The sequence below is a fragment of the Schistocerca gregaria genome, unplaced genomic scaffold (genome assembly GCF_023897955.1).
Source record: "Schistocerca gregaria isolate iqSchGreg1 unplaced genomic scaffold, iqSchGreg1.2 ptg000240l, whole genome shotgun sequence".
Taxonomy (NCBI): Eukaryota; Metazoa; Arthropoda; class Insecta; order Orthoptera; family Acrididae; genus Schistocerca; species Schistocerca gregaria.
The window spans coordinates 4,513,316-4,585,404 of NW_026061752.1; the positions used below are offsets into that span (position 1 = coordinate 4,513,316).

At 46.1% G+C, this 72,089-nt stretch overlaps 2 non-coding genes across 2 annotated transcripts; both read left to right on the forward strand.

Annotated features, from left to right (window-relative positions):
- The first annotated feature begins 28,167 nt into the window (after positions 1 to 28,167).
- Trnai-aau (transfer RNA isoleucine (anticodon AAU)) lies at positions 28,168 to 28,239 on the forward strand. The gene has a single exon. It is a non-coding gene; the product is annotated as a tRNA-Ile (tRNA).
- Positions 28,240 to 31,199: 2,960 nt separating this feature from the next.
- Positions 31,200 to 31,271, forward strand: Trnai-aau (transfer RNA isoleucine (anticodon AAU)). Its single transcript has one exon. It is a non-coding gene; the product is annotated as a tRNA-Ile (tRNA).
- Positions 31,272 to 72,089: the final 40,818 nt, after the last annotated feature.

Here is a 72,089-nt window from a genome sequence, read left to right on the forward strand (position 1 = left end):
CTTGGAGATGCTCTTGAGCTTGAAACACACACAACAAGACCGGTGTTAACTAGCGAAATGGTCGGCAGAGTGCCGACCCAGCGAGTTTTGACTATCACTTGCACATCTAAAACAACGTCGGAAAGTAACTCGTTCGGCTTTTGAGTCACATAAAGTATGTGCGTTAATTTTGACGCCACTAGCTCTGCATGTTGTCATGCAATTTCTTTACCTCTCAGAAATGATTATGACATAAAAGTGAAGTACGTGACGAGTGTGACGTTAGGAAAACATTAGGCATCATGGAGAGATTCTGTATGGGACCACCCAACCCAAACGAGTACTGTGTGACGTGCTACCCGGAAGTTATTCTCCTAGGTAGCCGGCTAGCTCAGTCGGTAGAGCGTCAGACTTTTAATCCCAGGGTCGTGGGTTCGAGCCAGACGCTGGGCGGAACGGAATTTTGTTCCGCTGCAAGTGTAAATTACCGTTCTTCTGATTAACGAGATTTAATGGAAATAGCAACTTAAAACTTTGCCTACGTCTCTGTCAGTCGCAAGGAAGCTGTATTTGAAGGTGAAGGTGATTTTGTAGACATGTGTGAAAGACATGTTCTGAAATGCAAGTGTTGTTGTTTGGAGAGCACATCGGTTACGTGTCAGATGTGTAGTCAAGCAGTAATTTGTCGCCATAGCTGCAAATATTAGCCGGTAATATGAAGTGTTGTCAGCTATAGTCTGATGATGTAGACGACCGTAAGGACGAAGTACCCAAGAGTACCGCTAGGCCGCGCCTCTTTAGCTCAGTGGTGGAGCACTGGTCCAATAAACCAGGGGTCGTAAGTTCCATCCTCACAGGAGAAAGATGAATTTTGGAAATCAGTTGCGCGTCGTGGCCGTATAGCAAACAGTACCTGTGATGACGAACAATTAGCGACAGGCGTTTTTTTAAGAATCACTCTCAGATGCGATTAAGGCGAATGGCGCAGATAAAGCATTTGCCAAAGCGGTACAGCATAAGGTGGGACGAGGCAGTCTGAATTACATTTTATAGATGTATTTCTCACATATCTCAGAGCCTTTCGCGATATTCGTCGTCGTCGTCGTCGTCGTCGTCGTCGTCGTCGCCGCCGCCGCCGCTTCTGCAGAAGTAGCAAATGGCAATCGTAGCAAATGCGGCGAGGGACGCCCTGCCTTCGATTCCGAATGCACAAAGGGTGTGGTCTTGTTTCACAGTCTATATTTGGTCGGTCTCGTCAGAGGTTGAATGTAACGAATGGGTGGGAAAGAGCAAGGGGCAGCGGCTGTGTAGAACGAAAACACAAATCCTCAGGGGTGTGAGCGTTTCGAGATGAGTCGTATACATGTAAATGTTGGTCGTCAGTGACCGTGTGGCCTAATGGATAAGGCGTCGGACTTCGGATCTGAAGATTACAGGTTCGAATGCTGTCACGCTTGTGTTTTTCCAGTTCTGAAAAAGAAACATAACGTTTTAATGTAGCAATTGAGCAGTACGAAACCGTCTGAATGTTGCTGTTGACCATTTTTTGCTTGGAGATGCTCTTGAGCTTGAAACACACACAACAAGACCGGTGTTAACTAGCGAAATGGTCGGCAGAGTGCCGACACAGCGAGTTTTGACTATCACTTGCACATCTAAAACAACGTCGGAAAGTAACTCGTTCGGCTTTTGAGTCACATAAAGTATGTGCGTTAATTTTGACGCCACTAGCTCTGCATGTTGTCATGCAATTTCTTTACCTCTCAGAAATGATTATGACATAAAAGTGAAGTACGTGACGAGTGTGACGTTAGGAGAACATTAGGCATCATGGAGAGATTCTGTATGGGACCACCCAACCCAAACGAGTACTGTGTGACGTGCTACCCGGCAGGTATTCACCGAGGTAGCCGGCTAGCTCAGTCGGTAGAGCGTCAGACTCTTAATCCCAGGGTCGTGGGTTCGAGCCAGACGCTGGGCGGAACGGAATTTTGTTCCGCTGCAAGTGTAAATTACCGTTTTTCTGATTAACGAGATTTAATGGAAATAGCAACTTAAAACTTTGCCTACGTCTCTGTCAGTCGCAAGGAAGCTGTATTTGAAGGTGAAGGTGATTTTGTAGACATGTGTGAAAGACATGTTCTGAAATGCAAGTGTTGTTGTTTGGAGAGCACATCGGTTACGTGTCAGATGTGTAGTCAAGCAGTAATTTGTCGCCATAGCTGCAAATATTAGCCGGTAATATGAAGTGTTGTCAGCTAAAGTCTGATGATGCAGACGACCGTAAGGACGAAGTACCCAAGAGTACCGCTAGGCCGCGCCTCTTTAGCTCAGTGGTAGAGCACTGGTCTAATAAACCAGCGGTCGTAAGTTCCATCCTCACAGGAGAAAGATGAATTTTGGAAATCAGTTGCGCGTCGTGGCCGTATAGCAAACAGTACCTGTGATGACGAACAATTAGCGACAGGCGTTTTTTTAAGAATCACTCTCATATGCGATTAAGGCGAACGGCGCTGATAAAGCATTTGCCAAAGCGGTACAGCATAAGGTGGGACGAGGCAGTCTGAATTACATTTTATAGATGTATTTCTCACATATCTCAGAGCCTTTCGCGATATTCGTCGTCGTCGTCGTCGTCGTCGTCGTCGCCGCCGCCGCCGCTTCTGCAGAAGTAGCAAATGGCAATCGTAGCAAATGCGGCGAGGGACGCCCTGCCTTCGATTCCGAATGCACAAAGGGTGTGGTCTTGTTTCACAGTCTATATTTGGTCGGTCTCGTCAGAGGTTGAATGTAACGAATGGGTGGGAAAGAGCAAGGGGCAGCGGCTGTGTAGAACGAAAACACAAATCCTCAGGGGTGTGAGCGTTTCGAGATGAGTCGTATACATGTAAATGTTGGTCGTCAGTGACCGTGTGGCCTAATGGATAAGGCGTCGGACTTCGGATCTGAAGATTACAGGTTCGAATGCTGTCACGCTTGTGTTTTTCCAGTTCTGAAAAAGAAACATAACGTTTTAATGTAGCAATTGAGCAGTACGAAACCGTCTGAATGTTGCTGTTGACCATTTTTTGCTTGGAGATGCTCTTGAGCTTGAAACACACACAACAAGACCGGTGTTAACTAGCGAAATGGTCGGCAGAGTGCCGACACAGCGAGTTTTGACTATCACTTGCACATCTAAAACAACGTCGGAAAGTAACTCGTTCGGCTTTTGAGTCACATAAAGTACGTGCGTTAATTTTGACGCCACTAGCTCTGCATGTTGTCATGCAATTTCTTTACCTCTCAGAAATGATTATGACATAAAAGTGAAGTACGTGACGAGTGTGACGTTAGGAGAACATTAGGCATCATGGAGAGATTCTGTATGGGACCACCCAACCCAAACGAGTACTGTGTGACGTGCTACCCGGCAGGTATTCATCGAGGTAGCCGGCTAGCTCAGTCGGTAGAGCGTCAGACTCTTAATCCCAGGGTTGTGGGTTCGAGCCAGACGCTGGGCGGAACGGAATTTTGTTCCGCTGCAAGTGTAAATTACCGTTTTTCTGATTAACGAGATTTAATGGAAATAGCAACTTAAAACTTTGCCTACGTCTCTGTCAGTCGCAAGGAAGCTGTATTTGAAGGTGAAGGTGATTTTGTAGACATGTGTGAAAGACATGTTCTGAAATGCAAGTGTTGTTGTTTGGAGAGCACATCGGTTACGTGTCAGATGTGTAGTCAAGCAGTAATTTGTCGCCATAGCTGCAAATATTAGCCGGTAATATGAAGTGTTGTCAGCTATAGTCTGATGATGTAGACGACCGTAAGGACGAAGTACCCAAGAGTACCGCTAGGCCGCGCCTCTTTAGCTCAGTGGTAGAGCACTGGTCTAATAAACCAGGGGTCGTAAGTTCCATCCTCACAGGAGAAAGATGAATTTTGGAAATCAGTTGCGCGTCGTGGCCGTATAGCAAACAGTACCTGTGATGACGAACAATTAGCGACAGGCGTTTTTTTAAGAATCACTCTCAGATGCGATTAAGGCGAATGGCGCAGATAAAGCATTTGCCAAAGCGGTACAGCATAAGGTGGGACGAGGCAGTCTGAATTACATTTTATAGATGTATTTCTCACATATCTCAGAGCCTTTCGCGATATTCGTCATCGTCGTCGTCGTCGTCGCCGCCGCCGCCGCTTCTGCAGAAGTAGCAAATGGCAATCGTAGCAAATGCGGCGAGGGACGCCCTGCCTTCGATTCCGAATGCACAAAGGGTGTGGTCTTGTTTCACAGTCTATATTTGGTCGGTCTCGTCAGAGGTTGAATGTAACGAATGGGTGGGAAAGAGCAAGGGGCAGCGGCTGTGTAGAACGAAAACACAAATCCTCAGGGGTGTGAGCGTTTCGAGATGAGTCGTATACATGTAAATGTTGGTCGTCAGTGACCGTGTGGCCTAATGGATAAGGCGTCGGACTTCGGATCTGAAGATTACAGGTTCGAATGCTGTCACGCTTGTGTTTTTCCAGTTCTGAAAAAGAAACATAACGTTTTAATGTAGCAATTGAGCAGTACGAAACCGTCTGAATGTTGCTGTTGACCATTTTTTGCTTGGAGATGCTCTTGAGCTTGAAACACACACAACAAGACCGGTGTTAACTAGCGAAATGGTCGGCAGAGTGCCGACACAGCGAGTTTTGACTATCACTTGCACATCTAAAACAACGTCGGAAAGTAACTCGTTCGGCTTTTGAGTCACATAAAGTATGTGCGTTAATTTTGACGCCACTAGCTCTGCATGTTGTCATGCAATTTCTTTACCTCTCAGAAATGATTATGACATAAAAGTGAAGTACGTGACGAGTGTGACGTTAGGAGAACATTAGGCATCATGGAGAGATTCTGTATGGGACCACCCAACCCAAACGAGTACTGTGTGACGTGCTACCCGGCAGGTATTCACCGAGGTAGCCGGCTAGCTCAGTCGGTAGAGCGTCAGACTCTTAATCCCAGGGTCGTGGGTTCGAGCCAGACGCTGGGCGGAACGGAATTTTGTTCCGCTGCAAGTGTAAATTACCGTTTTTCTGATTAACGAGATTTAATGGAAATAGCAACTTTAAACTTTGCCTACGTCTCTGTCAGTCGCAAGGAAGCTGTATTTGAAGGTGAAGGTGATTTTGTAGACATGTGTGAAAGACATGTTCTGAAATGCAAGTGTTGTTGTTTGGAGAGCACATCGGTTACGTGTCAGATGTGTAGTCAAGCAGTAATTTGTCGCCATAGCTGCAAATATTAGCCGGTAATATGAAGTGTTGTCAGCTAAAGTCTGATGATGCAGACGACCGTAAGGACGAAGTACCCAAGAGTACCGCTAGGCCGCGCGTCTTTAGCTCAGTGGTAGAGCACTGGTCTAATAAACCAGCGGTCGTAAGTTCCATCCTCACAGGAGAAAGATGAATTTTGGAAATCAGTTGCGCGTCGTGGCCGTATAGCAAACAGTACCTGTGATGACGAACAATTAGCGACAGGCGTTTTTTTAAGAATCACTCTCATATGCGATTAAGGCGAATGGCGCAGATAAAGCATTTGCCAATGCGGTACAGCATAAGGTGGGACGAGGCAGTCTGAATTACATTTTATAGATGTATTTCTCACATATCTCAGAGCCTCTCGCGATATTCGTCGTCGTCGTCGTCGTCGCCGCCGCCGCCGCCGCTTCTGCAGAAGTAGCAAATGGCAATCGTAGCAAATGCGGCGAGGGACGCCCTGCCTTCGATTCCGAATGCACAAAGTGTGTGGTCTTGTTTCACAGTCTATATTTGGTCGGTCTCGTCAGAGGTTGAATGTAACGAATGGGTGGGAAAGAGCAAGGGGCAGCGGCTGTGTAGAACGAAAACACAAATCCTCAGGGGTGTGAGCGTTTCGAGATGAGTCGTATACATGTAAATGTTGGTCGTCAGTGACCGTGTGGCCTAATGGATAAGGCGTCGGACTTCGGATCTGAAGATTACAGGTTCGAATGCTGTCACGCTTGTGTTTTTCCAGTTCTGAAAAAGAAACATAACGTTTTAATGTAGCAATTGAGCAGTACGAAACCGTCTGAATGTTGCTGTTGACCATTTTTTGCTTGGAGATGCTCTTGAGCTTGAAACACACACAACAAGACCGGTGTTAACTAGCGAAATGGTCGGCACAGTGCCGACACAGCGAGTTTTGACTATCACTTGCACATCTAAAACAACGTCGGAAAGTAACTCGTTCGGCTTTTGAGTCACACAAAGTATGTGCGTTAATTTTGACGCCACTAGCTCTGCATGTTGTCATGCAATTTCTTTACCTCTCAGAAATGATTATGACATAAAAGTGAAGTACGTGACGAGTGTGACGTTAGGAGAACATTAGGCATCATGGAGAGATTCTGTATGGGACCACCCAACCCAAACGAGTACTGTGTGACGTGCTACCCGGCAGGTATTCACCGAGGTAGCCGGCTAGCTCAGTCGGTAGAGCGTCAGACTCTTAATCCCAGGGTCGTGGGTTCGAGCCAGACGCTGGGCGGAACGGAATTTTGTTCCGCTGCAAGTGTAAATTACCGTTTTTCTGATTAACGAGATTTAATGGAAATAGCAACTTAAAACTTTGCCTACGTCTCTGTCAGTCGCAAGGAAGCTGTATTTGAAGGTGAAGGTGATTTTGTAGACATGTGTGAAAGACATGTTCTGAAATGCAAGTGTTGTTGTTTGGAGAGCACATCGGTTACGTGTCAGATGTGTAGTCAAGCAGTAATTTGTCGCCATAGCTGCAAATATTAGCCGGTAATATGAAGTGTTGTCAGCTAAAGTCTGATGATGCAGACGACCGTAAGGACGAAGTACCCAAGAGTACCGCTAGGCCGCGCCTCTTTAGCTCAGTGGTAGAGCACTGGTCTAATAAACCAGGGGTCGTAAGTTCCATCCTCACAGGAGAAAGATGAATTTTGGAAATCAGTTGCGCGTCGTGGCCGTATAGCAAACAGTACCTGTGATGACGAACAATTAGCGACAGGCGTTTTTTTAAGAATCACTCTCAGATGCGATTAAGGTGAATGGCGCAGAAAAAGCATTTGCCAAAGCGGTACAGCATAAGGTGGGACGAGGCAGTCTGAATTACATTTTATAGATGTATTTCTCACATATCTCAGAGCCTCTCGCGATATTCGTCGTCGTCGTCGTCGTCGCCGCCGCCGCCGCTTCTGCAGAAGTAGCAAATGGCAATCGTAGCAAATGCGGCGAGGGACGCCCTGCCTTCGATTCCGAATGCACAATGTGTGTGGTCTTGTTTCACAGTCTATATTTGGTCGGTCTCGTCAGAGGTTGAATGTAACGAATGGGTGGGAAAGAGCAAGGGGCAGCGGCTGTGTAGAACGAAAACACAAATCCTCAGGGGTGTGAGCGTTTCGAGATGAGTCGTATACATGTAAATGTTGGTCGTCAGTGACCGTGTGCCCTAATGGATGAGGCGTCGGACTTCGGATCTGAAGATTACAGGTTCGAATGCTGTCACGCTTGTGTTTTTCCAGTTCTGAAAAAGAAACATAACGTTTTAATGTAGCAATTGAGCAGTACGAAACCGTCTGAATGTTGCTGTTGACCATTTTTTGCTTGGAGATGCTCTTGAGCTTGAAACACACACAACAAGACCGGTGTTAACTAGCGAAATGGTCGGCAGAGTGCCGACACAGCGAGTTTTGACTATCACTTGCACATCTAAAACAACGTCGGAAAGTAACTCGTTCGGCTTTTGAGTCACATAAAGTATGTGCGTTAATTTTGACGCCACTAGCTCTGCATGATGTCATGCAATTTCTTTACCTCTCAGAAATGATTATGACATAAAAGTGAAGTACGTGACGAGTGTGACGTTAGGAGAACATTAGGCATCATGGAGAGATTCTGTATGGGACCACCCAACCCAAACGAGTACTGTGTGACGTGCTACCCGGCAGGTATTCACCGAGGTAGCCGGCTAGCTCAGTCGGTAGAGCGTCAGACTCTTAATCCCAGGGTTGTGGGTTCGAGCCAGACGCTGGGCGGAACGGAATTTTGTTCCGCTGCAAGTGTAAATTACCGTTTTTCTGATTAACGAGATTTAATGGAAATAGCAACTTAAAACTTTGCCTACGTCTCTGTCAGTCGCAAGGAAGCTGTATTTGAAGGTGAAGGTGATTTTGTAGACATGTGTGAAAGACATGTTCTGAAATGCAAGTGTTGTTGTTTGGAGAGCACATCGGTTACGTGTCAGATGTGTAGTCAAGCAGTAATTTGTCGCCATAGCTGCAAATATTAGCCGGTAATATGAAGTGTTGTCAGCTAAAGTCTGATGATGCAGACGACCGTAAGGACGAAGTACCCAAGAGTACCGCTAGGCCGCGCCTCTTTAGCTCAGTGGTAGAGCACTGGTCTAATCAACCAGGGGTCGTAAGTTCCATCCTCACAGGAGAAAGATGAATTTTGGAAATCAGTTGCGCGTCGTGGCCGTATGGCAAACAGTACCTGTGATGACGAACAATTAGCAACAGGCGTTTTTTTAAGAATCACTCTCAGATGCGATTAAGGCGAATGGCGCAGAAAAAGCATTTGCCAAAGCGGTACAGCATAAGGTGGGACGAGGCAGTCTGAATTACATTTTATAGATGTATTTCTCACATATCTCAGAGCCTCTCGCGATATTCGTCGTCGTCGTCGTCGTCGCCGCCGCCGCCGCTTCTGCAGAAGTAGCAAATGGCAATCGTAGCAAATGCGGCGAGGGACGCCCTGCCTTCGATTCCGAATGCACAAAGTGTGTGGTCTTGTTTCACAGTCTATCTTTGGTCGGTCTCGTCAGAGGTTGAATGTAACGAATGGGTGGGAAAGAGCAAGGGGCAGCGGCTGTGTAGAACGAAAACACAAATCCTCAGGGGTGTGAGCGTTTCGAGATGAGTCGTATACATGTAAATGTTGGTCGTCAGTGACCGTGTGCCCTAATGGATGAGGCGTCGGACTTCGGATCTGAAGATTACAGGTTCGAATGCTGTCACGCTTGTGTTTTTCCAGTTCTGAAAAAGAAACATAACGTTTTAATGTAGCAATTGAGCAGTACGAAACCGTCTGAATGTTGCTGTTGACCATTTTTTGCTTGGAGATGCTCTTGAGCTTGAAACACACACAACAAGACCGGTGTTAACTAGCGAAATGGTCGGCAGAGTGCCGACACAGCGAGTTTTGACTATCACTTGCACATCTAAAACAACGTCGGAAAGTAACTCGTTCGGCTTTTGAGTCACATAAAGTATGTGCGTTAATTTTGACGCCACTAGCTCTGCATGTTGTCATGCAATTTCTTTACCTCTCAGAAATGATTATGACATAAAAGTGAAGTACGTGACGAGTGTGACGTTACGAGAACATTAGGCATCATGGAGAGATTCTGTATGGGACCACCCAACCCAAACGAGTACTGTGTGACGTGCTACCCGGCAGGTATTCACCGAGGAAGCCGGCTAGCTCAGTCGGTAGAGCGTCAGACTCTTAATCCCAGGGTCGTGGGTTCGAGCCAGACGCTGGGCGGAACGGAATTTTGTTCCGCTGCAAGTGTAAATTACCGTTTTTCTGATTAACGAGATTTAATGGAAATAGCAACTTAAAACTTTGCCTACGTCTCTGTCAGTCGCAAGGAAGCTGTATTTGAAGGTGAAGGTGATTTTGTAGACATGTGTGAAAGACATGTTCTGAAATGCAAGTGTTGTTGTTTGGAGAGCACATCGGTTACGTGTCAGATGTGTAGTCAAGCAGTAATTTGTCGCCATAGCTGCAAATATTAGCCGGTAATATGAAGTGTTGTCAGCTAAAGTCTGATGATGCAGACGACCGTAAGGACGAAGTACCCAAGAGTACCGCTAGGCCGCGCCTCTTTAGCTCAGTGGTAGAGCACTGGTCTAATAAACCAGGGGTCGTAAGTTCCATCCTCACAGGAGAAAGATGAATTTTGGAAATCAGTTGCGCGTCGTGGCCGTATAGCAAACAGTACCTGTGATGACGAACAATTAGCGACAGGCGTTTTTTTAAGAATCACTCTCAGATGCGATTAAGGTGAATGGCGCAGAAAAAGCATTTGCCAAAGCGGTACAGCATAAGGTGGGACGAGGCAGTCTGAATTACATTTTATAGATGTATTTCTCACATATCTCAGAGCCTCTCGCGATATTCGTCGTCGTCGTCGTCGTCGCCGCCGCCGCCGCTTCTGCAGAAGTAGCAAATGGCAATCGTAGCAAATGCGGCGAGGGACGCCCTGCCTTCGATTCCGAATGCACAAAGTGTGTGGTCTTGTTTCACAGTTTATATTTGGTCGGTCTCGTCAGAGGTTGAATGTAACGAATGGGTGGGAAAGAGCAAGGGGCAGCGGCTGTGTAGAACGAAAACACAAATCCTCAGGGGTGTGAGCGTTTCGAGATGAGTCGTATACATGTAAATGTTGGTCGTCAGTGACCGTGTGCCCTAATGGATGAGGCGTCGGACTTCGGATCTGAAGATTACAGGTTCGAATGCTGTCACGCTTGTGTTTTTCCAGTTCTGAAAAAGAAACATAACGTTTTAATGTAGCAATTGAGCAGTACGAAACCGTCTGAATGTTGCTGTTGACCATTTTTTGCTTGGAGATGCTCTTGAGCTTGAAACACACACAACAAGACCGGTGTTAACTAGCGAAATGGTCGGCAGAGTGCCGACACAGCGAGTTTTGACTATCACTTGCACATCTAAAACAACGTCGGAAAGTAACTCGTTCGGCTTTTGAGTCACATAAAGTATGTGCGTTAATTTTGACGCCACTAGCTCTGCATGTTGTCATGCAATTTCTTTACCTCTCAGAAATGATTATGACATAAAAGTGAAGTACGTGACGAGTGTGACGTTAGGAGAACATTAGGCATCATGGAGAGATTCTGTATGGGACCACCCAACCCAAACGAGTACTGTGTGACGTGCTACCCGGCAGGTATTCACCGAGGTAGCCGGCTAGCTCAGTCGGTAGAGCGTCAGACTCTTAATCCCAGGGTCGTGGGTTCGAGCCAGACGCTGGGCGGAACGGAATTTTGTTCCGCTGCAAGTGTAAATTACCGTTTTTCTGATTAACGAGATTTAATGGAAATAGCAACTTTAAACTTTGCCTACGTCTCTGTCAGTCGCAAGGAAGCTGTATTTGAAGGTGAAGGTGATTTTGTAGACATGTGTGAAAGACATGTTCTGAAATGCAAGTGTTGTTGTTTGGAGAGCACATCGGTTACGTGTCAGATGTGTAGTCAAGCAGTAATTTGTCGCCATAGCTGCAAATATTAGCCGGTAATATGAAGTGTTGTCAGCTAAAGTCTGATGATGCAGACGACCGTAAGGACGAAGTACCCAAGAGTACCGCTAGGCCGCGCCTCTTTAGCTCAGTGGTAGAGCACTGGTCTAATAAACCAGGGGTCGTAAGTTCCATCCTCACAGGAGAAAGATGAATTTTGGAAATCAGTTGCGCGTCGTGGCCGTATGGCAAACAGTACCTGTGATGACGAACAATTAGCGACAGGCGTTTTTTTAAGAATCACTCTCAGATGCGATTAAGGCGAATGGCGCAGATAAAGCATTTGCCAAAGCGGTACAGCATAAGGTGGGACGAGGCAGTCTGAATTACATTTTATAGATGTATTTCTCACATATCTCAGAGCCTCTCGCGATATTCGTCGTCGTCGTCGTCGTCGTCGTCGTCGCCGCCGCCGCCGCTTCTGCAGAAGTAGCAAATGGCAATCGTAGCAAATGCGGCGAGGGACGCCCTGCCTTCGATTCCGAATGCACAAAGTGTGTGGTCTTGTTTCACAGTCTATCTTTGGTCGGTCTCGTCAGAGGTTGAATGTAACGAATGGGTGGGAAAGAGCAAGGGGCAGCGGCTGTGTAGAACGAAAACACAAATCCTCAGGGGTGTGAGCGTTTCGAGATGAGTCGTATACATGTAAATGTTGGTCGTCAGTGACCGTGTGCCCTAATGGATGAGGCGTCGGACTTCGGATCTGAAGATTACAGGTTCGAATGCTGTCACGCTTGTGTTTTTCCAGTTCTGAAAAAGAAACATAACGTTTTAATGTAGCAATTGAGCAGTACGAAACCGTCTGAATGTTGCTGTTGACCATTTTTTGCTTGGAGATGCTCTTGAGCTTGAAACACACACAACAAGACCGGTGTTAACTAGCGAAATGGTCGGCAGAGTGCCGACACAGCGAGTTTTGACTATCACTTGCACATCTAAAACAACGTCGGAAAGTAACTCGTTCGGCTTTTGAGTCACATAAAGTATGTGCGTTAATTTTGACGCCACTAGCTCTGCATGTTGTCATGCAATTTCTTTACCTCTCAGAAATGATTATGACATAAAAGTGAAGTACGTGACGAGTGTGACGTTAGGAGAACATTAGGCATCATGGAGAGATTCTGTATGGGACCACCCAACCCAAACGAGTACTGTGTGACGTGCTACCCGGCAGGTATTCACCGAGGTAGCCGGCTAGCTCAGTCGGTAGAGCGTCAGACTCTTAATCCCAGGGTCGTGGGTTCGAGCCAGACGCTGGGCGGAACGGAATTTTGTTCCGCTGCAAGTGTAAATTACCGTTTTTCTGATTAACGAGATTTAATGGAAATAGCAACTTAAAACTTTGCCTACGTCTCTGTCAGTCGCAAGGAAGCTGTATTTGAAGGTGAAGGTTATTTTGTAGACATGTGTGAAAGACATGTTCTGAAATGCAAGTGTTGTTGTTTGGAGAGCACATCGGTTACGTGTCAGATGTGTAGTCAAGCAGTAATTTGTCGCCATAGCTGCAAATGCTAGCCGGTAATATGAAGTGTTGTCAGCTAAAGTCTGATGATGCAGACGACCGTAAGGACGAAGTACCCAAGAGTACCGCTAGGCCGCGCCTCTTTAGCTCAGTGGTAGAGCACTGGTCTAATAAACCAGGGGTCGTAAGTTCCATCCTCACAGGAGAAAGATGAATTTTGGAAATCAGTTGCGCGTCGTGGCCGTATGGCAAACAGTACCTGTGATGACGAACAATTAGCGACAGGCGTTTTTTTAAGAATCACTCTCAGATGCGATTAAGGCGAATGGCGCAGAAAAAGCATTTGCCAAAGCGGTACAGCATAAGGTGGGACGAGGCAGTCTGAATTACATTTTATAGATGTATTTCTCACATATCTCAGAGCCTCTCGCGATATTCGTCGTCGTCGTCGTCGTCGTCGTCGTCGCCGCCGCCGCCGCTTCTGCAGAAGTAGCAAATGGCAATCGTAGCAAATGCGGCGAGGGACGCCCTGCCTTCGATTCCGAATGCACAAAGTGTGTGGTCTTGTTTCACAGTCTATCTTTGGTCGGTCTCGTCAGAGGTTGAATGTAACGAATGGGTGGGAAAGAGCAAGGGGCAGCGGCTGTGTAGAACGAAAACACAAATCCTCAGGGGTGTGAGCGTTTCGAGATGAGTCGTATACATGTAAATGTTGGTCGTCAGTGACCGTGTGCCCTAATGGATGAGGCGTCGGACTTCGGATCTGAAGATTACAGGTTCGAATGCTGTCACGCTTGTGTTTTTCCAGTTCTGAAAAAGAAACATAACGTTTTAATGTAGCAATTGAGCAGTACGAAACCGTCTGAATGTTGCTGTTGACCATTTTTTGCTTGGAGATGCTCTTGAGCTTGAAACACACACAACAAGACCGGTGTTAACTAGCGAAATGGTCGGCAGAGTGCCGACACAGCGAGTTTTGACTATCACTTGCACATCTAAAACAACGTCGGAAAGTAACTCGTTCGGCTTTTGAGTCACATAAAGTATGTGCGTTAATTTTGACGCCACTAGCTCTGCATGTTGTCATGCAATTTCTTTACCTCTCAGAAATGATTATGACATAAAAGTGAAGTACGTGACGAGTGTGACGTTAGGAAAACATTAGGCATCATGGAGAGATTCTGTATGGGACCACCCAACCCAAACGAGTACTGTGTGACGTGCTACCCGGCAGGTATTCACCGAGGTAGCCGGCTAGCTCAGTCGGTAGAGCGTCAGACTCTTAATCCCAGGGTCGTGGGTTCGAGCCAGACGCTGGGCGGAACGGAATTTTGTTCCGCTGCAAGTGTAAATTACCGTTTTTCTGATTAACGAGGTTTAATGGAAATAGCAACTTAAAACTTTGCCTACGTCTCTGTCAGGCGCAAGGAAGCTGTATTTGAAGGTGAAGGTGATTTTGTAGACATGTGTGAAAGACATGTTCTGAAATGCAAGTGTTGTTGTTTGGAGAGCACATCGGTTACGTGTCAGATGTGTAGTCAAGCAGTAATTTGTCGCCATAGCTGCAAATATTAGCCGGTAATATGAAGTGTTGTCAGCTAAAGTCTGATGATGCAGACGACCGTAAGGACGAAGTACCCAAGAGTACCGCTAGGCCGCGCCTCTTTAGCTCAGTGGTAGAGCACTGGTCTAATAAACCAGGGGTCGTAAGTTCCATCCTCACAGGAGAAAGATGAATTTTGGAAATCAGTTGCGCGTCGTGGCCGTATGGCAAACAGTACCTGTGATGACGAACAATTAGCGACAGGCGTTTTTTTAAGAATCACTCTCAGATGCGATTAAGGCGAATGGCGCAGAAAAAGCATTTGCCAAAGCGGTACAGCATAAGGTGGGACGAGGCAGTCTGAATTACATTTTATAGATGTATTTCTCACATATCTCAGAGCCTCTCGCGATATTCGTCGTCGTCGTCGTCGTCGTCGTCGTCGTCGTCGCCGCCGCCGCCGCTTCTGCAGAAGTAGCAAATGGCAATCGTAGCAAATGCGGCGAGGGACGCCCTGCCTTCGATTCCGAATGCACAAAGTGTGTGGTCTTGTTTCACAGTCTATCTTTGGTCGGTCTCGTCAGAGGTTGAATGTAACGAATGGGTGGGAAAGAGCAAGGGGCAGCGGCTGTGTAGAACGAAAACACAAATCCTCAGGGGTGTGAGCGTTTCGAGATGAGTCGTATACATGTAAATGTTGGTCGTCAGTGACCGTGTGGCCTAATGGATAAGGCGTCGGACTTCGGATCTGAAGATTACAGGTTCGAATCCTGTCACGCTTGTGTTTTTCCAGTTCTGAAAAAGAAACATAACGTTTTAATGTAGCAATTGAGCAGTACGAAACCGTCTGAATGTTGCTGTTGACCATTTTTTGCTTGGAGATGCTCTTGAGCTTGAAACACACACAACAAGACCGGTGTTAACTAGCGAAATGGTCGGCAGAGTGCCGACACAGCGAGTTTTGACTATCACTTGCACATCTAAAACAACGTCGGAAAGTAACTCGTTCGGCTTTTGAGTCACATAAAGTATGTGCGTTAATTTTGACGCCACTAGCTCTGCATGTTGTCATGCAATTTCTTTACCTCTCAGAAATGATTATGACATAAAAGTGAAGTACGTGACGAGTGTGAAGTTAGGAAAACATTAGGCATCATGGAGAGATTCTGTATGGGACCACCCAACCCAAACGAGTACTGTGTGACGTGCTACCCGGCAGGTATTCACCGAGGTAGCCGGCTAGCTCAGTCGGTAGAGCGTCAGACTCTTAATCCCAGGGTCGTGGGTTCGAGCCAGACGCTTGGCGGAACGGAATTTTGTTCCGCTGCAAGTGTAAATTACCGTTTTTCTGATTAACGAGATTTAATGGAAATAGCAACTTAAAACTTTGCCTACGTCTCTGTCAGTCGCAAGGAAGCTGTATTTGAAGGTGAAGGTGATTTTGTAGACATGTGTGAAAGACATGTTCTGAAATGCAAGTGTTGTTGTTTGGAGAGCACATCGGTTACGTGTCAGATGTGTAGTCAAGCAGTAATTTGTCGCCATAGCTGCAAATATTAGCCGGTAATATGAAGTGTTGTCAGCTAAAGTCTGATGATGCAGACGACCGTAAGGACGAAGTACCCAAGAGTACCGCTGGGCCGCGCCTCTTTAGCTCAGTGGTAGAGCACTGGTCTAATAAACCAGGGGTCGTAAGTTCCATCCTCACAGGAGAAAGACGAATTTTGGAAATCAGTTGCGCGTCGTGGCCGTATGGCAAACAGTACCTGTGATGACGAACAATTAGCGACAGGCGTTTTTTTAAGAATCACTCTCAGATGCGATTAAGGCGAATGGCGCAGAAAAAGCATTTGCCAAAGCGGTACAGCATAAGGTGGGACGAGGCAGTCTGAATTACATTTTATAGATGTATTTCTCACATATCTCAGAGCCTCTCGCGATATTCGTCGTCGTCGTCGTCGTCGTCGTCGTCGCCGCCGCTTCTGCAGAAGTAGCAAATGGCAATCGTAGCAAATGCGGCGAGGGACGCCCTGCCTTCGATTCCGAATGCACAAAGTGTGTGGTCTTGTTTCACAGTCAATCTTTGGTCGGTCTCGTCAGAGGTTGAATGTAACGAATGGGTGGGAAAGAGCAAGGGGCAGCGGCTGTGTAGAACGAAAACACAAATCCTCAGGGGTGTGAGCGTTTCGAGATGAGTCGTATACATGTAAATGTTGGTCGTCAGTGACCGTGTGGCCTAATGGATAAGGCGTCGGACTTCGGATCTGAAGATTACAGGTTCCAATGCTGTCGCGCTTGTGTTTTTCCAGTTCTGAAAAAGAAACATAACGTTTTAATGTAGCAATTGAGCAGTACGAAACCGTCTGAATGTTGCTGTTGACCATTTTTTGCTTGGAGATGCTCTTGAGCTTGAAACACACACAACAAGACCGGTGTTAACTAGCGAAATGGTCGGCAGAGTGCCGACACAGCGAGTTTTGACTATCACTTGCACATCTAAAACAACGTCGGAAAGTAACTCGTTCGGCTTTTGAGTCACATAAAGTATGTGCGTTAATTTTGACGCCACTAGCTCTGCATGTTGTCATGCAATTTCTTTACCTCTCAGAAATGATTATGACATAAAAGTGAAGTACGTGACGAGTGTGACGTTAGGAAAACATTAGGCATCATGGAGAGATTCTGTATGGGACCACCCAACCCAAACGAGTATTGTGTGACGTGCTACCCGGCAGGTATTCACCGAGGTAGCCGGCTAGCTCAGTCGGTAGAGCGTCAGACTCTTAATCCCAGGGTCGTGGGTTCGAGTCGGACGCTGGGCGGAACGGAATTTTGTTCCGCTGCAAGTGTAAATTACCGTTTTTCTGATTAACGAGATTTAATGGAAATAGCAACTTTAAACTTTGCCTACGTCTCTGTCAGTCGCAAGGAAGCTGTATTTGAAGGTGAAGGTGATTTTGTAGACATGTGTGAAAGACATGTTCTGAAATGCAAGTGTTGTTGTTTGGAGAGCACATCGGTTACGTGTCAGATGTGTAGTCAAGCAGTAATTTGTCGCCATAGCTGCAAATATTAGCTGGTAATATGAAGTGTTGTCAGCTGAAGTCGGATGATGCAGACGACCGTAAGGACGAAGTACCCAAGAGTACCGCTAGGCCGCGCATCTTTAGCTCAGTGGTAGAGCACTGGTCTAATAAACCAGGGGTCGTAAGTTCCATCCTCACAGGAGAAAGATGAATTTTGGAAATCAGTTGCGCGTCGTGGCCGTATAGCAAACAGTACCTGTGATGACGAACAATTAGCGAGAGGCGTTTTTTTAAGAATCACTCTCAGATGCGATTAAGGCGAATGGCGCAGATAAAGCATTTGCCAAAGAGGTACAGCATAAGGTGGGACGAGGCAGTCTGAATTACATTTTATAGATGTATTTCTCACATATCTCAGAGCCTCTCGCGATATTCGTCGTCGTCGTCGTCGTCGTCGTCGTCGTCGCCGCCGCCGCCGCCGCTTCTGCAGAAGTAGCAAATGGCAATCGTAGCAAATGCGGCGAGGGACGCCCTGCCTTCGATTCCGAATGCACAAAGTGTGTGGTCTTGTTTCTCAGTCTATATTTGGTCGGTCTCGTCAGAGGTTGAATGTAACGAATGGGTGGGAAAGAGCAAGGGGCAGCGGCTGTGTAGAACGAAAACACAAATCCTCAGGGGTGTGAGCGTTTCGAGATGAGTCGTATACATGTAAATGTTGGTCGTCAGTGACCGTGTGGCCTAATGGATAAGGCGTCGGACTTCGGATCTGAAGATTACAGGTTCGAATGCTGTCACGCTTGTGTTTTTCCAGTTCTGAAAAAGAAACATAACGTATTAATGTAGCAATTGAGCAGTACAAAACCGTCTGAATGTTGCTGTTGACCATTTTTTGCTTGGAGATGCTCTTGAGCTTGAAACACACACAACAAGACCGGTGTTAACTAGCGAAATGGTCGGCAGAGTGCCGACACAGCGAGTTTTGACTATCACTTGCACATCTAAAACAACGTCGGAAAGTAACTCGTTCGGCTTTTGAGTCACATAAAGTATGTGCGTTAATTTTGACGCCACTAGCTCTGCATGTTGTCATGCAATTTCTTTACCTCTCAGAAATGATTATGACATAAAAGTGAAGTACGTGACGAGTGTGACGTTAGGAGAACATTAGGCATCATGGAGAGATTCTGTATGGGACCACCCAACCCAAACGAGTACTGTGTGACGTGCTACCCGGCAGGTATTCACCGAGGTAGCCGGCTAGCTCAGTCGGTAGAGCGTCAGACTCTTAATCCCAGGGTCGTGGGTTCGAGCCAGACGCTGGGCTTAAAGGAATTTTGTTCCGCTGCAAGTGTAAATTACCGTTTTTCTGATTAACGAGATTTAATGGAAATAGCAACTTTAAACTTTGCCTACGTCTCTGTCAGTCGCAAAGGAAGCTGTATTTGAAGGTGAAGGTGATTTTGTAGACATGTGTGAAAGACATGTTCTGAAATGCAAGTGTTGTTGTTTGGAGAGCACATCGGTTACGTGTCAGATGTGTAGTCAAGCAGTAATTTGTCGCCATAGCTGCAAATATTAGCCGGTAATATGAAGTGTTGTCAGCTAAAGTCTGATGATGCAGACGACCGTAAGGACGAAGTACCCAAGAGTACCGCTAGGCCGCGCCTCTTTAGCTCAGTGGTAGAGCACTGGTCTAATAAACCAGGGGTCGTAAGTTCCATCCTCACAGGAGAAAGATGAATTTTGGAAATCAGTTGCGCGTCGTGGCCGTATAGCAAACAGTACCTGTGATGACGAACAATTAGCGACAGGCGTTTTTTTAAGAATCACTCTCAGATGCGATTAAGGCGAATGGCGCAGAAAAAGCATTTGCCAAAGCGGTACAGCATAAGGTGGGACGAGGCAGTCTGAATTACATTTTATAGATGTATTTCTCACATATCTCAGAGCCTCTCGCGATATTCGTCGTCGTCGTCGTCGTCGTCGTCGTCGTCGTCGTCGTCGTCGTCGTCGTCGCCGCCGCCGCCGCCGCTTCTGCAGAAGTAGCAAATGGCAATCGTAGCAAATGCGGCGAGGGACGCCCTGCCTTCGATTCCGAATGCACAAAGTGTGTGGTCTTGTTTCTCAGTCTATATTTGGTCGGTCTCGTCAGAGGTTGAATGTAACGAATGGGTGGGAAAGAGCAAGGGGCAGCGGCTGTGTAGAACGAAAACACAAATCCTCAGGGGTGTGAGCGTTTCGAGATGAGTCGTATACATGTAAATGTTGGTCGTCAGTGACCGTGTGGCCTAAAGGATAAGGCGTCGGACTTCGGATCTGAAGATTACAGGTTCGAATGCTGTCGCGCTTGTGTTTTTCCAGTTCTGAAAAAGAAACATAACGTTTTAATGTAGCAATTGAGCAGTACGAAACCGTCTGAATGTTGCTGTTGACCATTTTTTGCTTGGAGATGCTCTTGAGCTTGAAACACACACAACAAGACCGGTGTTAACTAGCGAAATGGTCGGCAGAGTGCCGACACAGCGAGTTTTGACTATCACTTGCACATCTAAAACAACGTCGGAAAGTAACTCGTTCGGCTTTTGAGTCACATAATGTATGTGCGTTAATTTTGACGCCACTAGCTCTGCATGTTGTCATGCAATTTCTTTACCTCTCAGAAATGATTATGACATAAAAGTGAAGTACGTGACGAGTGTGACGTTAGGAAAACATTAGGCATCATGGAGAGATTCTGTATGGGACCACCCAACCCAAACGAGTATTGTGTGACGTGCTACCCGGCAGGTATTCACCGAGGTAGCCGGCTAGCTCAGTCGGTAGAGCGTCAGACTCTTAATCCCAGGGTCGTGGGTTCGAGCCAGACGCTGGGCGGAACGGAATTTTGTTCCGCTGCAAGTGTAAATTACCGTTTTTCTGATTAACGAGATTTAATGGAAATAGCAACTTTAAACTTTGCCTACGTCTCTGTCAGTCGCAAGGAAGCTGTATTTGAAGGTGAAGGTGATTTTGTAGACATGTGTGAAAGACATGTTCTGAAATGCAAGTGTTGTTGTTTGGAGAGCACATCGGTTACGTGTCAGATGTGTAGTCAAGCAGTAATTTGTCGCCATAGCTGCAAATATTAGCCGGTAATATGAAGTGTTGTCAGCTAAAGTCTGATGATGCAGACGACCGTAAGGACGAAGTACCCAAGAGTACCGCTAGGCCGCGCCTCTTTAGCTCAGTGGTAGAGCACTGGTCTAATAAACCAGGGGTCGTAAGTTCCATCCTCACAGGAGAAAAATGAATTTTGGAAATCAGTTGCGCGTCGTGGCCGTATAGCAAACAGTACCTGTGATGACGAACAATTAGCGACAGGCGTTTTTTTAAGAATCACTCTCAGATGCGATTAAGGCGAATGGCGCAGAAAAAGCATTTGCCAAAGCGGTACAGCATAAGGTGGGACGAGGCAGTCTGAATTACATTTTATAGATGTATTTCTCACATATCTCAGAGCCTCTCGCGATATTCGTCGTCGTCGTCGTCGTCGTCGTCGTCGCCGCCGCCGCCGCCGCTTCTGCAGAAGTAGCAAATGGCAATCGTAGCAAATGCGGCGAGGGACGCCCTGCCTTCGATTCCGAATGCACAAAGTGTGTGGTCTTGTTTCTCAGTCTATATTTGGTCGGTCTCGTCAGAGGTTGAATGTAACGAATGGGTGGGAAAGAGCAAGGGGCAGCGGCTGTGTAGAACGAAAACACAAATCCTCAGGGGTGTGAGCGTTTCGAGATGAGTCGTATACATGTAAATGTTGGTCGTCAGTGACCGTGTGGCCTAAAGGATAAGGCGTCGGACTTCGGATCTGAAGATTACAGGTTCGAATGCTGTCGCGCTTGTGTTTTTCCAGTTCTGAAAAAGAAACATAACGTTTTAATGTAGCAATTGAGCAGTACGAAACCGTCTGAATGTTGCTGTTGACCATTTTTTGCTTGGAGATGCTCTTGAGCTTGAAACACACACAACAAGACCGGTGTTAACTAGCGAAATGGTCGGCAGAGTGCCGACACAGCGAGTTTTGACTATCACTTGCACATCTAAAACAACGTCGGAAAGTAACTCGTTCGGCTTTTGAGTCACATAATGTATGTGCGTTAATTTTGACGCCACTAGCTCTGCATGTTGTCATGCAATTTCTTTACCTCTCAGAAATGATTATGACATAAAAGTGAAGTACGTGACGAGTGTGACGTTAGGAAAACATTAGGCATCATGGAGAGATTCTGTATGGGACCACCCAACCCAAACGAGTATTGTGTGACGTGCTACCCGGCAGGTATTCACCGAGGTAGCCGGCTAGCTCAGTCGGTAGAGCGTCAGACTCTTAATCCCAGGGTCGTGGGTTCGAGTCAGACGCTGGGCGGAACGGAATTTTGTTCCGCTGCAAGTGTAAATTACCGTTTTTCTGATTAACGAGATTTAATGGAAATAGCAACTTTAAACTTTGCCTACGTCTCTGTCAGTCGCAAGGAAGCTGTATTTGAAGGTGAAGGTGATTTTGTAGACATGTGTGAAAGACATGTTCTGAAATGCAAGTGTTGTTGTTTGGAGAGCACATCGGTTACGTGTCAGATGTGTAGTCAAGCAGTAATTTGTCGCCATAGCTGCAAATATTAGCTGGTAATATGAAGTGTTGTCAGCTGAAGTCGGATGATGCAGACGACCGTAAGGACGAAGTACCCAAGAGTACCGCTAGGCCGCGCATCTTTAGCTCAGTGGTAGAGCACTGGTCTAATAAACCAGGGGTCGTAAGTTCCATCCCCACAGGAGAAAGATGAATTTTGGAAATCAGTTGCGCGTCGTGGCCGTATAGCAAACAGTACCTGTGATGACGAACAATTAGCGACAGGCGTTTTTTTAAGAATCACTCTCAGATGCGATTAATTCGAATGGCGCAGATAAAGCATTTGCCAAAGCGGTACAGCATAAGGTGGGACGAGGCAGTCTGAATTACATTTTATAGATGTATTTCTCACATATCTCAGAGCCTCTCGCGATATTCGTCGTCGTCGTCGTCGTCGCCGCCGCCGCCGCCGCCGCTTCTGCAGAAGTAGCAAATGGCAATCGTAGCAAATGCGGCGAGGGACGCCCTGCCTTCGATTCCGAATGCACAAAGTGTGTGGTCTTGTTTCTCAGTCTATATTTGGTCGGTCTCGTCAGAGGTTGAATGTAACGAATGGGTGGGAAAGAGCAAGGGGCAGCGGCTGTGTAGAACGAAAACACAAATCCTCAGGGGTGTGAGCGTTTCGAGATGAGTCGTATACATGTAAATGTTGGTCGTCAGTGACCGTGTGGCCTAATGGATAAGGCGTCGGACTCCGGATCTGAAGATTACAGGTTCGAATGCTGTCACGCTTGTGTTTTTCCAGTTCTGAAAAAGAAACATAACGTATTAATGTAGCAATTGAGCAGTACAAAACCGTCTGAATGTTGCTGTTGACCATTTTTTGCTTGGAGATGCTCTTGAGCTTGAAACACACACAACAAGACCGGTGTTAACTAGCGAAATGGTCGGCAGAGTGCCGACACAGCGAGTTTTGACTATCACTTGCACATCTAAAACAACGTCGGAAAGTAACTCGTTCGGCTTTTGAGTCACATAAAGTATGTGCGTTAATTTTGACGCCACTAGCTCTGCATGTTGTCATGCAATTTCTTTACCTCTCAGAAATGATTATGACATAAAAGTGAAGTACGTGACGAGTGTGACGTTAGGAGAACATTAGGCATCATGGAGAGATTCTGTATGGGACCACCCAACCCAAACGAGTACTGTGTGACGTGCTACCCGGCAGGTATTCACCGAGGTAGCCGGCTAGCTCAGTCGGTAGAGCGTCAGACTCTTAATCCCAGGGTCATGGGTTCGAGCCAGACGCTGGGCGGAACGGAATTTTGTTCCGCTGCAAGTGTAAATTACCGTTTTTCTGATTAACGAGATTTAATGGAAATAGCAACTTTAAACTTTGCCTACGTCTCTGTCAGTCGCAAGGAAGCTGTATTTGAAGGTGAAGGTGATTTTGTAGACATGTGTGAAAGACATGTTCTGAAATGCAAGTGTTGTTGTTTGGAGAGCACATCGGTTACGTGTCAGATGTGTAGTCAAGCAGTAATTTGTCGCCATAGCTGCAAATATTAGCCGGTAATATGAAGTGTTGTCAGCTAAAGTCTGATGATGCAGACGACCGTAAGGACGAAGTACCCAAGAGTACCGCTAGGCCGCGCCTCTTTAGCTCAGTGGTAGAGCACTGGTCTAATAAACCAGGGGTCGTAAGTTCCATCCTCACAGGAGAAAGATGAATTTTGGAAATCAGTTGCGCGTCGTGGCCGTATAGCAAACAGTACCTGTGATGACGAACAATTAGCGACAGGCGTTTTTTTAAGAATCACTCTCAGATGCGATTAAGGCGAATGGCGCAGAAAAAGCATTTGCCAAAGCGGTACAGCATAAGGTGGGACGAGGCAGTCTGAATTACATTTTATAGATGTATTTCTCACATATCTCAGAGCCTCTCGCGATATTCGTCGTCGTCGTCGTCGTCGCCGCCGCCGCCGCTTCTGCAGAAGTAGCAAATGGCAATCGTAGCAAATGCGGCGAGGGACGCCCTGCCTTCGATTCCGAATGCACAAAGTGTGTGGTCTTGTTTCTCAGTCTATATTTGGTCGGTCTCGTCAGAGGTTGAATGTAACGAATGGGTGGGAAAGAGCAAGGGGCAGCGGCTGTGTAGAACGAAAACACAAATCCTCAGGGGTGTGAGCGTTTCGAGATGAGTCGTATACTTGTAAATGTTGGTCGTCAGTGACCGTGTGGCCTAATGGATAAGGCGTCGGACTTCGGATCTGAAGATTACAGGTTCGAATGCTGTCACGCTTGTGTTTTTCCAGTTCTGAAAAAGAAACATAACGTATTAATGTAGCAATTGAGCAGTACAAAACCGTCTGAATGTTGCTGTTGACCATTTTTTGCTTGGAGATGCTCTTGAGCTTGAAACACACACAACAAGACCGGTGTTAACTAGCGAAATGGTCGGCAGAGTGCCGACACAGCGAGTTTTGACTATCACTTGCACATCTAAAACAACGTCGGAAAGTAACTCGTTCGGCTTTTGAGTCACATAAAGTATGTGCGTTAATTTTGACGCCACTAGCTCTGCATGTTGTCATGCAATTTCTTTACCTCTCAGAAATGATTATGACATAAAAGTGAAGTACGTGACGAGTGTGACGTTAGGAAAACATTAGGCATCATGGAGAGATTCTGTATGGGACCACCCAACCCAAACGAGTACTGTGTGACGTGCTACCCGGCAGGTATTCACCGAGGTAGCCGGCTAGCTCAGTCGGTAGAGCGTCAGACTCTTAATCCCAGGGTCGTGGGTTCGAGCCAGACGCTGGGCGGATCGGAATTTTGTTCCGCTGCAAGTGTAAATTACCGTTTTTCTGATTAACGAGATTTAATGGAAATAGCAACTTTAAACTTTGCCTACGTCTCTGTCAGTCGCAAGGAAGCTGTATTTGAAGGTGAAGGTGATTTTGTAGACATGTGTGAAAGACATGTTCTGAAATGCAAGTGTTGTTGTTTGGAGAGCACATCGGTTACGTGTCAGATGTGTAGTCAAGCAGTAATTTGTCGCCATAGCTGCAAATTTTAGCTGGTAATATGAAGTGTTGTCAGCTGAAGTCGGATGATGCAGACGACCGTAAGGACGAAGTAACCAAGAGTACCGCTAGGCCGCGCCTCTTTAGCTCAGTGGTAGAGCACTGGTCTAATAAACCAGGGGTCGTAAGTTCCATCCTCACAGGAGAAAGATGAATTTTGGAAATCAGTTGCGCGTCGTGGCCGTATAGCAAACAGTACCTGTGATGACAAACAATTAGCGACAGGCGTTTTTTTAAGAATCACTCTCAGATGCGATTAAGGCGAATGGCGCAGATAAAGCATTTGCCAAAGCGGTACAGCATAAGGTGGGACGAGGCAGTCTGAATTACATTTTATAGATGTATTTCTCACATATCTCAGAGCCTCTCGCGATATTCGTCGTCGTCGTCGTCGTCGTCGTCGTCGTCGTCGTCGTCGTCGTCGCCGCCGCCGCCGCTTCTGCAGAAGTAGCAAATGGCAATCGTAGCAAATGCGGCGAGGGACGCCCTGCCTTCGATTCCGAATGCACAAAGTGTGTGGTCTTGTTTCACAGTCTATATTTGGTCGGTCTCGTCAGAGGTTGAATGTAACGAATGGGTGGGAAAGAGCAAGGGGCAGCGGCTGTGTAGAACGAAAACACAAATCCTCAGGGGTGTGAGCGTTTCGAGATGAGTCGTATACATGTTAATGTTGGTCGTCAGTGACCGTGTGGCCTAATGGATAAGGCGTCGGACTTCGGATCTGAAGATTATAGGTTCGAATGCTGTCACGCTTGTGTTTTTCCAGTTCTGAAAAAGAAACATAACGTTTTAATGTAGCAATTGAGCAGTACGAAACCGTCGGAATGTTGCTGTTGACCATTTTTTGCTTGGAGATGCTCTTGAGCTTGAAACACACACAACAAGACCGGTGTTAACTAGCGAAATGGTCGGCAGAGTGCCGACACAGCGAGTATTGACTATCACTTGCACATCTAAAACAACGTCGGAAAGTAACTCGTTCGGCTTTTGAGTCACATAAAGTATGTGCGTTAATTTTGACGCCACTAGCTCTGCATGTTGTCATGCAATTTCTTTACCTCTCAGAAATGATTATGACATAAAAGTGAAGTACGTGACGAGTGTGACGTTAGGAAAACATTAGGCATCATGGAGAGATTCTGTATGGGACCACCCAACCCAAACGAGTACTGTGTGACGTGCTACCCGGCAGGTATTCACCGAGGTAGCCGGCTAGCTCAGTCGGTAGAGCCTCAGACTTTTAATCCCAGGGTCGTGGGTTCGAGCCAGACGCTGGGCGGAACGGAATTTTGTTCCGCTGCAAGTGTAAATTACCGTTTTTCTGATTAACGAGATTTAATGGAAATAGCAACTTTAAACTTTGCCTACGTCTCTGTCAGTCGCAAGGAAGCTGTATTTGAAGGTGAAGGTGATTTTGTAGACATGTGTGAAAGACATGTTCTGAAATGCAAGTGTTGTTGTTTGGAGAGCACATCGGTTACGTGTCAGATGTGTAGTCAAGCAGTAATTTGTCGCCATAGCTGCAAATATTAGCCGGTAATATGAAGTGTTGTCAGCTAAAGTGTGATGATGCAGACGACCGTAAGGACGAAGTACCCAAGAGTACCGCTAGGCCGCGCCTCTTTAGCTCAGTGGTAGAGCACTGGTCTAATAAACCAGGGGTCGTAAGTTCCATCCTCACAGGAGAAAGATGAATTTTGGAAATCAGTTGCGCGTCGTGGCCGTATGGCAAACAGTACCTGTGATGACGAACAATTAGCGACAGGCGTTTTTTTAAGAATCACTCTCAGATGCGATTAAGGCGAATGGCGCAGAAAAAGCATTTGCCAAAGCGGTACAGCATAAGGTGGGACGAGGCAGTCTGAATTACATTTTATAGATGTATTTCTCACATATCTCAGAGCCTCTCGCGATATTCGTCGTCGTCGTCGTCGTCGCCGCCGCCGCCGCTTCTGCAGAAGTAGCAAATGGCAATCGTAGCAAATGCGGCGAGGGACGCCCTGCCTTCGATTCCGAATGCACAAAGTGTGTGGTCTTGTTTCACAGTCTATATTTGGTCGGTCTCGTCAGAGGTTGAATGTAACGAATGGGTGGGAAAGAGCAAGGGGCAGCGGCTGTGTAGAACGAAAACACAAATCCTCAGGGGTGTGAGCGTTTCGAGATGAGTCGTATACATGTAAATGTTGGTCGTCAGTGACCGTGTGGCCTAATGGATAAGGCGTCGGACTTCGGATGTGAAGATTACTGGTTCGAATGCTGTCACGCTTGTGTTTTTCCAGTTCTGAAAAAGAAACATAACGTTTTAATGTAGCAATTGAGCAGTACGAAACCGTCTGAATGTTGCTGTTGACCATTTTTTGCTTGGAGATGCTCTTGAGCTTGAAACACACACAACAAGACCGGTGTTAACTAGCGAAATGGTCGGCAGAGTGCCGACACAGCGAGTTTTGACTATCACTTGCACATCTAAAACAACGTCGGAAAGTAACTCGTTCGGCTTTTGAGTCACATAAAGTATGTGCGTTAATTTTGACGCCACTAGCTCTGCATGTTGTCATGCAATTTCTTTACCTCTCAGAAATGATTATGACATAAAAGTGAAGTACGTGACGAGTGTGACGTTAGGAAAACATTAGGCATCATGGAGAGATTCTGTATGGGACCACCCAACCCAAACGAGTACTGTGTGACGTGCTACCCGGCAGGTATTCACCGAGGTAGCCGGCTAGCTCAGTCGGTAGAGCGTCAGACTTTTAATCCCAGGGTCGTGGGTTCGAGCCAGACGCTGGGCGGAACGGAATTTTGTTCCGCTGCAAGTGTAAATTACCGTTTTTCTGATTAACGAGATTTAATGGAAATAGCAACTTTAAACTTTGCCTACGTCTCTGTCAGTCGCAAGGAAGCTGTATTTGAAGGTGAAGGTGATTTTGTAGACATGTGTGAAAGACATGTTCTGAAATGCAAGTGTTGTTGTTTGGAGAGCACATCGGTTACGTGTCAGATGTGTAGTCAAGCAGTAATTTGTCGCCATAGCTGCAAATATTAGCCGGTAATATGAAGTGTTGTCAGCTAAAGTCTGATGATGCAGACGACCGTAAGGACGAAGTACCCAAGAGTACCGCTAGGCCGCGCCTCTTTAGCTCAGTGGTAGAGCACTGGTCTAATAAACCAGGGGTCGTAAGTTCCATCCTCACAGGAGGAAGATGAATTTTGGAAATCAGTTGCGCGTCGTGGCCGTATGGCAAACAGTACCTGTGATGACGAACAATTAGCGACAGGCGTTTTTTTAAGAATCACTCTCAGATGCGATTAAGGCGAATGGCGCAGAAAAAGCATTTGCCAAAGCGGTACAGCATAAGGTGGGACGAGGCAGTCTGAATTACATTTTATAGATGTATTTCTCACATATCTCAGAGCCTCTCGCGATATTCGTCGTCGTCGTCGTCGTCGCCGCCGCCGCCGCCGCTTCTGCAGAAGTAGCAAATGGCAATCGTAGCAAATGCGGCGAGGGACGCCCTGCCTTCGATTCCGAATGCACAAAGTGTGTGGTCTTGTTTCACAGTCTATATTTGGTCGGTCTCGTCAGAGGTTGAATGTAACGAATGGGTGGGAAAGAGCAAGGGGCAGCGGCTGTGTAGAACGAAAACACAAATCCTCAGGGGTGTGAGCGTTTCGAGATGAGTCGTATACATGTAAATGTTGGTCGTCAGTGACCGTGTGGCCTAATGGATAAGGCGTCGGACTTCGGATCTGAAGATTACAGGTTCGAATGCTGTCACGCTTGTGTTTTTCCAGTTCTGAAAAAGAAACATAACGTTTTAATGTAGCAATTGAGCAGTACGAAACCGTCTGAATGTTGCTGTTGACCATTTTTTGCTTGGAGATGCTCTTGAGCTTGAAACACACACAACAAGACCGGTGTTAACTAGCGAAATGGTCGGCAGAGTGCCGACACAGCGAGTTTTGACTATCACTTGCACATCTAAAACAACGTCGGAAAGTAACTCGTTCGGCTTTTGAGTCACATAAAGTATGTGCGTTAATTTTGACGCCACTAGCTCTGCATGTTGTCATGCAATTTCTTTACCTCTCAGAAATGATTATGACATAAAAGTGAAGTACGTGACGAGTGTGACGTTAGGAAAACATTAGGCATCATGGAGAGATTCTGTATGGGACCACCCAACCCAAACGAGTACTGTGTGACGTGCTACCCGGCAGGTATTCACCGAGGTAGCCGGCTAGCTCAGTCGGTAGAGCGTCAGACTTTTAATTCCAGGGTCGTGGGTTCGAGCCAGACGCTGGGCGGAACGGAATTTTGTTCCGCTGCAAGTGTAAATTACCGTTTTTCTGATTAACGAGATTTAATGGAAATAGCAACTTTAAACTTTGCCTACGTCTCTGTCAGTCGCAAGGAAGCTGTATTTGAAGGTGAAGGTGATTTTGTAGACATGTGTGAAAGACATGTTCTGAAATGCAAGTGTTGTTGTTTGGAGAGCACATCGGTTACGTGTCAGATGTGTAGTCAAGCAGTAATTTGTCGCCATAGCTGCAAATATTAGCCGGTAATATGAAGTGTTGTCAGCTAAAGTGTGATGATGCAGACGACCGTAAGGACGAAGTACCCAAGAGTACCGCTAGGCCGCGCCTCTTTAGCTCAGTGGTAGAGCACTGGTCTAATAAACCAGGGGTCGTAAGTTCCATCCTCACAGGAGAAAGATGAATTTTGGAAATCAGTTGCGCGTCGTGGCCGTATGGCAAACAGTACCTGTGATGACGAACAATTAGCGACAGGCGTTTTTTTAAGAATCACTCTCAGATGCGATTAAGGCGAATGGCGCAGAAAAAGCATTTGCCAAAGCGGTACAGCATAAGGTGGGACGAGGCAGTCTGAATTACATTTTATAGATGTATTTCTCACATATCTCAGAGCCTCTCGCGATATTCGTCGTCGTCGTCGTCGTCGCCGCCGCCGCCGCCGCTTCTGCAGAAGTAGCAAATGGCAATCGTAGCAAATGCGGCGAGGGACGCCCTGCCTTCGATTCCGAATGCACAAAGTGTGTGGTCTTGTTTCTCAGTCTATATTTGGTCGGTCTCGTCAGAGGTTGAATGTAACGAATGGGTGGGAAAGAGCAAGGGGCAGCGGCTGTGTAGAACGAAAACACAAATCCTCAGGGGTGTGAGCGTTTCGAGATGAGTCGTATACTTGTAAATGTTGGTCGTCAGTGACCGTGTGGCCTAATGGATAAGGCGTCGGACTTCGGATCTGAAGATTACAGGTTCGAATGCTGTCACGCTTGTGTTTTTCCAGTTCTGAAAAAGAAACATAACGTATTAATGTAGCAATTGAGCAGTACAAAACCGTCTGAATGTTGCTGTTGACCATTTTTTGCTTGGAGATGCTCTTGAGCTTGAAACACACACAACAAGACCGGTGTTAACTAGCGAAATGGTCGGCAGAGTGCCGACACAGCGAGTTTTGACTATCACTTGCACATCTAAAACAACGTCGGAAAGTAACTCGTTCGGCTTTTGAGTCACATAAAGTATGTGCGTTAATTTTGACGCCACTAGCTCTGCATGTTGTCATGCAATTTCTTTACCTCTCAGAAATGATTATGACATAAAAGTGAAGTACGTGACGAGTGTGACGTTAGGAAAACATTAGGCATCATGGAGAGATTCTGTATGGGACCACCCAACCCAAACGAGTACTGTGTGACGTGCTACCCGGCAGGTATTCACCGAGGTAGGCGGCTAGCTCAGTCGGTAGAGCGTCAGACTCTTAATCCCAGGGTCGTGGGTTCGAGCCAGACGCTGGGCGGATCGGAATTTTGTTCCGCTGCAAGTGTAAATTACCGTTTTTCTGATTAACGAGATTTAATGGAAATAGCAACTTTAAACTTTGCCTACGTCTCTGTCAGTCGCAAGGAAGCTGTATTTGAAGGTGAAGGTGATTTTGTAGACATGTGTGAAAGACATGTTCTGAAATGCAAGTGTTGTTGTTTGGAGAGCACATCGGTTACGTGTCAGATGTGTAGTCAAGCAGTAATTTGTCGCCATAGCTGCAAATTTTAGCTGGTAATATGAAGTGTTGTCAGCTGAAGTCGGATGATGCAGACGACCGTAAGGACGAAGTAACCAAGAGTACCGCTAGGCCGCGCCTCTTTAGCTCAGTGGTAGAGCGCTGGTCTAATAAACCAGGGGTCGTAAGTTCCATCCTCACAGGAGAAAGATGAATTTTGGAAATCAGTTGCGCGTCGTGGCCGTATAGCAAACAGTACCTGTGATGACAAACAATTAGCGACAGGCGTTTTTTTAAGAATCACTCTCAGATGCGATTAAGGCGTATGGCGCAGATAAAGCATTTGCCAAAGCGGTACAGCATAAGGTGGGACGAGGCAGTCTGAATTACATTTTATAGATGTATTTCTCACATATCTCAGAGCCTCTCGCGATATTCGTCGTTGTCGTCGTCGTCGTCGTCGCCGCCGCCGCCGCTTCTGCAGAAGTAGCAAATGGCAATCGTAGCAAATGCGGCGAGGGACGCCCTGCCTTCGATTCCGAATGCACAAAGTGTGTGGTCTTGTTTCACAGTCTATATTTGGTCGGTCTCGTCAGAGGTTGAATGTAACGAATGGGTGGGAAAGAGCAAGGGGCAGCGGCTGTGTAGAACGAAAACACAAATCCTCAGGGGTGTGAGCGTTTCGAGATGAGTCGTATACATGTTAATGTTGGTCGTCAGTGACCGTGTGGCCTAATGGATAAGGCGTCGGACTTCGGATCTGAAGATTACAGGTTCGAATGCTGTCACGCTTGTGTTTTTCCAGTTCTGAAAAAGAAACATAACGTTTTAATGTAGCAATTGAGCAGTACGAAACCGTCGGAATGTTGCTGTTGACCATTTTTTGCTTGGAGATGCTCTTGAGCTTGAAACACACACAACAAGACCGGTGTTAACTAGCGAAATGGTCGGCAGAGTGCCGACACAGCGAGTATTGACTATCACTTGCACATCTAAAACAACGTCGGAAAGTAACTCGTTCGGCTTTTGAGTCACATAAAGTATGTGCGTTAATTTTGACGCCACTAGCTCTGCATGTTGTCATGCAATTTCTTTACCTCTCAGAAATGATTATGACATAAAAGTGAAGTACGTGACGAGTGTGACGTTAGGAAAACATTAGGCATCATGGAGAGATTCTGTATGGGACCACCCAACCCAAACGAGTACTGTGTGACGTGCTACCCGGCAGGTATTCACCGATGTAGCCGGCTAGCTCAGTCGGTAGAGCCTCAGACTTTTAATCCCAGGGTCGTGGGTTCGAGCCAGACGCTGGGCGGAACGGAATTTTGTTCCGCTGCAAGTGTAAATTACCGTTTTTCTGATTAACGAGATTTAATGGAAATAGCAACTTTAAACTTTGCCTACGTCTCTGTCAGTCGCAAGGAAGCTGTATTTGAAGGTGAAGGTGATTTTGTAGACATGTGTGAAAGACATGTTCTGAAATGCAAGTGTTGTTGTTTGGAGAGCACATCGGTTACGTGTCAGATGTGTAGTCAAGCAGTAATTTGTCGCCATAGCTGCAAATATTAGCCGGTAATATGAAGTGTTGTCAGCTAAAGTGTGATGATGCAGACGACCGTAAGGACGAAGTACCCAAGAGTACCGCTAGGCCGCGCCTCTTTAGCTCAGTGGTAGAGCACTGGTCTAATAAACCAGGGGTCGTAAGTTCCATCCTCACAGGAGAAAGATGAATTTTGGAAATCAGTTGCGCGTCGTGGCCGTATGGCAAACAGTACCTGTGATGACGAACAATTAGCGACAGGCGTTTTTTTAAGAATCACTCTCAGATGCGATTAAGGCGAATGGCGCAGAAAAAGCATTTGCCAAAGCGGTACAGCATAAGGTGGGACGAGGCAGTCTGAATTACATTTTATAGATGTATTTCTCACATATCTCAGAGCCTCTCGCGATATTCGTCGTCGTCGTCGTCGTCGCCGCCGCCGCCGCTTCTGCAGAAGTAGCAAATGGCAATCGTAGCAAATGCGGCGAGGGACGCCCTGCCTTCGATTCCGAATGCACAAAGTGTGTGGTCTTGTTTCACAGTCTATATTTGGTCGGTCTCGTCAGAGGTTGAATGTAACGAATGGGTGGGAAAGAGCAAGGGGCAGCGGCTGTGTAGAACGAAAACACAAATCCTCAGGGGTGTGAGCGTTTCGAGATGAGTCGTATACATGTAAATGTTGGTCGTCAGTGACCGTGTGGCCTAAAGGATAAGGCGTCGGACTTCGGATCTGAAGATTACAGGTTCGAATGCTGTCACGCTTGTGTTTTTCCAGTTCTGAAAAAGAAACATAACGTTTTAATGTAGCAATTGAGCAGTACGAAACCGTCTGAATGTTGCTGTTGACCATTTTTTGCTTGGAGATGCTCTTGAGCTTGAAACACACACAACAAGACCGGTGTTAACTAGCGAAATGGTCGGCAGAGTGCCGACACAGCGAGTTTTGACTATCACTTGCACATCTAAAACAACGTCGGAAAGTAACTCGTTCGGCTTTTGAGTCACATAAAGTATGTGCGTTAATTTTGACGCCACTAGCTCTGCATGTTGTCATGCAATTTCTTTACCTCTCAGAAATGATTATGACATAAAAGTGAAGTACGTGACGAGTGTGACGTTAGGAAAACATTAGGCATCATGGAGAGATTCTGTATGGGACCACCCAACCCAAACGAGTACTGTGTGACGTGCTACCCGGCAGGTATTCACCGAGGTAGCCGGCTAGCTCAGTCGGTAGAGCGTCAGACTTTTAATGCCAGGGTCGTGGGTTCGAGCCAGACGCTGGGCGGAACGGAATTTTGTTCCGCTGCAAGTGTAAATTACCGTTTTTCTGATTAACGAGATTTAATGGAAATAGCAACTTTAAACTTTGCCTACGTCTCTGTCAGTCGCAAGGAAGCTGTATTTGAAGGTGAAGGTGATTTTGTAGACATGTGTGAAAGACATGTTCTGAAATGCAAGTGTTGTTGTTTGGAGAGCACATCGGTTACGTGTCAGATGTGTAGTCAAGCAGTAATTTGTCGCCATAGCTGCAAATATTAGCCGGTAATATGAAGTGTTGTCAGCTAAAGTGTGATGATGCAGACGACCGTAAGGACGAAGTACCCAAGAGTACCGCTAGGCCGCGCCTCTTTAGCTCAGTGGTAGAGCACTGGTCTAATAAACCAGGGGTCGTAAGTTCCATCCTCACAGGAGAAAGATGAATTTTGGAAATCAGTTGCGCGTCGTGGCCGTATGGCAAACAGTACCTGTGATGACGAACAATTAGCGACAGGCGTTTTTTTAAGAATCACTCTCAGATGCGATTAAGGCGAATGGCGCAGAAAAAGCATTTGCCAAAGCGGTACAGCATAAGGTGGGACGAGGCAGTCTGAATTACATTTTATAGATGTATTTCTCACATATCTCAGAGCCTCTCGCGATATTCGTCGTCGTCGTCGTCGTCGTCGTCGTCGTCGTCGTCGTCGCCGCCGCCGCCGCTTCTGCAGAAGTAGCAAATGGCAATCGTAGCAAATGCGGCGAGGGACGCCCTGCCTTCGATTCCGAATGCACAAAGTGTGTGGTCTTGTTTCACAGTCTATATTTGGTCGGTCTCGTCAGAGGTTGAATGTAACGAATGGGTGGGAAAGAGCAAGGGGCAGCGGCTGTGTAGAACGAAAACACAAATCCTCAGGGGTGTGAGCGTTTCGAGATGAGTCGTATACATGTAAATGTTGGTCGTCAGTGACCGTGTGGCCTAAAGGATAAGGCGTCGGACTTCGGATCTGAAGATTACAGGTTCGAATGCTGTCACGCTTGTGTTTTTCCAGTTCTGAAAAAGAAACATAACGTTTTAATGTAGCAATTGAGCAGTACGAAACCGTCTGAATGTTGCTGTTGACCATTTTTTGCTTGGAGATGCTCTTGAGCTTGAAACACACACAACAAGACCGGTGTTAACTAGCGAAATGGTCGGCAGAGTGCCGACACAGCGAGTTTTGACTATCACTTGCACATCTAAAACAACGTCGGAAAGTAACTCGTTCGGCTTTTGAGTCACATAAAGTATGTGCGTTAATTTTGACGCCACTAGCTCTGCATGTTGTCATGCAATTTCTTTACCTCTCAGAAATGATTATGACATAAAAGTGAAGTACGTGACGAGTGTGACGTTAGGAAAACATTAGGCATCATGGAGAGATTCTGTATGGGACCACCCAACCCAAACGAGTACTGTGTGACGTGCTACCCGGCAGGTATTCACCGAGGTAGCCGGCTAGCTCAGTCGGTAGAGCGTCAGACTTTTAATCCCAGGGTTGTGGGTTCGAGCCAGACGCTGGGCGGAACGGAATTTTGTTCCGCTGCAAGTGTAAATTACCGTTTTACTGATTAACGAGATTTAATGGAAATAGCAACTTTAAACTTTGCCTACGTCTCTGTCAGTCGCAAGGAAGCTGTATTTGAAGGTGAAGGTGATTTTGTAGACATGTGTGAAAGACATGTTCTGAAATGCAAGTGTTGTTGTTTGGAGAGCACATCGGTTACGTGTCAGATGTGTAGTCAAGCAGTAATTTGTCGCCATAGCTGCAAATATTAGCCGGTAATATGAAGTGTTGTCAGCTAAAGTCTGATGATGCAGACGACCGTAAGGACGAAGTACCCAAGAGTACCGCTAGGCCGCGCGTCTTTAGCTCAGTGGTAGAGCACTGGTCTAATAAACCAGGGGTCGTAAGTTCCATCCTCACAGGAGAAAGATGAATTTTCACATTCTGGCTTTAGCCGTCGCCGCGGTCGGACGTGCTTGTTGTTTACTCCGCGTACGTTAGCGCTATCGCCGGTGTTTGGTGTTTACGTGAAGTTAGCTGTACATTTTCGCTGTTATTTTTTGAGTGGTGTCTCTGATAAGTGTTTTTATAGTGCTTTCGTCCGTTCCACGTTTCGTGCTTCGCCGCAATTTCGGTTGTTGCCGGAATTTCGTCGGAACCGACGACCATGTCTGACACCGTCAGGAAGAATACTTTAGTCTTCTCGTTCGAGAAAGAAACACGGCCGGTCCAACCCACTGCGCTGGAAATCCACGATTGGCTGACTGAGGTAATCGGTATAAATTCTGACTCTGTTCATACCACGCAATTAGATGCTGAAAAATACTGTGTTTTTGTTAAATTTCTGAACTCAGTGACAGTCGATAAGTTGCTTGCAAAATACGGTAATTCCGTCGAATTTGTTCATCGAGACGGTTCAAAAAGTAATGTCTCTGTACGAAAAGCAGATATCATGTACACCAATGTCAGGATTTTGAATGTTCCAATTGAAATTGATAATCAGTTGATCAAGGACGCTCTATCTAAATATGGGGAAGTTAAATCTATCTATAACGAAAGATGGTCGAAGCTATACAAGATACAGTGTTTTAATGGCATTAGATCCGTTGAAATGGAGGTGAAAGCCAACATTCCGTCCCATATATCCGTTGCAGGTCATAAAGCACATGTTGTGTATTCTGGTCAGGAGCGCACGTGCAATATTTGCAATGAGACAGGTCATTTCCGACAAGATTGTCCGCGCCGTGTTTTTGTTCTTCGGAACAATCTAACACAGCGTCAAAAACTGACCCTCAGCGATGTCTTACCAAATAGCACTTCCCTTCTTTCGGTTAACGACAGTGGTGCATGTACTTCTGCAGTTCCCGCCATAACTACTACGGAGTTCCCTCCCCTGAGCGTCATTACATCACACCCTTCTGTTCCCGATTGCGATCTCCAGAATAAGAAGCGACCGTTGGAAACGACCGATGACGGCTCGGACGGCGAGTCCGCCCGTAATTCGCCTTCCACCCGCAAGCAGAAGCAGTGTAATGCGGATGTGCTCGAGGAAACAAACAGTACATGTATTGACGTGACGACAGCCGCTGAGGCAAACCGGCCGCTGTCGGCGGCTGAACAGGTACAAACGGTCCACGGAGGGGACGCAGTAACGATTGTCGCGGAGACGGAAGAGGCGCACTCCGCAGCACAAGAGGTGACGGAGCGGAACCCAACTCAAGAACTTACAGACCCACAAACCGCCGACTCAGTCAGTGCTCTGGAGCTAGTGACGGAAGAACAAGGAAATGGCACTCGTAAAAAGGACGCTGTTGAGGCAGCTTCGGTCACAACGGTGGTAAAGATAGACAATCCGAATGACGGCGCGTTGAACCAAGATGTCCGAAGACGCCGACTCAAACCGCAACCTACTCTCAAAGCTTCCCGTAACCAAAGCAAACAACAACCAGCACAAGAGGAAGCGACGGCCAAGAACGTCTTGTATGAAATCATCACGGAAAGACCTAAGGAGGTACCTTCAAGTGACATTAGTGATGCAAAGCCCCTCGGTAAAACTAAAACCCGAGATGTTCGGAATCCTGCACCAAAATGAGGCTGTAAGATGAAAAAAAAAAGGATTTTGTTGAACCAGTTTCATTTCTAATTGTACTACTGTCTTAGTCATATTTCAGAGGAACCAGATGAAGTGTTTACCGAGCTTCAAATACTGACTATTCTTTTAGATGTTTGTTTAAGCGGAGTCGTTTCTCCCTTCTAGAAGCTGCACATCTCTTTTTTTTTTATTAATATTTTGTTATCTTTTTAATCACTTATCTACTTTTTATGCAAACTAAATGTCCCAGGCATATACAATTACGACTATCAATATTAACAGGATTACATCCGTGACTAAAGTTACAGCGCTCAAGGATTATTTATATGAGTCAGGGACGGACATTGCTTTCCTACAGGAAGTAGTGCTGACTAATCTTACAGTGCCTGGATATTTGGCGATTTTAAATGTCTCACTTGACACCAACGTCGGTACAGCAATTTTAATCAGGGAGGGGATTCCTGTCTCGGATATCGAGAGGTTGGACTCCGGCAGAGCGATAGGTATAAAAGTCTTTGGTTCTACCCTTATCAATCTGTATGCCCCTTCTGGCACATCCAATAGAATGGAAAGAGCACAGTTCTATAAAGAAGAAATCATTTATTTATTACGGAAAAACCCAAAAGATCTTATAATAGGCGGTGATTTTAATTGTGTGATAAATAAGAAAGACCAGGTTCCGAATTTTAATACCTGCAATGAACTGAAGCGTTTCGTCACTGTTTTACAGCTTAAAGATGCTTGGGAAATAATGTATCCCACATTTGTGGCATTTACATTCCTAGGTCCTCACTCACGTAGCAGGATCGACAGACTCTACATATCGCAAAGTCTAGTTAGCTCCTTCATTAAAGCAGAGACGATTCCAGTTTACTTTTCTGATCATAGCTCCGTGCTAGCTTCCATCAACCTTACTGCGCAACCCACTCGCCGTTTTAGAAGTTCATGGCACCTTAATACGTCACTGATGCAGGACGACGGATTAGAAGAAAGTTTGACAGAAGCGTGGGCATTGTGCCTCCGCTCTGCAGATAGACACGTCTCAGTACTAGACTGGTGGTGCAACAGGGCAAAGCCTAAACTGAGAAAAGTTCTCATCCAGTATAGTGTACAACGATCGAAAGACTTGAAAAATTCCATAGAATTTTATTATACCATGCTGCGAAATTTATATGAGCAGGCAAACACTTCCAACGTCCGTCTGGCAGATATCAAGCAAACTAAGGCCAAATTGCTCAGTCTTAAAAGACAGCAGATGGAGGGTCTGAAATTAAAATCCAAGGCTAAGACAGTCGTGGAGGATGAACATGCTTCCTTGTACCATCTACTGAAGCACGAAAGAAACAGGAGACGCACCTTCATTGATGGACTTCAGTCTGAAACTGGCGAGACACTCACGACTCAGAGAGACATCGTCAATGCAGTGCACAAATATTACGAAGACCTATACACTGCCAACCCGATATGTGAAGAGTCCTTCGATGAGTTCCTTAGTTACATAGCTCCACAGGTCTCGGACGAGGAAAACGAAGACCTTCTCGTTGAGTGTACTAACGAAGATATCCACAGAATCATCTGCAAATCTCCTCTGAGGAAATCGCCGGGACCGGATGGTTTGCCTGTTGAATTTTATAAACGATACTGGCCACTGATTGGTGACATGTTTACCCGAATGACGAACGAGGTGCTTCAGGGAAAGCATTTACCTGCTGTTTTTAAAGAGAGCACAATAGTACTAATCCCAAAAAATGCTGCAAAAAGAAACCTCAACAACTTTCGTCCTATCTCCCTGTTAAACTCCGATTATAAAATCATCGGCAGAATTTTAAACAACAGACTCTCACAGTTGGCCAAAAAGATAGTAAGTCCATACCAGTCCTGTGTGCCTACCAAGAGCATTTTCAAAAGCATAGCTGAATATAAAGATATAATTGCAATCACTGCTGTGACCACCATAAAATGTGCTATCATGTTTATTGACTTCCAGAAAGCATTTGATCGTGTGGATCATAGATTCCTTAGTGCCACACTGAACAAAATAGGTTTTAATGAGCGAGTCGTAAGTGTGATCAGAAATGTTGCAACAGGCATCAGCGCTTGTATATCAGTTAACTGCCAGAGGACAAAGCAGATTCAGATCAGGCGCGGCGTTCCTCAAGGAAGCCCCCTTTCCATGTTCCTATTCGTGCTTTCATTAGAACCTTTCCTCCGCAGTGTTCATGCCACTCTAACTGGCATCACATTATCTGGTCACCGAACAGTCATAAACGCCTATGCCGATGATGTCGGAGTCGTCCTGCGAAATCCCGACGACATTTTGAAATTGGAAACGCTAATTAAAAAGTACTGTAGAGTCTCCGGAGCAGGTGTCAACGCAAACAAAAGCAAACTCCTAAACCTGCGGGGTTTTCAACATACCACCTTAGCCTGGGCCACAATGGTCACCCAATGCAAAGCACTAGGAATAACACTGACACCTTGTCCGTTAAAAATGGCAGCTATCAATTGGAGAAATACGTCGGGACAACTTCTTGGAACAACAAGGGAAAACCTCCACCGTAACATGAACCAAGTTCAGAGGGTGATTTTCATTAACCACTGCATTCTCTCCAGGAGTTACTTTATAGCACAGATCTTCCCACTACCGAAAATGATTGGAAAAAAGATAATGTCTACCATTGCCAGCTATCTTTGGAGAGGGGATATATTCAGAGTCGACGCAAAAACTGCGACCTTAGATCCCAGGAATGGAGGTTTGGGGTTAGTTGACATCAGAAATAAGGCGTCTGCGCTTTTTATAAAAAGGACCGCCACTATCCTTAGCGACCACGCTGATAGCATTACAACTAAATTATTTGAAGTTGTCAGGCCTGCCAGTTTACAGGCGCCGGTGAATGTGCAAAAAATAAATAACCGGCTCCAGTACGTTCGTGTATATTTTGTGGAATTCAGCTATCTCGGCGGTGTCATCATCAACTCACGACGGATCACGGCCCGCGATATTCTGTGCCATCGAAAGAAAATGGAGGGGAGAAACAAATTGGAAAGTAAATACCCACACACTGATTGGGACGCCATATGGAAAAATATTAATATGCGTGGTCTACCATCGGACGTCAAGTCAGCGTGGTATAAAACAGTGAATGAGACCGTAAGCACCAATGAAAGGTTACATGCAATCGGCGTTAGCGACACGAACCTATGTCTCAAATGTAAATTGATCGACACGTTAGTGCACAGATTCACGTGCGGTGGCAATCTACAACTCTGTAATTGGATTAGGGAACAACTGGCTTTTCTTACGAGATCTTCGGTGGAAAATTTTCCCCCTGTTACATTCCTCAGGCCTCAGACTTGCTATTTTCCAGCAGCAAAAAACAACTCGGTCCATTGGTTAATGGGACACTATGTGAATTACGTAATTAATCACCTGGGAAATGACAATTCCACTGATTTTTACATGTACTTGAAGTGTGCTTTTTATAACGCCCTGAAATATAAAGACCACAAGAAAAACTACGGCAATATGCTTAAAATTGTATTCGAGCGACTGGGCATTGGTTGACAAGCCAACGAGATAAACAAAAATCGTTTATTTAAGCGAAACGACGCTTAAACAAAAACAATTGGGGAGAAGTACAATTTTACAGTTTCATATTACAATCACTTATCCTCTGCTGGCAAAGAAGGCTATTTTGTTTATTGCACAGAAGAAGCCGAAGCCGAAAGCCGGTATCGCAGGGTTAAAGATAAATTGTTTTCTTATACATTCATTTTATGACTGAGAAGGAAGTCTCATTTGTTTCCATGGAAGGGAACATACTTTTTTATTATTATTATTAATCTCAAGAAGGAAAGGAGGCTATGGAATTAGTGCCTTAACATAAAATTCCTTCTTCACATTCCATGAAGATTTTTCTTTTACAATAAAAAAAATAACAAACAAACAAAAATAATAATAATAACAATAAAAAAACTAAACAGAAATAACAAAAAATAATATACAGGTTCAGGGTCCACTACTTCCTACAACTTTATTATATATTACAAAGAAGTATGCTAGGTTGCCGAGAAGCAGTGGATGAGAAAAAAAAAAAAAAAAAAAAAAAAATGGATAAGGCGTCGGACTTCGGATCTGAAGATTACAGGTTCGAATGCTGTCGCGCTTGTGTTTTTCCAGTTCTGAAAAAGAAACATAACGTTTTAATGTAGCAATTGAGCAGTACGAAACCGTCTGAATGTTGCTGTTGACCATTTTTTGCTTGGAGATGCTCTTGAGCTTGAAACACACACAACAAGACCGGTGTTAACTAGCGAAATGGTCGGCAGAGTGCCGACACAGCGAGTTTTGACTATCACTTGCACATCTAAAACAACGTCGGAAAGTAACTCGTTCGGCTTTTGAGTCACATAAAGTATGTGCGTTAATTTTGACGCCACTAGCTCTGCATGTTGTCATGCAATTTCTTTACCTCTCAGAAATGATTATGACATAAAAGTGAAGTACGTGACGAGTGTGACGTTAGGAAAACATTAGGCATCATGGAGAGATTCTGTATGGGACCACCCAACCCAAACGAGTATTGTGTGACGTGCTACCCGGCAGGTGTTCACCGAGGTAGCCGGCTAGCTCAGTCGGTAGAGCGTCAGACTCTTAATCCCAGGGTCGTGGGTTCGAGTCAGACGCTGGGCGGAACGGAATTTTGTTCCGCTGCAAGTGTAAATTACCGTTTTTCTGATTAACGAGATTTAATGGAAATAGCAACTTTAAACTTTGCCTACGTCTCTGTCAGTCGCAAGGAAGCTGTATTTGAAGGTGAAGGTGATTTTGTAGACATGTGTGAAAGACATGTTCTGAAATGCAAGTGTTGTTGTTTGGAGAGCACATCGGTTACGTGTCAGATGTGTAGTCAAGCAGTAATTTGTCGCCATAGCTGCAAATATTAGCTGGTAATATGAAGTGTTGTCAGCTGAAGTCGGATGATGCAGACGACCGTAAGGACGAAGTACCCAAGAGTGCCGCTAGGCCGCGCCTATTTAGCTCAGTGGTAGAGCACTGGTCTAATAAACCAGGGGTCGTAAGTTCCATCCTCACAGGAGAAAGATGAATTTTGGAAATCAGTTGCGCGTCGTGGCCGTATAGCAAACAGTACCTGTGATGACGAACAATTAGCGACAGGCGTTTTTTTAAGAATCACTCTCAGATGCGATTAAGGCGAATGGCGCAGATAAAGCATTTGCCAAAGCGGTACAGCATAAGGTGGGACGAGGCAGTCTGAATTACATTTTATAGATGTATTTCTCACATATCTCAGAGCCTCTCGCGATATTCGTCGTCGTCGTCGTCGTCGCCGCCGCCGCCGCTTCTGCAGAAGTAGCAAATGGCAATCGTAGCAAATGCGGCGAGGGACGCCCTGCCTTCGATTCCGAATGCACAAAGTGTGTGGTCTTGTTTCACAGTCTATATTTGGTCGGTCTCGTCAGAGGTTGAATGTAACGAATGGGTGGGAAAGAGCAAGGGGCAGCGGCTGTGTAGAACGAAAACACAAATCCTCAGGGGTGTGAGCGTTTCGAGATGAGTCGTATACATGTAAATGTTGGTCGTCAGTGACCGTGTGGCCTAAAGGATAAGGCGTCGGACTTCGGATCTGAAGATTACAGGTTCGAATGCTGTCACGCTTGTGTTTTTCCAGTTCTGAAAAAGAAACATAACGTTTTAATGTAGCAATTGAGCAGTACGAAACCGTCTGAATGTTGCTGTTGACCATTTTTTGCTTGGAGATGCTCTTGAGCTTGAAACACACACAACAAGACTGGTGTTAACTAGCGAAATGGTCGGCAGAGTGCCGACACAGCGAGTTTTGACTATCACTTGCACATCTAAAACAACGTCGGAAAGTAACTCGTTCGGCTTTTGAGTCACATAAAGTATGTGCGTTAATTTTGACGCCACTAGCTCTGCATGTTGTCATGCAATTTCTTTACCTCTCAGAAATGATTATGACATAAAAGTGAAGTACGTGACGAGTGTGACGTTAGGAAAACATTAGGCATCATGGAGAGATTCTGTATGGGACCACCCAACCCAAACGAGTACTGTGTGACGTGCTACCCGGCAGGTATTCACCGAGGTAGCCGGCCAGCTCAGTCGGTAGAGTGTCAGACTTTTAATCCCAGGGTCGTGGGTTCGAGCCAGACGCTGGGCGGAACGGAATTTTGTTCCGCTGCAAGTGTAAATTACCGTTTTTCTGATTAACGAGATTTAATGGAAATAGCAACTTTAAACTTTGCCTACGTCTCTGTCAGTCGCAAGGAAGCTGTATTTGAAGGTGAAGGTGATTTTGTAGACATGTGTGAAAGACATGTTCTGAAATGCAAGTGTTGTTGTTTGGAGAGCACATCGGTTACGTGTCAGATGTGTAGTCAAGCAGTAATTTGTCGCCATAGCTGCAAATATTAGCCGGTAATATGAAGTGTTGTCAGCTAAAGTCTGATGATGCTGACGACCGTAAGGACGAAGTACCCAAGAGTACCGCTAGGCCGCGCCTCTTTAGCTCAGTGGTAGAGCACTGGTCTAATAAACCAGGGGTCGTAAGTTCCATCCTCACAGGAGAAAGATGAATTTTGGAAATCAGTTGCGCGTCGTGGCCGTATAGCAAACAGTACCTGTGATGACGAACAATTAGCGACAGGCGTTTTTTTAAGAATCACTCTCAGATGCGATTAAGGCGAATGGCGCAGAAAAAGCATTTGCCAAAGCGGTACAGCATAAGGTGGGACGAGGCAGTGTGAATTACATTTTATAGATGTATTTCTCACATATCTCAGAGCCTCTCGCGATATTCGTCGTCGTCGTCGTCGTCGCCGCCGCCGCCGCTTCTGCAGAAGTAGCAAATGGCAATCGTAGCAAATGCGGCGAGGGACGCCCTGCCTTCGATTCCGAATGCACAAAGTGTGTGGTCTTGTTTCACAGTCTATATTTGGTCGGTCTCGTCAGAGGTTGAATGTAACGAATGGGTGGGAAAGAGCAAGGGGCAGCGGCTGTGTAGAACGAAAACACAAATCCTCAGGGGTGTGAGCGTTTCGAGATGAGTCGTATACATGTAAATGTTGGTCGTCAGTGACCGTGTGGCCTAAAGGATAAGGCGTCGGACTTCGGATCTGAAGATTACAGGTTCGAATGCTGTCACGCTTGTGTTTTTCCAGTTCTGAAAAAGAAACATAACGTTTTAATGTAGCAATTGAGCAGTACGAAACCGTCTGAATGTTGCTGTTGACCATTTTTTGCTTGGAGATGCTCTTGAGCTTGAAACACACACAACAAGACCGGTGTTAACTAGCGAAATGGTCGGCAGAGTGCCGACACAGCGAGTTTTGACTATCACTTGCACATCTAAAACAACGTCGGAAAGTAACTCGTTCGGCTTTTGAGTCACATAAAGTATGTGCGTTAATTTTGACGCCACTAGCTCTGCATGTTGTCATGCAATTTCTTTACCTCTCAGAAATGATTATGACATAAAAGTGAAGAACGTGACGAGTGTGACGTTAGGAAAACATTAGGCATCATGGAGAGATTCTGTATGGGACCACCCAACCCAAACGAGTATTGTGTGACGTGCTACCCGGCAGGTATTCACCGAGGTAGCCGGCTAGCTCAGTCGGTAGAGCGTCAGACTCTTAATCCCAGGGTCGTGGGTTCGAGTCAGACTCTGGGCGGAACGGAATTTTGTTCCGCTGCAAGTGTAAATTACCGTTTTTCTGATTAACGAGATTTAATGGAAATAGCAACTTTAAACTTTGCCTACGTCTCTGTCAGTCGCAAGGAAGCTGTATTTGAAGGTGAAGGTGATTTTGTAGACATGTGTGAAAGACATGTTCTGAAATGCAAGTGTTGTTGTTTGGAGAGCACATCGGTTACGTGTCAGATGTGTAGTCAAGCAGTAATTTGTCGCCATAGCTGCAAATATTAGCCGGTAATATGAAGTGTTGTCAGCTAAAGTCTGATGATGCAGACGACCGTAAGGACGAAGTACCCAAGAGTACCGCTAGGCCGCGCCTCTTTAGCTCAGTGGTAGAGCACTGGTCTAATAAACCAGGGGTCGTAAGTTCCATCCTCACAGGAGAAAGATGAATTTTGGAAATCAGTTGCGCGTCGTGGCCGTATAGCAAACAGTACCTGTGATGACGAACAATTAGCGACAGGCGTTTTTTTAAGAATCACTCTCAGATGCGATTAAGGCGAATGGCGCAGAAAAAGCATTTGCCAAAGCGGTACAGCATAAGGTGGGACGAGGCAGTCTGAATTACATTTTATAGATGTATTTCTCACATATCTCAGAGCCTCTCGCGATATTCGTCGTCGTCGTCGTCGTCGTCGCCGCCGCCGCTTCTGCAGAAGTAGCAAATGGCAATCGTAGCAAATGCGGCGAGGGACGCCCTGCCTTCGATTCCGAATGCACAAAGTGTGTGGTCTTGTTTCACAGTCTATATTTGGTCGGTCTCGTCAGAGGTTGAATGTAACGAATGGGTGGGAAAGAGCAAGGGGCAGCGGCTGTGTAGAACGAAAACACAAATCCTCAGGGGTGTGAGCGTTTCGAGATGAGTCGTATACATGTAAATGTTGGTCGTCAGTGACCGTGTGGCCTAAAGGATAAGGCGTCGGACTTCGGATCTGAAGATTACAGGTTCGAATGCTGTCACGCTTGTGTTTTTCCAGTTCTGAAAAAGAAACATAACGTTTTAATGTAGCAATTGAGCAGTACGAAACCGTCTGAATGTTGCTGTTGACCATTTTTTGCTTGGAGATGCTCTTGAGCTTGAAACACACACAACAAGACCGGTGTTAACTAGCGAAATGGTCGGCAGAGTGCCGACACAGCGAGTTTTGACTATCACTTGCACATCTAAAACAACGTCGGAAAGTAACTCGTTCGGCTTTTGAGTCACATAAAGTATGTGCGTTAATTTTGACGCCACTAGCTCTGCATGTTGTCATGCAATTTCTTTACCTCTCAGAAATGATTATGACATAAAAGTGAAGTACGTGACGAGTGTGACGTTAGGAAAACATTAGGCATCATGGAGAGATTCTGTATGGGACCACCCAACCCAAACGAGTACTGTGTGACGTGCTACCCGGCAGGTATTCACCGAGGTAGCCGGCCAGCTCAGTCGGTAGAGTGTCAGACTTTTAATCCCAGGGTCGTGGGTTCGAGCCAGACGCTGGGCGGAACGGAATTTTGTTCCGCTGCAAGTGTAAATTACCGTTTTTCTGATTAACGAGATTTAATGGAAATAGCAACTTTAAACTTTGCCTACGTCTCTGTCAGTCGCAAGGAAGCTGTATTTGAAGGTGAAGGTGATTTTGTAGACATGTGTGAAAGACATGTTCTGAAATGCAAGTGTTGTTGTTTGGAGAGCACATCGGTTACGTGTCAGATGTGTAGTCAAGCAGTAATTTGTCGCCATAGCTGCAAATATTAGCTGGTAATATGAAGTGTTGTCAGCTGAAGTCGGATGATGCAGACGACCGTAAGGACGAAGTACCCAAGAGTACCGCTAGGCCGCGCCTATTTAGCTCAGTGGTAGAGCACTGGTCTAATAAACCAGGGGTCGTAAGTTCCATCCTCACAGGAGAAAGATGAATTTTGGAAATCAGTTGCGCGTCGTGGCCGTATAGCAAACAGTACCTGTGATGACGAACAATTAGCGACAGGCGTTTTTTTAAGAATCACTCTCAGATGCGATTAAGGCGAATGGCGCAGATAAAGCATTTGCCAAAGCGGTACAGCATAAGGTGGGACGAGGCAGTCTGAATTACATTTTATAGATGTATTTCTCACATATCTCAGAGCCTCTCGCGATATTCGTCGTCGTCGTCGTCGTCGCCGCCGCCGCCGCTTCTGCAGAAGTAGCAAATGGCAATCGTAGCAAATGCGGCGAGGGACGCCCTGCCTTCGATTCCGAATGCACAAAGTGTGTGGTCTTGTTTCACAGTCTATATTTGGTCGGTCTCGTCAGAGGTTGAATGTAACGAATGGGTGGGAAAGAGCAAGGGGCAGCGGCTGTGTAGAACGAAAACACAAATCCTCAGGGGTGTGAGCGTTTCGAGATGAGTCGTATACATGTAAATGTTGGTCGTCAGTGACCGTGTGGCCTAAAGGATAAGGCGTCGGACTTCGGATCTGAAGATTACAGGTTCGAATGCTGTCACGCTTGTGTTTTTCCAGTTCTGAAAAAGAAACATAACGTTTTAATGTAGCAATTGAGCAGTACGAAACCGTCTGAATGTTGCTGTTGACCATTTTTTGCTTGGAGATGCTCTTGAGCTTGAAACACACACAACAAGACCGGTGTTAACTAGCGAAACGGTCGGCAGAGTGCCGACACAGCGAGTTTTGACTATCACTTGCACATCTAAAACAACGTCGGAAAGTAACTCGTTCGGCTTTTGAGTCACATAAAGTATGTGCGTTAATTTTGACGCCACTAGCTCTGCATGTTGTCATGCAATTTCTTTACCTCTCAGAAATGATTATGACATAAAAGTGAAGTACGTGACGAGTGTGACGTTAGGAAAACATTAGGCATCATGGAGAGATTCTGTATGGGACCACCCAACCCAAACGAGTACTGTGTGACGTGCTACCCGGCAGGTATTCACCGAGGTAGCCGGCCAGCTCAGTCGGTAGAGTGTCAGACTTTTAATCCCAGGGTCGTGGGTTCGAGCCAGACGCTGGGCGGAACGGAATTTTGTTCCGCTGCAAGTGTAAATTACCGTTTTTCTGATTAACGAGATTTAATGGAAATAGCAACTTTAAACTTTGCCTACGTCTCTGTCAGTCGCAAGGAAGCTGTATTTGAAGGTGAAGGTGATTTTGTAGACATGTGTGAAAGACATGTTCTGAAATGCAAGTGTTGTTGTTTGGAGAGCACATCGGTTACGTGTCAGATGTGTAGTCAAGCAGTAATTTGTCGCCATAGCTGCAAATATTAGCCGGTAATATGAAGTGTTGTCAGCTAAAGTCTGATGATGCTGACGACCGTAAGGACGAAGTACCCAAGAGTACCGCTAGGCCGCGCCTCTTTAGCTCAGTGGTAGAGCACTGGTCTAATAAACCAGGGGTCGTAAGTTCCATCCTCACAGGAGAAAGATGAATTTTGGAAATCAGTTGCGCGTCGTGGCCGTATAGCAAACAGTACCTGTGATGACGAACAATTAGCGACAGGCGTTTTTTTAAGAATCACTCTCAGATGCGATTAAGGCGAATGGCGCAGAAAAAGCATTTGCCAAAGCGGTACAGCATAAGGTGGGACGAGGCAGTGTGAATTACATTTTATAGATGTATTTCTCACATATCTCAGAGCCTCTCGCGATATTCGTCGTCGTCGTCGTCGTCGCCGCCGCCGCCGCTTCTGCAGAAGTAGCAAATGGCAATCGTAGCAAATGCGGCGAGGGACGCCCTGCCTTCGATTCCGAATGCACAAAGTGTGTGGTCTTGTTTCACAGTCTATATTTGGTCGGTCTCGTCAGAGGTTGAATGTAACGAATGGGTGGGAAAGAGCAAGGGGCAGCGGCTGTGTAGAACGAAAACACAAATCCTCAGGGGTGTGAGCGTTTCGAGATGAGTCGTATACATGTAAATGTTGGTCGTCAGTGACCGTGTGGCCTAAAGGATAAGGCGTCGGACTTCGGATCTGAAGATTACAGGTTCGAATGCTGTCACGCTTGTGTTTTTCCAGTTCTGAAAAAGAAACATAACGTTTTAATGTAGCAATTGAGCAGTACGAAACCGTCTGAATGTTGCTGTTGACCATTTTTTGCTTGGAGATGCTCTTGAGCTTGAAACACACACAACAAGACCGGTGTTAACTAGCGAAATGGTCGGCAGAGTGCCGACACAGCGAGTTTTGACTATCACTTGCACATCTAAAACAACGTCGGAAAGTAACTCGTTCGGCTTTTGAGTCACATAAAGTATGTGCGTTAATTTTGACGCCACTAGCTCTGCATGTTGTCATGCAATTTCTTTACCTCTCAGAAATGATTATGACATAAAAGTGAAGAACGTGACGAGTGTGACGTTAGGAAAACATTAGGCATCATGGAGAGATTCTGTATGGGACCACCCAACCCAAACGAGTATTGTGTGACGTGCTACCCGGCAGGTATTCACCGAGGTAGCCGGCTAGCTCAGTCGGTAGAGCGTCAGACTCTTAATCCCAGGGTCGTGGGTTCGAGTCAGACTCTGGGCGGAACGGAATTTTGTTCCGCTGCAAGTGTAAATTACCGTTTTTCTGATTAACGAGATTTAATGGAAATAGCAACTTTAAACTTTGCCTACGTCTCTGTCAGTCGCAAGGAAGCTGTATTTGAAGGTGAAGGTGATTTTGTAGACATGTGTGAAAGACATGTTCTGAAATGCAAGTGTTGTTGTTTGGAGAGCACATCGGTTACGTGTCAGATGTGTAGTCAAGCAGTAATTTGTCGCCATAGCTGCAAATATTAGCCGGTAATATGAAGTGTTGTCAGCTAAAGTCTGATGATGCAGACGACCGTAAGGACGAAGTACCCAAGAGTACCGCTAGGCCGCGCCTCTTTAGCTCAGTGGTAGAGCACTGGTCTAATCAACCAGGGGTCGTAAGTTCCATCCTCACAGGAGAAAGATGAATTTTGGAAATCAGTTGCGCGTCGTGGCTGTATAGCAAACAGTACCTGTGATGACGAACAATTAGCGACAGGCGTTTTTTTAAGAATCACTCTCAGATGCGATTAAGGCGAATGGCGCAGAAAAAGCATTTGCCAAAGCGGTACAGCATAAGGTGGGACGAGGCAGTCTGAATTACATTTTATAGATGTATTTCTCACATATCTCAGAGCCTCTCGCGATATTCGTCGTCGTCGTCGTCGTCGTCGTCGCCGCCGCCGCCGCTTCTGCAGAAGTAGCAAATGGCAATCGTAGCAAATGCGGCGAGGGACGCCCTGCCTTCGATTCCGAATGCACAAAGTGTGTGGTCTTGTTTCACAGTCTATATTTGGTCGGTCTCGTCAGAGGTTGAATGTAACGAATGGGTGGGAAAGAGCAAGGGGCAGCGGCTGTGTAGAACGAAAACACAAATCCTCAGGGGTGTGAGCGTTTCGAGATGAGTCGTATACATGTAAATGTTGGTCGTCAGTGACCGTGTGGCCTAAAGGATAAGGCGTCGGACTTCGGATCTGAAGATTACAGGTTCGAATGCTGTCACGCTTGTGTTTTTCCAGTTCTGAAAAAGAAACATAACGTTTTAATGTAGCAATTGAGCAGTACGAAACCGTCTGAATGTTGCTGTTGACCATTTTTTGCTTGGAGATGCTCTTGAGCTTGAAACACACACAACAAGACCGGTGTTAACTAGCGAAATGGTCGGCAGAGTGCCGACACAGCGAGTTTTGACTATCACTTGCACATCTAAAACAACGTCGGAAAGTAACTCGTTCGGCTTTTGAGTCACATAAAGTATGTGCGTTAATTTTGACGCCACTAGCTCTGCATGTTGTCATGCAATTTCTTTACCTCTCAGAAATGATTATGACATAAAAGTGAAGAACGTGACGAGTGTGACGTTAGGAAAACATTAGGCATCATGGAGAGATTCTGTATGGGACCACCCAACCCTAACGAGTATTGTGTGACGTGCTACCCTGCACGTATTCACCGAGGTAGCCGGCTAGCTCAGTCGGTAGAGCGTCAGACTCTTAATCCCAGGGTCGTGGGTTCGAGTCAGACTCTGGGCGGAACGGAATTTTGTTCCGCTGCAAGTGTAAATTACCGTTTTTCTGATTAACGAGATTTAATGGAAATAGCAACTTTAAACTTTGCCTACGTCTCTGTCAGTCGCAAGGAAGCTGTATTTGAAGGTGAAGGTGATTTTGTAGACATGTGTGAAAGACATGTTCTGAAATGCAAGTGTTGTTGTTTGGAGAGCACATCGGTTACGTGTCAGATGTGTAGTCAAGCAGTAATTTGTCGCCATAGCTGCAAATATTAGCCGGTAATATGAAGTGTTGTCAGCTAAAGTCTGATGATGCAGACGACCGTAAGGACGAAGTACCCAAGAGTACCGCTAGGCCGCGCCTCTTTAGCTCAGTGGTAGAGCACTGGTCTAATAAACCAGGGGTCGTAAGTTCCATCCTCACAGGAGAAAGATGAATTTTGGAAATCAGTTGCGCGTCGTGGCCGTATAGCAAACAGTACCTGTGATGACGAACAATTAGCGACAGGCGTTTTTTTAAGAATCACTCTCAGATGCGATTAAGGCGAATGGCGCAGAAAAAGCATTTGCCAAAGCGGTACAGCATAAGGTGGGACGAGGCAGTGTGAATTACATTTTATAGATGTATTTCTCACATATCTCAGAGCCTCTCGCGATATTCGTCGTCGTCGTCGTCGTCGCCGCCGCCGCCGCTTCTGCAGAAGTAGCAAATGGCAATCGTAGCAAATGCGGCGAGGGACGCCCTGCCTTCGATTCCGAATGCACAAAGTGTGTGGTCTTGTTTCACAGTCTATATTTGGTCGGTCTCGTCAGAGGTTGAATGTAACGAATGGGTGGGAAAGAGCAAGGGGCAGCGGCTGTGTAGAACGAAAACACAAATCCTCAGGGGTGTGAGCGTTTCGAGATGAGTCGTATACATGTAAATGTTGGTCGTCAGTGACCGTGTGGCCTAAAGGATAAGGCGTCGGACTTCGGATCTGAAGATTACAGGTTCGAATGCTGTCACGCTTGTGTTTTTCCAGTTCTGAAAAAGAAACATAACGTTTTAATGTAGCAATTGAGCAGTACGAAACCGTCTGAATGTTGCTGTTGACCATTTTTTGCTTGGAGATGCTCTTGAGCTTGAAACACACACAACAAGACCGGTGTTAACTAGCGAAATGGTCGGCAGAGTGCCGACACAGCGAGTTTTGACTATCACTTGCACATCTAAAACAACGTCGGAAAGTAACTCGTTCGGCTTTTGAGTCACATAAAGTATGTGCGTTAATTTTGACGCCACTAGCTCTGCATGTTGTCATGCAATTTCTTTACCTCTCAGAAATGATTATGACATAAAAGTGAAGTACGTGACGAGTGTGACGTTAGGAAAACATTAGGCATCATGGAGAGATTCTGTATGGGACCACCCAACCCAAACGAGTACTGTGTGACGTGCTACCCGGCAGGTATTCACCGAGGTAGCCGGCTAGCTCAGTCGGTAGAGCGTCAGACTTTTAATCCCAGGGTCGTGGGTTCGAGCCAGACGCTGGGCGGAACGGAATTTTGTTCCGCTGCAAGTGTAAATTACCGTTTTTCTGATTAACGAGATTTAATGGAAATAGCAACTTTAAACTTTGCCTACGTCTCTGTCAGTCGCAAGGAAGCTGTATTTGAAGGTGAAGGTGATTTTGTAGACATGTGTGAAAGACATGTTCTGAAATGCAAGTGTTGTTGTTTGGAGAGCACATCGGTTACGTGTCAGATGTGTAGTCAAGCAGTAATTTGTCGCCATAGCTGCAAATATTAGCCGGTAATATGAAGTGTTGTCAGCTAAAGTCTGATGATGCAGACGATCGTAAGGACGAAGTACCCAACAGTACCACTAGGCCGCGCCTCTTTAGCTCAGTGGTAGAGCACTGGTCTAATAAACCAGGGGTCGTAAGTTCCATCCTCACAGGAGAAAGATGAATTTTGGAAATCAGTTGCGCGTCGTGGCCGTATAGCAAACAGTACCTGTGATGACGAACAATTAGCGACAGGCGTTTTTTTAAGAATCACTCTCAGATGCGATTAAGGCGAATGGCGCAGAAAAAGCATTTGCCAAAGCGGTACAGCATAAGGTGGGACGAGGCAGTCTGAATTACATTTTATAGATGTATTTCTCACATATCTCAGAGCCTCTCGCGATATTCGTCGTCGTCGTCGTCGTCGCCGCCGCCGCCGCTTCTGCAGAAGTAGCAAATGGCAATCGTAGCAAATGCGGCGAGGGACGCCCTGCCTTCGATTCCGAATGCACAAAGTGTGTGGTCTTGTTTCACAGTCTATATTTGGTCGGTCTCGTCAGAGGTTGAATGTAACGAATGGGTGGGAAAGAGCAAGGGGCAGCGGCTGTGTAGAACGAAAACACAAATCCTCAGGGGTGTGAGCGTTTCGAGATGAGTCGTATACATGTAAATGTTGGTCGTCAGTGACCGTGTGGCCTAAAGGATAAGGCGTCGGACTTCGGATCTGAAGATTACAGGTTCGAATGCTGTCACGCTTGTGTTTTTCCAGTTCTGAAAAAGAAACATAACGTTTTAATGTAGCAATTGAGCAGTACGAAACCGTCTGAATGTTGCTGTTGACCATTTTTTGCTTGGAGATGCTCTTGAGCTTGAAACACACACAACAAGACCGGTGTTAACTAGCGAAATGGTCGGCAGAGTGCCGACACAGCGAGTTTTGACTATCACTTGCACATCTAAAACAACGTCGGAAAGTAACTCGTTCGGCTTTTGAGTCACATAAAGTATGTGCGTTAATTTTGACGCCACTAGCTCTGCATGTTGTCATGCAATTTCTTTACCTCTCAGAAATGATTATGACATAAAAGTGAAGAACGTGACGAGTGTGACGTTAGGAAAACATTAGGCATCATGGAGAGATTCTGTATGGGACCACCCAACCCTAACGAGTATTGTGTGACGTGCTACCCTGCACGTATTCACCGAGGTAGCCGGCTAGCTCAGTCGGTAGAGCGTCAGACTCTTAATCCCAGGGTCGTGGGTTCGAGTCAGACTCTGGGCGGAACGGAATTTTGTTCCGCTGCAAGTGTAAATTACCGTTTTTCTGATTAACGAGATTTAATGGAAATAGCAACTTTAAACTTTGCCTACGTCTCTGTCAGTCGCAAGGAAGCTGTATTTGAAGGTGAAGGTGATTTTGTAGACATGTGTGAAAGACATGTTCTGAAATGCAAGTGTTGTTGTTTGGAGAGCACATCGGTTACGTGTCAGATGTGTAGTCAAGCAGTAATTTGTCGCCATAGCTGCAAATATTAGCCGGTAATATGAAGTGTTGTCAGCTAAAGTCTGATGATGCAGACGACCGTAAGGACGAAGTACCCAAGAGTACCGCTAGGCCGCGCCTCTTTAGCTCAGTGGTAGAGCACTGGTCTAATAAACCAGGGGTCGTAAGTTCCATCCTCACAGGAGAAAGATGAATTTTGGAAATCAGTTGCGCGTCGTGGCCGTATAGCAAACAGTACCTGTGATGACGAACAATTAGCGACAGGCGTTTTTTTAAGAATCACTCTCAGATGCGATTAAGGCGAATGGCGCAGAAAAAGCATTTGCCAAAGCGGTACAGCATAAGGTGGGACGAGGCAGTGTGAATTACATTTTATAGATGTATTTCTCACATATCTCAGAGCCTCTCGCGATATTCGTCGTCGTCGTCGTCGTCGTCGCCGCCGCCGCCGCTTCTGCAGAAGTAGCAAATGGCAATCGTAGCAAATGCGGCGAGGGACGCCCTGCCTTCGATTCCGAATGCACAAAGTGTGTGGTCTTGTTTCACAGTCTATATTTGGTCGGTCTCGTCAGAGGTTGAATGTAACGAATGGGTGGGAAAGAGCAAGGGGCAGCGGCTGTGTAGAACGAAAACACAAATCCTCAGGGGTGTGAGCGTTTCGAGATGAGTCGTATACATGTAAATGTTGGTCGTCAGTGACCGTGTGGCCTAAAGGATAAGGCGTCGGACTTCGGATCTGAAGATTACAGGTTCGAATGCTGTCACGCTTGTGTTTTTCCAGTTCTGAAAAAGAAACATAACGTTTTAATGTAGCAATTGAGCAGTACGAAACCGTCTGAATGTTGCTGTTGACCATTTTTTGCTTGGAGATGCTCTTGAGCTTGAAACACACACAACAAGACCGGTGTTAACTAGCGAAATGGTCGGCAGAGTGCCGACACAGCGAGTTTTGACTATCACTTGCACATCTAAAACAACGTCGGAAAGTAACTCGTTCGGCTTTTGAGTCACATAAAGTATGTGCGTTAATTTTGACGCCACTAGCTCTGCATGTTGTCATGCAATTTCTTTACCTCTCAGAAATGATTATGACATAAAAGTGAAGAACGTGACGAGTGTGACGTTAGGAAAACATTAGGCATCATGGAGAGATTCTGTATGGGACCACCCAACCCTAACGAGTATTGTGTGACGTGCTACCCTGCACGTATTCACCGAGGTAGCCGGCTAGCTCAGTCGGTAGAGCGTCAGACTCTTAATCCCAGGGTCGTGGGTTCGAGTCAGACTCTGGGCGGAACGGAATTTTGTTCCGCTGCAAGTGTAAATTACCGTTTTTCTGATTAACGAGATTTAATGGAAATAGCAACTTTAAACTTTGCCTACGTCTCTGTCAGTCGCAAGGAAGCTGTATTTGAAGGTGAAGGTGATTTTGTAGACATGTGTGAAAGACATGTTCTGAAATGCAAGTGTTGTTGTTTGGAGAGCACATCGGTTACGTGTCAGATGTGTAGTCAAGCAGTAATTTGTCGCCATAGCTGCAAATATTAGCCGGTAATATGAAGTGTTGTCAGCTAAAGTCTGATGATGCAGACGACCGTAAGGACGAAGTACCCAAGAGTACCGCTAGGCCGCGCCTCTTTAGCTCAGTGGTAGAGCACTGGTCTAATAAACCAGGGGTCGTAAGTTCCATCCTCACAGGAGAAAGATGAATTTTGGAAATCAGTTGCGCGTCGTGGCCGTATAGCAAACAGTACCTGTGATGACGAACAATTAGCGACAGGCGTTTTTTTAAGAATCACTCTCAGATGCGATTAAGGCGAATGGCGCAGAAAAAGCATTTGCCAAAGCGGTACAGCATAAGGTGGGACGAGGCAGTGTGAATTACATTTTATAGATGTATTTCTCACATATCTCAGAGCCTCTCGCGATATTCGTCGTCGTCGTCGTCGTCGCCGCCGCCGCCGCTTCTGCAGAAGTAGCAAATGGCAATCGTAGCAAATGCGGCGAGGGACGCCCTGCCTTCGATTCCGAATGCACAAAGTGTGTGGTCTTGTTTCACAGTCTATATTTGGTCGGTCTCGTCAGAGGTTGAATGTAACGAATGGGTGGGAAAGAGCAAGGGGCAGCGGCTGTGTAGAACGAAAACACAAATCCTCAGGGGTGTGAGCGTTTCGAGATGAGTCGTATACATGTAAATGTTGGTCGTCAGTGACCGTGTGGCCTAATGGATAAGGCGTCGGACTTCGGATCTGAAGATTACAGGTTCGAATGCTGTCACGCTTGTGTTTTTCCAGTTCTGAAAAAGAAACATAACGTTTTAATGTAGCAATTGAGCAGTACGAAACCGTCTGAATGTTGCTGTTGACCATTTTTTGCTTGGAGATGCTCTTGAGCTTGAAACACACACAACAAGACCGGTGTTAACTAGCGAAATGGTCGGCAGAGTGCCGACACAGCGAGTTTTGACTATCACTTGCACATCTAAAACAACGTCGGAAAGTAACTCGTTCGGCTTTTGAGTCACATAAAGTATGTGCGTTAATTTTGACGCCACTAGCTCTGCATGTTGTCATGCAATTTCTTTACCTCTCAGAAATGATTATGACATAAAAGTGAAGTACGTGACGAGTGTGACGTTAGGAAAACATTAGGCATCATGGAGAGATTCTGTATGGGACCACCCAACCCAAACGAGTACTGTGTGACGTGCTACCCGGCAGGTATTCACCGAGGTAGCCGGCTAGCTCAGTCGGTAGAGCGTCAGACTTTTAATCCCAGGGTCGTGGGTTCGAGCCAGACGCTGAGCGGAACGGAATTTTGTTCCGCTGCAAGTGTAAATTACCGTTTTTCTGATTAACGAGATTTAATGGAAATAGCAACTTTAAACTTTGCCTACGTCTCTGTCAGTCGCAAGGAAGCTGTATTTGAAGGTGAAGGTGATTTTGTAGACATGTGTGAAAGACATGTTCTGAAATGCAAGTGTTGTTGTTTGGAGAGCACATCGGTTACGTGTCAGATGTGTAGTCAAGCAGTAATTTGTCGCCATAGCTGCAAATATTAGCCGGTAATATGAAGTGTTGTCAGCTAAAGTCTGATGATGCAGACGATCGTAAGGACGAAGTACCCAACAGTACCACTAGGCCGCGCCTCTTTAGCTCAGTGGTAGAGCACTGGTCTAATAAACCAGGGGTCGTAAGTTCCATCCTCACAGGAGAAAGATGAATTTTGGAAATCAGTTGCGCGTCGTGGCCGTATAGCAAACAGTACCTGTGATGACGAACAATTAGCGACAGGCGTTTTTTTAAGAATCACTCTCAGATGCGATTAAGGCGAATGGCGCAGAAAAAGCATTTGCCAAAGCGGTACAGCATAAGGTGGGACGAGGCAGTCTGAATTACATTTTATAGATGTATTTCTCACATATCTCAGAGCCTCTCGCGATATTCGTCGTCGTCGTCGTCGTCGCCGCCGCCGCCGCTTCTGCAGAAGTAGCAAATGGCAATCGTAGCAAATGCGGCGAGGGACGCCCTGCCTTCGATTCCGAATGCACAAAGTGTGTGGTCTTGTTTCACAGTCTATATTTGGTCGGTCTCGTCAGAGGTTGAATGTAACGAATGGGTGGGAAAGAGCAAGGGGCAGCGGCTGTGTAGAACGAAAACACAAATCCTCAGGGGTGTGAGCGTTTCGAGATGAGTCGTATACATGTAAATGTTGGTCGTCAGTGACCGTGTGGCCTAATGGATAAGGCGTCGGACTTCGGATCTGAAGATTACAGGTTCGAGAGCTGTCACGCTTGTGTTTTTCCAGTTCTGAAAAAGAAACATAACGTTTTAATGTAGCAATTGAGCAGTACGAAACCGTCTGAATGTTGCTGTTGACCATTTTTTGCTTGGAGATGCTCTTGAGCTTGAAACACACACAACAAGACCGGTGTTAACTAGCGAAATGGTCGGCACAGTGCCGACACAGCGAGTTTTGACTATCACTTGCACATCTAAAACAACGTCGGAAAGTAACTCGTTCGGCTTTTGAGTCACATAAAGTATGTGCGTTAATTTTGACGCCACTAGCTCTGCATGTTGTCATGCAATTTCTTTACCTCTCAGAAATGATTATGACATAAAAGTGAAGTACGTGACGAGTGTGACGTTAGGAAAACATTAGGCATCATGGAGAGATTCTGTATGGGACCACCCAACCCAAACGAGTACTGTGTGACGTGCTACCCGGCAGGTATTCACCGAGGTAGCCGGCCAGCTCAGTCGGTAGAGCGTCAGACTTTTAATCCCAGGGTCGTGGGTTCGAGCCAGACGCTGGGCGGAACGGAATTTTGTTCCGCTGCAAGTGTAAATTACCGTTTTTCTGATTAACGAGATTTAATGGAAATAGCAACTTTAAACTTTGCCTACGTCTCTGTCAGTCGCAAGGAAGCTGTATTTGAAGGTGAAGGTGATTTTGTAGACATGTGTGAAAGACATGTTCTGAAATGCAAGTGTTGTTGTTTGGAGAGCACATCGGTTACGTGTCAGATGTGTAGTCAAGCAGTAATTTGTCGCCATAGCTGCAAATATTAGCCGGTAATATGAAGTGTTGTCAGCTAAAGTCTGATGATGCAGACGACCGTAAGGACGAAGTACCCAAGAGTACCGCTAGGCCGCGCCTCTTTAGCTCAGTGGTAGAGCACTGGTCTAATAAACCAGGGGTCGTAAGTTCCATCCTCACAGGAGAAAGATGAATTTTGGAAATCAGTTGCGCGTCGTGGCCGTATAGCAAACAGTACCTGTGATGACGAACAATTAGCGACAGGCGTTTTTTTAAGAATCACTCTCAGATGCGATTAAGGCGAATGGCGCAGAAAAAGCATTTGCCAAAGCGGTACAGCATAAGGTGGGACGAGGCAGTCTGAATTACATTTTATAGATGTATTTCTCACATATCTCAGAGCCTCTCGCGATATTCGTCGTCGTCGTCGTCGTCGTCGTCGCCGCCGCCGCCGCTTCTGCAGAAGTAGCAAATGGCAATCGTAGCAAATGCGGCGAGGGACGCCCTGCCTTCGATTCCGAATGCACAAAGTGTGTGGTCTTGTTTCACAGTCTATATTTGGTCGGTCTCGTCAGAGGTTGAATGTAACGAATGGGTGGGAAAGAGCAAGGGGCAGCGGCTGTGTAGAACGAAAACACAAATCCTCAGGGGTGTGAGCGTTTCGAGATGAGTCGTATACATGTAAATGTTGGTCGTCAGTGACCGTGTGGCCTAAAGGATAAGGCGTCGGACTTCGGATCTGAAGATTACAGGTTCGAATGCTGTCACGCTTGTGTTTTTCCAGTTCTGAAAAAGAAACATAACGTTTTAATGTAGCAATTGAGCAGTACGAAACCGTCTGAATGTTGCTGTTGACCATTTTTTGCTTGGAGATGCTCTTGAGCTTGAAACACACACAACAAGACCGGTGTTAACTAGCGAAATGGTCGGCAGAGTGCCGACACAGCGAGTTTTGACTATCACTTGCACATCTAAAACAACGTCGGAAAGTAACTCGTTCGGCTTTTGAGTCACATAAAGTATGTGCGTTAATTTTGACGCCACTAGCTCTGCATGTTGTCATGCAATTTCTTTACCTCTCAGAAATGATTATGACATAAAAGTGAAGTACGTGACGAGTGTGACGTTAGGAAAACATTAGGCATCATGGAGAGATTCTGTATGGGACCACCCAACCCAAACGAGTGCTGTGTGACGTGCTACCCGGCAGGTATTCACCGAGGTAGCCGGCCAGCTCAGTCGGTAGAGTGTCAGACTTTTAATCCCAGGGTCGTGGGTTCGAGCCAGACGCTGGGCGGAACGGAATTTTGTTCCGCTGCAAGTGTAAATTACCGTTTTTCTGATTAACGAGATTTAATGGAAATAGCAACTTTAAACTTTGCCTACGTCTCTGTCAGTCGCAAGGAAGCTGTATTTGAAGGTGAAGGTGATTTTGTAGACATGTGTGAAAGACATGTTCTGAAATGCAAGTGTTGTTGTTTGGAGAGCACATCGGTTACGTGTCAGATGTGTAGTCAAGCAGTAATTTGTCGCCATAGCTGCAAATATTAGCCGGTAATATGAAGTGTTGTCAGCTAAAGTCTGATGATGCAGACGACCGTAAGGACGAAGTACCCAAGAGTACCGCAAGGCCGCGCCTCTTTAGCTCAGTGGTAGAGCACTGGTCTAATAAACCAGGGGTCGTAAGTTCCATCCTCACAGGAGAAAGATGAATTTTGGAAATCAGTTGCGCGTCGTGGCCGTATAGCAAACAGTACCTGTGATGACGAACAATTAGCGACAGGCGTTTTTTTAAGAATCACTCTCAGATGCGATTAAGGCGAATGGCGCAGATAAAGCATTTGCCAAAGCGGTACAGCATAAGGTGGGACGAGGCAGTCTGAATTACATTTTATAGATGTATTTCTCACATATCTCAGAGCCTCTCGCGATATTCGTCGTCGTCGTCGTCGTCGCCGCCGCCGCCGCTTCTGCAGAAGTAGCAAATGGCAATCGTAGCAAATGCGGCGAGGGACGCCCTGCCTTCGATTCCGAATGCACAAAGTGTGTGGTCTTGTTTCACAGTCTATATTTGGTCGGTCTCGTCAGAGGTTGAATGTAACGAATGGGTGGGAAAGAGCAAGGGGCAGCGGCTGTGTAGAACGAAAACACAAATCCTCAGGGGTGTGAGCGTTTCGAGATGAGTCGTATACATGTAAATGTTGGTCGTCAGTGACCGTGTGGCCTAAAGGATAAGGCGTCGGACTTCGGATCTGAAGATTACAGGTTCGAATGCTGTCACGCTTGTGTTTTTCCAGTTCTGAAAAAGAAACATAACGTTTTAATGTAGCAATTGAGCAGTACGAAACCGTCTGAATGTTGCTGTTGACCATTTTTTGCTTGGAGATGCTCTTGAGCTTGAAACACACACAACAAGACCGGTGTTAACTAGCGAAATGGTCGGCAGAGTGCCGACACAGCGAGTTTTGACTATCACTTGCACATCTAAAACAACGTCGGAAAGTAACTCGTTCGGCTTTTGAGTCACATAAAGTATGTGCGTTAATTTTGACGCCACTAGCTCTGCATGTTGTCATGCAATTTCTTTACCTCTCAGAAATGATTATGACATAAAAGTGAAGAACGTGACGAGTGTGACGTTAGGAAAACATTAGGCATCATGGAGAGATTCTGTATGGGACCACCCAACCCAAACGAGTATTGTGTGACGTGCTACCCGGCAGGTATTCACCGAGGTAGCCGGCTAGCTCAGTCGGTAGAGCGTCAGACTCTTAATCCCAGGGTCGTGGGTTCGAGTCAGACTCTGGGCGGAACGGAATTTTGTTCCGCTGCAAGTGTAAATTACCGTTTTTCTGATTAACGAGATTTAATGGAAATAGCAACTTTAAACTTTGCCTACGTCTCTGTCAGTCGCAAGGAAGCTGTATTTGAAGGTGAAGGTGATTTTGTAGACATGTGTGAAAGACATGTTCTGAAATGCAAGTGTTGTTGTTTGGAGAGCACATCGGTTACGTGTCAGATGTGTAGTCAAGCAGTAATTTGTCGCCATAGCTGCAAATATTAGCCGGTAATATGAAGTGTTGTCAGCTAAAGTCTGATGATGCAGACGACCGTAAGGACGAAGTACCCAAGAGTACCGCTAGGCCGCGCCTCTTTAGCTCAGTGGTAGAGCACTGGTCTAATAAACCAGGGGTCGTAAGTTCCATCCTCACAGGAGAAAGATGAATTTTGGAAATCAGTTGCGCGTCGTGGCCGTATAGCAAACAGTACCTGTGATGACGAACAATTAGCGACAGGCGTTTTTTTAAGAATCACTCTCAGATGCGATTAAGGCGAATGGCGCAGAAAAAGCATTTGCCAAAGCGGTACAGCATAAGGTGGGACGAGGCAGTCTGAATTACATTTTATAGATGTATTTCTCACATATCTCAGAGCCTCTCGCGATATTCGTCGTCGTCGTCGTCGTCGTCGTCGCCGCCGCCGCCGCTTCTGCAGAAGTAGCAAATGGCAATCGTAGCAAATGCGGCGAGGGACGCCCTGCCTTCGATTCCGAATGCACAAAGTGTGTGGTCTTGTTTCACAGTCTATATTTGGTCGGTCTCGTCAGAGGTTGAATGTAACGAATGGGTGGGAAAGAGCAAGGGGCAGCGGCTGTGTAGAACGAAAACACAAATCCTCAGGGGTGTGAGCGTTTCGAGATGAGTCGTATACATGTAAATGTTGGTCGTCAGTGACCGTGTGGCCTAAAGGATAAGGCGTCGGACTTCGGATCTGAAGATTACAGGTTCGAATGCTGTCACGCTTGTGTTTTTCCAGTTCTGAAAAAGAAACATAACGTTTTAATGTAGCAATTGAGCAGTACGAAACCGTCTGAATGTTGCTGTTGACCATTTTTTGCTTGGAGATGCTCTTGAGCTTGAAACACACACAACAAGACCGGTGTTAACTAGCGAAATGGTCGGCAGAGTGCCGACACAGCGAGTTTTGACTATCACTTGCACATCTAAAACAACGTCGGAAAGTAACTCGTTCGGCTTTTGAGTCACATAAAGTATGTGCGTTAATTTTGACGCCACTAGCTCTGCATGTTGTCATGCAATTTCTTTACCTCTCAGAAATGATTATGACATAAAAGTGAAGTACGTGACGAGTGTGACGTTAGGAAAACATTAGGCATCATGGAGAGATTCTGTATGGGACCACCCAACCCAAACGAGTACTGTGTGACGTGCTACCCGGCAGGTATTCACCGAGGTAGCCGGCTAGCTCAGTCGGTAGAGCGTCAGACTTTTAATCCCAGGGTCGTGGGTTCGAGCCAGACGCTGGGCGGAACGGAATTTTGTTCCGCTGCAAGTGTAAATTACCGTTTTTCTGATTAACGAGATTTAATGGAAATAGCAACTTTAAACTTTGCCTACGTCTCTGTCAGTCGCAAGGAAGCTGTATTTGAAGGTGAAGGTGATTTTGTAGACATGTGTGAAAGACATGTTCTGAAATGCAAGTGTTGTTGTTTGGAGAGCACATCGGTTACGTGTCAGATGTGTAGTCAAGCAGTAATTTGTCGCCATAGCTGCAAATATTAGCCGGTAATATGAAGTGTTGTCAGCTAAAGTCTGATGATGCAGACGATCGTAAGGACGAAGTACCCAAGAGTACCACTAGGCCGCGCCTCTTTAGCTCAGTGGTAGAGCAATGGTCTAATAAACCAGGGGTCGTAAGTTCCATCCTCACAGGAGAAAGATGAATTTTGGAAATCAGTTGCGCGTCGTGGCCGTATAGCAAACAGTACCTGTGATGACGAACAATTAGCGACAGGCGTTTTTTTAAGAATCACTCTCAGATGCGATTAAGGCGAATGGCGCAGAAAAAGCATTTGCCAAAGCGGTACAGCATAAGGTGGGACGAGGCAGTCTGAATTACATTTTATAGATGTATTTCTCACATATCTCAGAGCCTCTCGCGATATTCGTCGTCGTCGTCGTCGTCGCCGCCGCCGCCGCTTCTGCAGAAGTAGCAAATGGCAATCGTAGCAAATGCGGCGAGGGACGCCCTGCCTTCGATTCCGAATGCACAAAGTGTGTGGTCTTGTTTCACAGTCTATATTTGGTCGGTCTCGTCAGAGGTTGAATGTAACGAATGGGTGGGAAAGAGCAAGGGGCAGCGGCTGTGTAGAACGAAAACACAAATCCTCAGGGGTGTGAGCGTTTCGAGATGAGTCGTATACATGTAAATGTTGGTCGTCAGTGACCGTGTGGCCTAATGGATAAGGCGTCGGACTTCGGATCTGAAGATTACAGGTTCGAAAGCTGTCACGCTTGTGTTTTTCCAGTTCTGAAAAAGAAACATAACGTTTTAATGTAGCAATTGAGCAGTACGAAACCGTCTGAATGTTGCTGTTGACCATTTTTTGCTTGGAGATGCTCTTGAGCTTGAAACACACACAACAAGACCGGTGTTAACTAGCGAAATGGTCGGCAGAGTGCCGACACAGCGAGTTTTGACTATCACTTGCACATCTAAAACAACGTCGGAAAGTAACTCGTTCGGCTTTTGAGTCACATAAAGTATGTGCGTTAATTTTGACGCCACTAGCTCTGCATGTTGTCATGCAATTTCTTTACCTCTCAGAAATGATTATGACATAAAAGTGAAGTACGTGACGAGTGTGACGTTAGGAAAACATTAGGCATCATGGAGAGATTCTGTATGGGACCACCCAACCCAAACGAGTACTGTGTGACGTGCTACCCGGCAGGTATTCACCGAGGTAGCCGGCCAGCTCAGTCGGTAGAGCGTCAGACTTTTAATCCCAGGGTCGTGGGTTCGAGCCAGACGCTGGGCGGAACGGAATTTTGTTCCGCTGCAAGTGTAAATTACCGTTTTTCTGATTAACGAGATTTAATGGAAATAGCAACTTTAAACTTTGCCTACGTCTCTGTCAGTCGCAAGGAAGCTGTATTTGAAGGTGAAGGTGATTTTGTAGACATGTGTGAAAGACATGTTCTGAAATGCAAGTGTTGTTGTTTGGAGAGCACATCGGTTACGTGTCAGATGTGTAGTCAAGCAGTAATTTGTCGCCATAGCTGCAAATATTAGCCGGTAATATGAAGTGTTGTCAGCTAAAGTCTGATGATGCAGACGACCGTAAGGACGAAGTACCCAAGAGTACCGCTAGGTCGCGCCTCTTTAGCTCAGTGGTAGAGCACTGGTCTAATAAACCAGGGGTCGTAAGTTCCATCCTCACAGGAGAAAGATGAATTTTGGAAATCAGTTGCGCGTCGTGGCCGTATAGCAAACAGTACCTGTGATGACGAACAATTAGCGACAGGCGTTTTTTTAAGAATCACTCTCAGATGCGATTAAGGCGAATGGCGCAGAAAAAGCATTTGCCAAAGCGGTACAGCATAAGGTGGGACGAGGCAGTCTGAATTACATTTTATAGATGTATTTCTCACATATCTCAGAGCCTCTCGCGATATTCGTCGTCGTCGTCGTCGTCGCCGCCGCCGCCGCTTCTGCAGAAGTAGCAAATGGCAATCGTAGCAAATGCGGCGAGGGACGCCCTGCCTTCGATTCCGAATGCACAAAGTGTGTGGTCTTGTTTCACAGTCTATATTTGGTCGGTCTCGTCAGAGGTTGAATGTAACGAATGGGTGGGAAAGAGCAAGGGGCAGCGGCTGTGTAGAACGAAAACACAAATCCTCAGGGGTGTGAGCGTTTCGAGATGAGTCGTATACATGTAAATGTTGGTCGTCAGTGACCGTGTGGCCTAAAGGATAAGGCGTCGGACTTCGGATCTGAAGATTACAGGTTCGAATGCTGTCACGCTTGTGTTTTTCCAGTTCTGAAAAAGAAACATAACGTTTTAATGTAGCAATTGAGCAGTACGAAACCGTCTGAATGTTGCTGTTGACCATTTTTTGCTTGGAGATGCTCTTGAGCTTGAAACACACACAACAAGACCGGTGTTAACTAGCGAAATGGTCGGCACAGTGCCGACACAGCGAGTTTTGACTATCACTTGCACATCTAAAACAACGTCGGAAAGTAACTCGTTCGGCTTTTGAGTCACATAAAGTATGTGCGTTAATTTTGACGCCACTAGCTCTGCATGTTGTCATGCAATTTCTTTACCTCTCAGAAATGATTATGACATAAAAGTGAAGTACGTGACGAGTGTGACGTTAGGAAAACATTAGGCATCATGGAGAGATTCTGTATGGGACCACCCAACCCAAACGAGTACTGTGTGACGTGCTACCCGGCAGGTATTCACCGAGGTAGCCGGCCAGCTCAGTCGGTAGAGCGTCAGACTTTTAATCCCAGGGTCGTGGGTTCGAGCCAGACGCTGGGCGGAACGGAATTTTGTTCCGCTGCAAGTGTAAATTACCGTTTTTCTGATTAACGAGATTTAATGGAAATAGCAACTTTAAACTTTGCCTACGTCTCTGTCAGTCGCAAGGAAGCTGTATTTGAAGGTGAAGGTGATTTTGTAGACATGTGTGAAAGACATGTTCTGAAATGCAAGTGTTGTTGTTTGGAGAGCACATCGGTTACGTGTCAGATATGTAGTCAAGCAGTAATTTGTCGCCATAGCTGCAAATATTAGCCGGTAATATGAAGTGTTGTCAGCTAAAGTCTGATGATGCAGACGACCGTAAGGACGAAGTACCCAAGAGTACCGCTAGGCCGCGCCTCTTTAGCTCAGTGGTAGAGCACTGGTCTAATAAACCAGGGGTCGTAAGTTCCATCCTCACAGGAGAAAGATGAATTTTGGAAATCAGTTGCGCGTCGTGGCCGTATAGCAAACAGTACCTGTGATGACGAACAATTAGCGACAGGCGTTTTTTTAAGAATCACTCTCAGATGCGATTAAGGCGAATGGCGCAGAAAAAGCATTTGCCAAAGCGGTACAGCATAAGGTGGGACGAGGCAGTCTGAATTACATTTTATAGATGTATTTCTCACATATCTCAGAGCCTCTCGCGATATTCGTCGTCGTCGTCGTCGTCGCCGCCGCCGCCGCTTCTGCAGAAGTAGCAAATGGCAATCGTAGCAAATGCGGCGAGGGACGCCCTGCCTTCGATTCCGAATGCACAAAGTGTGTGGTCTTGTTTCACAGTCTATATTTGGTCGGTCTCGTCAGAGGTTGAATGTAACGAATGGGTGGGAAAGAGCAAGGGGCAGCGGCTGTGTAGAACGAAAACACAAATCCTCAGGGGTGTGAGCGTTTCGAGATGAGTCGTATACATGTAAATGTTGGTCGTCAGTGACCGTGTGGCCTAAAGGATAAGGCGTCGGACTTCGGATCTGAAGATTACAGGTTCGAATGCTGTCACGCTTGTGTTTTTCCAGTTCTGAAAAAGAAACATAACGTTTTAATGTAGCAATTGAGCAGTACGAAACCGTCTGAATGTTGCTGTTGACCATTTTTTGCTTGGAGATGCTCTTGAGCTTGAAACACACACAACAAGACCGGTGTTAACTAGCGAAATGGTCGGCAGAGTGCCGACACAGCGAGTTTTGACTATCACTTGCACATCTAAAACAACGTCGGAAAGTAACTCGTTCGGCTTTTGAGTCACATAAAGTATGTGCGTTAATTTTGACGCCACTAGCTCTGCATGTTGTCATGCAATTTCTTTACCTCTCAGAAATGATTATGACATAAAAGTGAAGTACGTGACGAGTGTGACGTTAGGAAAACATTAGGCATCATGGAGAGATTCTGTATGGGACCACCCAACCCAAACGAGTATTGTGTGACGTGCTACCCGGCAGGTATTCACCGAGGTAGCCGGCTAGCTCAGTCGGTAGAGCGTCAGACTCTTAATCCCAGGGTCGTGGGTTCGAGTCAGACTCTGGGCGGAACGGAATTTTGTTCCGCTGCAAGTGTAAATTACCGTTTTTCTGATTAACGAGATTTAATGGAAATAGCAACTTTAAACTTTGCCTATGTCTCTGTCAGTCGCAAGGAAGCTGTATTTGAAGGTGAAGGTGATTTTGTAGACATGTGTGAAAGACATGTTCTGAAATGCAAGTGTTGTTGTTTGGAGAGCACATCGGTTACGTGTCAGATGTGTAGTCAAGCAGTAATTTGTCGCCATAGCTGCAAATATTAGCCGGTAATATGAAGTGTTGTCAGCTAAAGTCTGATGATGCAGACGACCGTAAGGACGAAGTACCCAAGAGTACCGCTAGGCCGCGCCTCTTTAGCTCAGTGGTAGAGCACTGGTCTAATAAACCAGGGGTCCTAAGTTCCATCCTCACAGGAGAAAGATGAATTTTGGAAATCAGTTGCGCGTCGTGGCCGTATAGCAAACAGTACCTGTGATGACGAACAATTAGCGACAGGCGTTTTTTTAAGAATCACTCTCAGATGCGATTAAGGCGAATGGCGCAGAAAAAGCATTTGCCAAAGCGGTACAGCATAAGGTGGGACGAGGCAGTCTGAATTACATTTTATAGATGTATTTCTCACATATCTCAGAGCCTCTCGCGATATTCGTCGTCGTCGTCGTCGTCGTCGTCGCCGCCGCCGCCGCTTCTGCAGAAGTAGCAAATGGCAATCGTAGCAAATGCGGCGAGGGACGCCCTGCCTTCGATTCCGAATGCACAAAGTGTGTGGTCTTGTTTCACAGTCTATATTTGGTCGGTCTCGTCAGAGGTTGAATGTAACGAATGGGTGGGAAAGAGCAAGGGGCAGCGGCTGTGTAGAACGAAAACACAAATCCTCAGGGGTGTGAGCGTTTCGAGATGAGTCGTATACATGTAAATGTTGGTCGTCAGTGACCGTGTGGCCTAAAGGATAAGGCGTCGGACTTCGGATCTGAAGATTACAGGTTCGAATGCTGTCACGCTTGTGTTTTTCCAGTTCTGAAAAAGAAACATAACGTTTTAATGTAGCAATTGAGCAGTACGAAACCGTCTGAATGTTGCTGTTGACCATTTTTTGCTTGGAGATGCTCTTGAGCTTGAAACACACACAACAAGACCGGTGTTAACTAGCGAAATGGTCGGCAGAGTGCCGACACAGCGAGTTTTGACTATCACTTGCACATCTAAAACAACGTCGGAAAGTAACTCGTTCGGCTTTTGAGTCACATAAAGTATGTGCGTTAATTTTGACGCCACTAGCTCTGCATGTTGTCATGCAATTTCTTTACCTCTCAGAAATGATTATGACATAAAAGTGAAGTACGTGACGAGTGTGACGTTAGGAAAACATTAGGCATCATGGAGAGATTCTGTATGGGACCACCCAACCCAAACGAGTATTGTGTGACGTGCTACCCGGCAGGTATTCACCGAGGTAGCCGGCTAGCTCAGTCGGTAGAGCGTCAGACTCTTAATCCCAGGGTCGTGGGTTCGAGTCAGACGCTGGGCGGAACGGAATTTTGTTCCGCTGCAAGTGTAAATTACCGTTTTTCTGATTAACGAGATTTAATGGAAATAGCAACTTTAAACTTTGCCTACGTCTCTGTCAGTCGCAAGGAAGCTGTATTTGAAGGTGAAGGTGATTTTGTAGACATGTGTGAAAGACATGTTCTGAAATGCAAGTGTTGTTGTTTGGAGAGCACATCGGTTACGTGTCAGATGTGTAGTCAAGCAGTAATTTGTCGCCATAGCTGCAAATATTAGCTGGTAATATGAAGTGTTGTCAGCTGAAGTCGGATGATGCAGACGACCGTAAGGACGAAGTACCCAAGAGTACCGCTAGGCCGCGCCTCTTTAGCTCAGTGTTAGAGCACTGGTCTAATAAACCAGGGGTCGTAAGTTCCATCCTCACAGGAGAAAGATGAATTTTGGAAATCAGTTGTGCGTCGTGGCCGTATAGCAAACAGTACCTGTGATGACGAACAATTAGCGACAGGCGTTTTTTTAAGAATCACTCTCAGATGCGATTAAGGCGAATGGCGCAGATAAAGCATTTGCCAAAGCGATACAGCATAAGGTGGGACGAGGCAGTCTGAATTACATTTTATAGATGTATTTCTCACATATCTCAGAGCCTCTCACGATATTCGTCGTCGTCGTCGTCGTCGTCGTCGTCGTCGTCGTCGTCGTCGTCGTCGTCGTCGCCGCCGCCGCTTCTGCAGAAGTAGCAAATGGCAATCGTAGCAAATGCGGCGAGGGACGCCCTGCCTTCGATTCCGAATGCACAAAGTGTGTGGTCTTGTTTCACAGTCTATATTTGGTCGGTCTCGTCAGAGGTTGAATGTAACGAATGGGTGGGAAAGAGCAAGGGGCAGCGGCTGTGTAGAACGAAAACACAAATCCTCAGGGGTGTGAGCGTTTCGAGATGAGTCGTATACATGAAAATGTTGGTCGTCAGTGACCATGTGGCCTAAAGGATAAGGCGTCGGACTTCGGATCTGAAGATTACAGGTTCGAATGCTGTCACGCTTGTGTTTTTCCAGTTCTGAAAAAGAAACATAACGTTTTAATGTAGCAATTGAGCAGTACGAAACCGTCTGAATGTTGCTGTTGACCATTTTTTGCTTGGAGATGCTCTTGAGCTTGAAACACACACAACAAGACCGGTGTTAACTAGCGAAATGGTCGGCAGAGTGCCGACACAGCGAGTTTTGACTATCACTTGCACATCTAAAACAACGTCGGAAAGTAACTCGTTCGGCTTTTGAGTCACATAAAGTATGTGCGTTAATTTTGACGCCACTAGCTCTGCATGTTGTCATGCAATTTCTTTACCTCTCAGAAATGATTATGACATAAAAGTGAAGTACGTGACGAGTGTGACGTTAGGAAAACATTAGGCATCATGGAGAGATTCTGTATGGGACCACCCAACCCAAACGAGTATTGTGTGACGTGCTACCCGGCAGGTATTCACCGAGGTAGCCGGCTAGCTCAGTCGGTAGAGCGTCAGACTCTTAATCCCAGGGTCGTGGGTTCGAGTCAGACGCTGGGCGGAACGGAATTTTGTTCCGCTGCAAGTGTAAATTACCGTTTTTCTGATTAACGAGATTTAATGGAAATAGCAACTTTAAACTTTGCCTACGTCTCTGTCAGTCGCAAGGAAGCTGTATTTGAAGGTGAAGGTGATTTTGTAGACATGTGTGAAAGACATGTTCTGAAATGCAAGTGTTGTTGTTTGGAGAGCACATCGGTTACGTGTCAGATGTGTAGTCAAGCAGTAATTTGTCGCCATAGCTGCAAATATTAGCTGGTAATATGAAGTGTTGTCAGCTGAAGTCGGATGATGCAGACGACCGTAAGGACGAAGTACCCAAGAGTACCGCTAGGCCGCGCCTCTTTAGCTCAGTGTTAGAGCACTGGTCTAATAAACCAGGGGTCGTAAGTTCCATCCTCACAGGAGAAAGATGAATTTTGGAAATCAGTTGTGCGTCGTGGCCGTATAGCAAACAGTACCTGTGATGACGAACAATTAGCGACAGGCGTTTTTTTAAGAATCACTCTCAGATGCGATTAAGGCGAATGGCGCAGATAAAGCATTTGCCAAAGCGATACAGCATAAGGTGGGACGAGGCAGTCTGAATTACATTTTATAGATGTATTTCTCACATATCTCAGAGCCTCTCGCGATATTCGTCGTCGTCGTCGTCGTCGTCGTCGTCGTCGTCGTCGTCGTCGTCGTCGCCGCCGCCGCCGCTTCTGCAGAAGTAGCAAATGGCAATCGTAGCAAATGCGGCGAGGGACGCCCTGCCTTCGATTCCGAATGCACAAAGTGTGTGGTCTTGTTTCACAGTCTATATTTGGTCGGTCTCGTCAGAGGTTGAATGTAACGAATGGGTGGGAAAGAGCAAGGGGCAGCGGCTGTGTAGAACGAAAACACAAATCCTCAGGGGTGTGAGCGTTTCGAGATGAGTCGTATACATGTAAATGTTGGTCGTCAGTGACCGTGTGGCCTAAAGGATAAGGAGTCGGACTTCGGATCTGAAGATTACAGGTTCGAATGCTGTCACGCTTGTGTTTTTCCAGTTCTGAAAAAGAAACATAACGTTTTAATGTAGCAATTGAGCAGTACGAAACCGTCTGA